At 45.6% G+C, this 71,830-nt stretch overlaps 1 protein-coding gene across 1 annotated transcript; it reads left to right on the forward strand.

The window, feature by feature from the left end:
* The first annotated feature begins 25,946 nt into the window (after nucleotides 1-25,946).
* Nucleotides 25,947-58,177, forward strand: USP18 (ubiquitin specific peptidase 18). The gene is made up of 11 exons (XM_052640666.1): nucleotides 25,947-26,018; nucleotides 38,834-38,944; nucleotides 40,001-40,097; nucleotides 41,131-41,276; nucleotides 48,239-48,318; nucleotides 48,576-48,722; nucleotides 49,053-49,148; nucleotides 49,572-49,739; nucleotides 55,108-55,239; nucleotides 55,710-55,759; nucleotides 57,323-58,177. Exons 2-11 carry the CDS (start codon nucleotides 38,941-38,943, stop codon nucleotides 57,366-57,368), a joined length of 966 nt encoding a protein of 321 aa, XP_052496626.1. The 5' UTR covers nucleotides 25,947-26,018; nucleotides 38,834-38,940; the 3' UTR covers nucleotides 57,369-58,177.
* Nucleotides 58,178-71,830: the final 13,653 nt, after the last annotated feature.

Raw genomic sequence — 71,830 nt, forward strand, 5'->3', positions numbered from 1 at the left:
TCTTGAAGGTGTGAAGTGACATCTTGGTACCATTTTTCTCTGGCTGGTCCCAAGCCCCACTGGGGGCCCTGCCTCATCCTTCCCGGCATGAAGGACTCAGGAGAAAACATGGTGTGTGCAAGATGAGGCTGATGGCATTACTGGCCCATCACCCCCACCCAGAGATAGGGGACTGAGACCTCCAGAGCCTGGTCCAGCCAGAGCTGAAGGCTTGTGGCCCCACTGGGGCAGGATAAGACCTAGCCTCTTCCTTCCCCACTCTTTCAGGCCCTTCCACCGGCAAAGCAGGGGAGGGTTTTGGAGATGGGGAGGAGAATGGGGCAGGGCATGCAGACAGGGCGGAGGGCTGGGTCCTGGAGTCAGGGAAGGTTCCTGTGGACACTGGACACTCAACCCCCACATTCCTGGCTATTCCGAAAAGACTCAGTCCTCCTTCCTTCTAGCCTTCTCCAGCAGTGGGTAGAGGGCTGTACCTGGGCCTGAGCTGCCTGCCTGCGGGCCCCTGCAGGGAGAGACTGAGGTCTAGACTACGGGGGGTGCCCAAGACACCTGTCCAAGGCACCTCCCTGGAGGGTCCTTCTGATTCTCATAAATAGGAAGTCCACCTGCCTGAAAGGTTGTTGCTGAACCATGAAAGACACCAGGATTCTTGGCCTCCAGAGGAGAAGAATTCCATCCAGGGCCAGAGAAGAGGCTTGATCATTCAGAGCTTTTGTGTAATAAAGTTTTATTAAAGTATAAAAGAGAGAAAGCTTCTGACATAGACATCAGAAGGGGGCAGAAAGAGTGCCCCCCTGCTAGTCTTTAGCGGGATGTTACATAGCTACTAGCAGTCTGCTAATTAGAGAAAGGAAATGTCTCAAGACTCAGAGAATGGCACTAGGCCCCTCACACACAACATGCATTGAGATAACATTGGCAGGAGGTGAGTCATCCTGGACCATAAAACGATTGACAGGAATCTTGAAGAAAGGCAGATTTCCAAACAAAGATATAGTTTCATTAACATAGATTAGGAGAACAATGTATGAGTATAACATACTGGTTTGTCAAGTCGGTTCTGAGCCTTTAGGAGAACTGACTTGAAGACAGAGTCTAGGGTAAAAACATAATACATTAACATAGCTTAAGACAAACATTTCCGTAAGAAAAATGTACTGGTTAGCTCAAGCTTTGAGAAAAGTTAAGTTCACATGGAACCAGGTGTTATTATGGCAACACAGAATTTTAAGATTTTTTCTTTTTAAATTTGTATAGAGAAGGGGAAAAAAATATGACACTAGTTTATTTCCTCCTGCCACTTAAGAAAGAGATAAAAAATGTGACACTTGCAGCCTGTTTCCTCCTTTTGGAGACCTCTGGTCTTCCTGCCTGTTACCCTCTCACCCCAACTCCCCTCCCTGAAAACAGGCCCCTGTGTATGCAAACACTAGACTCTGGAGGCCCAGAAGCCCTCGACCTCTCAGGCTGCTTCCTGTTAACGTGGCCAGAAGGGAGAGAGGCAGATGGAAATGGCTTGAGATGAGGGAGAGGCTTGGGAGAGTGTGAGCACAAGAGGAGAAAAGCCCAGAGAGGCTGAAAGGAAGACGGCCAGAACAGGCCTGAGACATAATAGGTGCTCAATAAATCTTCCGACTTGAGGTCAGAGATGGAAGAAAGGGCTGCTCTGGGGAGAGCGGCACAGCTGGGAGAAAGAAAGGCTGGAGGTTCCCAGCCCAGGGTCCCTGAGTCTTGGCACATAGTAGGTGCTGAATAAACATCTGAGATGATGTTTAGGATAGGCCAGGAGGGAGTGTCCTTGGGAGGGCAGCACTGTTGGGAGGCAGGGAATAGGGGGCTCTCCTGGCCTGGTTGTCCCCTGTGGGTGGACAGCCCCCAAGAATAGACATTCCAGTGTCCCTGGCTGGCCCCCACCCAGCCCTCTGGCCGGCTGGGCCAGGCCACTGTCTCAAGGCCTTTTATTTTTAAAATCCCTGTGGTGTTCTCACCCCAGACCAAAGGAGCAGTGCCAGCCACAGATCCGCCTGTGGCCTGGGCTCGACTCCTCAGCAATCACTGCGGGGAGTGGTAGCATCTGCTGGCTCACAGTTTTGGGAGCCCTCATTCACCTTTGGAGGCCAGAAATTGTTGTAGCCACGCATTCCAAGAAACAAACTCACTCAGAAGGACAGTGCAGATAGTGGAGTGCAGTTTATTACACCGGCGGGCCCAAGGCAGAGTCTCCTCTTAGCCAAGGACCCTGACCAGCATTTGTGAAAATCTTTTATACCCCATGTGTACGTGTCTGAACCCACCACTCCAAACTTCTTGAGACTTACATAAACCAAGGAAAATACAATCCCAATAATCCCATCATTCATGTGCTATGTACTCATGTGCTTAAACAGTCAAGCAATTAGCCAATAATCAATAAACCCGAGGTTACACTGCAATAGATACAGAAAAATTTATGGCCTGTCTGGAGGAAGGGGTGATTAGTGTATGTTTTCTGTTAGGCGATGAGTAACCTAGATACGATCTTCAAGGTTCCCCGGTCTGGAGGGGGTCTTATCCTGCTGTTGTTGTTTTCATAGGCACTAAACACAGAGTTCAGAGTCCATTGGAAAGGTGGCCGAGCATGATCAGCATGAACAGGCCTAAGATGGAGTCCAGGCCCTAGGAATTCCTTCTTCAAAATCCCTGATGACTGTGACATTTCTTGTTATTAATATGGAAGGAGATGTTTCCATTTCACAATTACCATGCACACAGTGTCCTCAAGAGCTAAAGGTGAGTCCTCACTTATCTACATTTTTTCGTGAATATGCAGAATGGAACTCCAGAATAGGTGACTGTCTAACTATTGTATTGGGGGCTTAGACACTCAAGTCTAAAAAAAGGTAAGGCTGTTTGTTTGGCTCAAGGTTACTGAGACAGGACATAGTCTCTCCAAGCAGCTTCCGTGATCTTACAATGGGGATAAAAGTGCATTATGTCAGTACAAAAATCAGGAGTAAAATATCAGCAAACGTAGTCCATACCACGTTAAAAAATATAGCACAACCAAGAGGGATTTAATAGGGGAATTCAACCGTGGTTCAATGTTAGAATTCTATCAGTCTAAAGGCCAGCATTTTAACAGGGAAACACTGAAGGCCTTCTACCAATATTAAGAAGAGGCACTGGAGAAGAATACCAAGTATCTCCACTATGATTTATGTATTTGTTTTTAAATTTAAAACAATTTTTCACTGCACTGGGTCTTCACTGAGCCATGAAGGCTCTTCGTTTTGGGGTGTGGGCTTTCTCTGGTTGTGGTACTCTGTCTTAGCTGCTCCTTGGAATGTGGGGTCTTGGTTCCCTGCCCAGGGGTTGAACCTGCATCCCCTGCATTGGAAGGTGGACTCTTAACCACTGGACTGCCAGGGAAGTCCCCCTCCATGATGATTTAAATGGTACTGAAGTGTTAGTTAAGGAAATTAGATCCGGGACAGTAATTAGAAGAAGAATTGGAAATGAAGAAGTAAAACTATCTCTATTTGTAGATAATTTGATGGTACATTTGGAAAATTCTATGCAAGAAGACTAGTTAGGATATCTGCAAGGGAGCTGGATATTAGGTTAACTTCCAAGAATTAACAGCCTTCATTTTACAAAAGCAACAACCAGGTAAGGATATAGCAGAAGAAAAAAATCTCCATTTAAAACAACAGCAGAAATAGAAATTCTTAGAAATAACAAGAACTATTTAGAAGTCTTTAAGAAAAAAAACTTAAAACTTAGAACCAAGACTGGACTTGAACAAATGCAAACTCATTCCTTACTACTTGATAGTATCTCAACAAAATGGACATATCACTTTCCCTAAGTTAATTGGTAAATTTAAGGCAACCCAATAAAAAGGCATAATCAATAAAGCAGAAGTAGATGCTTTTCTGGAATTCTTTTGCTTTTTCTATGATCCTGCGGTTGTTGGCAATTTGATCTCTGGTTCCTCTGCCTTTTCTAAAACCAGCTTGAACATCTGGAAGTTCACAATTCATGTACTGTTGAAGCCTGGCCTGGAGAATTTTGAGCATTACTTTGCTAACATATGAGATAAGTGCAATTGTGCTGTAGTTTGAACATTCCTTGGCATTGCCTTTCTTTGGGACTGGAATGAAAACTGACCTTTTCCAGTCCTGTGGCCACTGCTGAGTTTTCCAAATTTGCTGGCATATTGAGTGCAGCACTTTCACAGCATCATCTTTCAGGATTTGAAATAGCTCAACTGGAATTCTATCACCTCCATTAGCTTTGTTAGGAAGCGTTAGTGATGCTTCCTAAGGCTCACTTGACTTCAAATTCCAGGATGTCTGGCTGTAGGTGTGTGATCACACCATCGTGATTATCTGGGTCATGAAGATCTTTTTTGTATAGTCCTTCTGTGTATTCTTGCCACCTCTTCTTAATCTCTTCTGCTTCTGTTAGGTCCATACCATTTCTGTCCTTTATCGAGCCCATCTGCATGAAATGTTCCCTTGGTATCTCTAATTTTCTTGAAGAGGTCTCTAGTCTTTCCCATTCTGTTGTTTTCCTCTATTTCTTTGCATTGATCACGAGGAAGACTTTCTTATCTCTCTTTGCTATTCTTTGGAACTCTACATTCAGATGCTTGTATCTTTCCTTTTCTCCTTTGCCTTTTGCTTCTCACCTTTTCTCAGCTATTTGTAAGTCCTCTTCAGAAACCCTTTTGCTTTTTTTCATTTCTTTTTCGTGGGGATGGTTTTGATCACTACCTCCTGTACAATGTCATGGACAACCACCCATAGTTCTTCAGGCACTCTGTCTATCAGATCTAATCCCTTGAATCTATTTGTCACTTCCACTGTATAACCGTAACAAGGGTCTTTGACATTGACTGTGTAGATTACAACAAACTGGAAAATTCTTAAAGAGATGGGAATACCAGACCACCTGACCTGCCTGCTGAGAAATCTGTATGCAGGACAAGAAGCAACAGTTAGAACTGGATGTGGAACAACAGACTGGCTCCAAATTGGGAAAGGAGTACACCAAGGCTACATGTTGTCACCCTGCTTATTTAACTTATATGCAGAGTACATCATGTGAAATGCCGGGCTGGAGGAAGCAAAAGCTGAAATCAAGATTCCTGGGAGAAATATCAATAACCTCAGATACGCGGACGACACCACCTTTATGGCAGAAATCGAAGAGGTACTGAAGAGCCTCTCGATGAAAGTGAAAGAGGAGAGTGAAAAAGCTGACTTAAAAGTCAGCATTCAAAAACTAAGGTCATGGTATCTGGTCCCAACACTCCATGGCAAACAGATGGCGAAACAATGGAAACAGTGACAGACTTAATTTTCTTGGGCTGTAAAATCACTGCAGATGGTGACTGCAGCCGTGAAATTAAAAGACCTTTGCTCCTTGGAAGAAAAGCTATGACCAACCTAGACAGCATATTAAAAGCAGAGACATTACTTTGCCAACAAAGGTCTGTCTAGTTAAAGTGATGGTTTTTCCAGTAGCCATATATGGATGTGAGAATTGAACTATAAAGAAAGCTGAGTGCGGTAGAATTGATGCTTTTGAACTGCGGTGTTGGAGAAGACTCTTGAGACTCCCTTGGACTGCAAGGAGATCAAATCAGTCAATCCTAAAGGAAATCATTCCTGAATGTTCATTGAAAGGACTGATGCTGAAGTTGAAACTCCAATACTTTGGCCACCTGATGCGAAGAACTGAGTCATTTGAAAATACCCTGATGCTGGGAAAGGTTGAAGGCAGGAGGAGAAGGAGATGACAGAGGATGAGATAGTTGGATGGCATCACCAACTCGATGGACCTGAGTTTGAGCAAGCTCTGGGAGTTGGTGATGGACAGGGAAGCCTGACGTGTTTCAGTCCATGGGGTTGCAAAGAGTTGGACCCAGCTGAGTGACCGAGCTGAACTGAACGAATAAAAAGGCCCATGACTTAAAAGCAAACCAAATGCTTTATTGTGAAATAGTTGTAGATTTTGGGGAGTTGCAAAGTTAGTACAGAGAGGTTGTGAACATGGCTCAGTCGTGTCTGACTCTTTGAAACTCCATGGACCATACAGTCCAAGGAATTATCCAGACCAGAATACAGGAGTGGGTAGCCTTTCCCTTCTCTAGGGGATCTTCCCAACCCAGGGGTTGAACCCAGGTCTCCTGAATTGCAGGCAGATCCTTTACCAGCTGAGCCACCAGGCAAACCCACAGAGAGGTTCAGTGCACCCCTAACCCAGTTTCCTCTAATGACCACAGTTTACATAACATCACAACCAGGAAAGCAACTCTTGTACGATGAGTGTGAGTGTCTGTGCCATTGCATAATGTGTGGGTTTGTGTACCTATACACCACCAAGACCAAAAACTGTTCTATCGCCACCAGATCTATCTATCACCCCTCTCCTAAGCACCCTTTTAACTACTGCTGCTGCTAAGTCTCTTCAGTCGTGTCCGACTCTGTGTGACCCCATAGACAGCAGCCCACCAGGCTCCCCTGTCCCTGGGGATTCTCCAGGCAAGAACACTGGAGTGGGTTGCCATTTCCTTCTCCAATGCATGAAAGCGAAAAGTGAAAGTGAAGTCGCTCAGTCATGTCTGACTCTTCACGACCCCTTGGACTGCAGTCTACTAGGCTCTTCTGTCCATGGGATTTTCCAGGCAAGAGTACTGGAGTGGGGTGCCATTGCCTTCTCCAACTGGCAACCCCTAATCTGTTAATTTTGCATACATCTCTATAATTTTGTAACATTGAAAGTGTTATGTCAATGGCATCGTATAGCATGTAAGTTCTCTGTTCCTACTTTCTAAGAATATTAAATCATCAGTAGGGATTGAGTTTTGTTAAAAGCTTCTTCTGCATCAGTTGATATGATCATGTGATTTTTCTTCTTTCACCTGCTAATATGGTGGCTTAGCTTGATTTTTGAATATTAAACCAACTTTGCATCCTTGGAATAAAATCCTGTTTGGTCAAGTTGTAGAATTCTTATATATTGCTGAATTCTATTTGCTAATACTTTGTGACATATTTCCCCCTCTCTATTCATGAGGGATATTGGTCTGCAGTTTTCTCCTTTTTGTGCTGTTTTTTAAATTTTGGTATCAGAGTAATACTGATCTCATAAAATGAGTTGGGAAAAGTTTCCTCCTCTTCTATTTTTTTGGAAGTGTACAATTGATGTTGTTTTTTAAATTAATTTATTTATTTTAATTGGAGGCTAATTATTTTACAATATTGTAGTGGTTTTTGCCATACATTGACATGAATCAGCCACGGGTGTACATGTGTTCCCCATCCTGAACCTCCCTCCCACCTCCCTCCTCATCACATCCCTCAGGGTCATCCCAGTGCACCAGCCCTGAGCACCCTGTCTCATGCATCAAACCTGAACTGGCGATCCATTTCACGTATGATAATATACATGTTCAATTGATGTTAATTTTTAAAATATTTAGTGTAATTCTGTGAAACCAACTGAGCCTGGATATTTCTTTTTTAGAAGTTTTAAAAATTATAAGTTGAATTTCTTTATAAGTTATAGGATTATTCAAATTATCTCCTTCATATTGGTGAAATGTGGTAGTTTATGCAGTTCAAAGAATTGGTCCTGTTCAAAAAATTTTCAAATTTATGTACATTGAATTGTTCATATTTCTTATGCTTTTATATCTGCTGGACCTGTAGGTGTATCCCTTAATTTCTGATATTGGCAATTTGGTCTTTTTCTCTTCAGTCTTGCTTGAGGTTTGTCAATTTTATTGATCTTTTCAAAGAATAAACTTTCTGTTTCACTGATTTTTCCCCTCCATTGGTTATCTGTTTCTAATCTCATTAATCTATGCCCTTTATCATTTCCTTTTTTCTGCTTGCTTTGGTTTTTTAAATTATTTAATTAATGGCTGCACTGGGCCTTCTGTGATTATGGTTTCAGTGTCTCTGCCCTCTGATGTCCTCTTGCAACACCTACCGTCTTTGTTGGGTTTCTCTTACCTTGGACCAGGGGTATCTCCTCACCACTGCCCCTCCCGACCTTGAACGTGGAATAGCTCCCCTAGGCCCTCCCCCACGCAGCCACCGATCCTTGGACGGGGGGTTGCTCCTCCCAGCCGCTGCCCCTGGCCTTGGGCATGGGGTAGCTCTTCCCCACCCCTGCTCCTGACCTTGGACATGGGGTAGCTCCTCTCCACCGCGCTATGTGCACAGGTCCCAGCCGCCATGCTCTGTGCGCTGTCGCAGCCAGCCACGCTTTTTAACTCAGTGAACTGAAGCCATGCCCATGTGGCCACCCAAGAGGGATGGGTCATGGTGGAGAGGCCTGACAGAATGTGGTCCACTGGAGAAGGGAATGGCAAACCACTTCAGTAATCTTGCCTTGAGAACCCCATGAACAGTATGAAAAGGCAAAAGGATAGAATACTGAAAGAGGAACTCCCCACGTCGGTAGGTGCCCAATATATAACTCCAGAAAGAATGAAGGGATGTAGCCAAAGCAAAAACAATACCCAGCTGTGGATGTGACTGGTGATAGAAGCAAGGTCTGATGCTGTAAAGAGCAATATTGCGTAGGAACCTGGAATGTCAGGTCCATGAATCAAGGCAAACTGGAAGTGGTCTAACAGGAGACGGCAAGAGGGAACGTTGACATTCTAGGAATCAGTGAACTAAAATGGACTGGAATGGGTGAATTTAACTCAGATGACCATCATATCTACTACTGCAGGCAGGAATCTCTCAGAAGAAATGGAGTAGCCATCATGGTCAACAAGAGTCTGAAATGCAGTACTTGGATGCAATCTAAAAAACGATAGAATGATCTCTGTTCGTCTCCAAGGCAAACCATTCAATATCACGGTTATCCAAGTCTATGCCCCAACCAGTAATGCTGAAGAAGCTGAAGTTGAACGGTTTTATGAAGACCTACAAGACCTTTTAGAGCTAACACCCAAAAAAGATGTCCTTTTCATTATAGGGGACTGGAATGCAAAAGTAGGAAGTCAAGAAACACCTGGAGTAACAGGGCAAATTTGGCCTTGGAATGCGGAATGAAGCAGGGCAAAGACTAATAGCGTTTTGCCAAGAAAATGCACTGGTCATAGCAAACACCCTCTTCCAACAACACAAGAGAAGACTCTACACATGGACATCACCAGATGGTCAACACCAAAATCAGATTGATTATATTCTTTGCAGCTAAAGATGGAGAAGCTCTATACAGTCAACAAAAACAAGACCAGGAGCTGACTGTGGCTCAGATCATGAACTCCTTATTACCAAATTCAGACTGAAATTGAGGAAAGTAGGGAAAACCACTAGACCACTCAGGTATGACCTAAATCAAATCCCTTATGATTATATAGTGGACGTGAGAAATAGATTTAAGGGCCTAGATCTGATAGATAGAGTGCCTGATGAACTATGGAATGAGGTTTGTGACATTGTACAGGAGACAGCGATCAAGACCATCCCCATGGAAAAGAAATGCAGAAAAGCAAAATGGCTGTCTGGGGAGGCCTTACAAATAGCTGTGAAAAGGAGAGAGGTGAAAAGCAAAGGAGAAAAGGAAAGATATAAGCATCTGAATGCAGAGTTCGAAAGAATAGCAAGAAGAGATAAGAAAGCCTTCTTCAGCGATCAAGGCAAAGAAATAGAGGAAAAGAACAGAATGGGAAAGACTAGAGATCTCTTCAAGAAAATTAGAGATACCAAGGGTACATTTCATGCAAAGATAGGCTCCATAAAGGACAGAAATGGTCTGGACCTAACAGAAGCAGAAGATATTAAGAAGAGGTGGCAAGAATACACAGAAGAACTGTACAAAAAAGATCTTCACGACCCAGATAATCATGATGATGTGATCACTAATCTAGAGCCAGACATCCTGGAATTTGAAGTCAAGCGGGCCTTAGAAAGCATCACTACGAACAAAGCTAGTGGAGGTGATGGAATTCCAACTGAGCTATTTCAAATCCTGAAAGATGATTCTGTGAAAGTGCTGCCCTCAATATGCCAACAATTTTGGGAAACTCAGCAGTGGCCTCAGGACTGGAAAAGGTCAGTTTTATACACAGTAGTGTATATATGTGTCGACTCCAATCTCCCAATTCATCCCACCCCTGCCCTCACTTCCCGCCTTGGTAACAATAAATTTGTTTTCTACATCTGTGACTCTATTTCCACTTTCCAAATAAGTTCATCTCTACTATTTTTCTAGATTCCACATGTAAGCAGTATTATACACTATATCATTATATTTGAAGTCAGTTTCTTCTTTGTTTTTCTGGCCATGCTTGCAGCGTGCCCAGGGATGCATGGCCATGGGTTAGTTCCCTGACCAGGGATTGAACCTGGGGCCCTGAAGTGAAAGTGGTGATTCCTAACCACTGGACCACCATGGAATTTCCTAAAGCAAGTTTCTTAAATGCAGTATATTATTGGTTCATTTTTTTTTAACCCACTCAATCTGCTTTTAATTACCAAATACATAAATTAATTATGTATTTAGATCATAAACATTTAATATAATCATTAGTATGTTAGGGCTTATATCTACCATTTAATTTTTGTTATCCCCCCTTTTTAATGTTCTTTGTTTTCTGCTTTCTTTCTCTTGCCTTCCTATGGGTCATTTGTACCCTTTTTAGAATTCCATTTTGATTTATCTGTAATGATTTAGAGTGTATCTCCTTGTGTATATTCTGTAGCAGTTGCCCTAGATATTACACTAAACTGGTATCACAGTCTGCTGGTGTCGACACTTCACCAGTTTCAATGAAATGTAGAAAACTTTCTTTTAAGTCTTTTTTACTCTCCCTCATATATAATGTAATTATCTTTAATATTACTTGTAAAAATATTTATTTTCATCTATTATTTTGTTGGAGTGTTCTGGGCCTTAGTTGCAGCATTTGGAATCTTTCAGTTGCTGCATTTGAACTCTTAGTTTCCGCATGTGGGATCTAGGTCTCTAACAAGCGATGGAACCCGGACTCCCTGCATTGGGAACCTGGAGTCTTAGCCACTGGACCACCAAGGAAGTCCCTTAGATATGGTGTTATTTTTGTCTTGCTGCTTTCAAGAGTATTTTCTTCTTTTGTTTTTAGAAGTTTGATTACAATGTATATTGATGTAAATTTCTTTGGCCTTATCTTGGGAGTCCACTCAGTTACTTGAATCTGCAAGTTTATGTCTTTTGCCAAATTTGGGAAATTTTAAACTTGGCATATCTTTGAATAGTTTTCACTCTCACAGTTTCTTCTCTTTTTTGTAACTCAGTGACAGAAATGTTACATCTTTCATTATATTAATAGTACCATCTTTGCCATCAAAGGTCCCTAGAGGCAAACCTATGTTTTTCCCACTAGTCATGTACAGATTGTGAGAGTTGGACCCTAAGGAAGCCTAGGCAACAAGGAACTGTGGTGCTGAAGAGGACTCTTGAGAGTCCCTTGGACTGCAAGGAGATCAAACCAGTCAATCCTAAAGGAAATCAGTCCTGAATATTCATTAGAAGGACTGATGCTGAAGCTGAAGCTCCAATACTTTGGCCAACTGATTTGAAGAGCCAACTCATTGGAAAAGACCCTGATACTGGGAAAGATTGAGGGAAGGAAGAGAAGGGGATGGCAGAGGATGAGATGATTAGATATCACCAACTCAATAGTCATGAGTTTGAGCAAAGTCTGAAAGATAGTGAAGGACAGGGAAGCCTGGCATGCTGCAGTCCACGGGGTTGCAAAGAGCTGGACATGACTTAGTGACTGAACAACTACAAGCCACTGAGACTCTGTTAGTATTTTTCAGTCTATTTTGCCTCTGATGCTAATATTAGATAATTTATATTGCTCAGTCTTCAAATTCACCAATTCTTTCTTCTGTCATCTTCTGTTGAGCTCACACAGCGATTTTTTCTTTTCCTTTTGAAACTTTGACAAGACCAAACAATTTTTTCTTTTTTAATAAGCTTTTTTTGTGCATTGACTTTAAATACAGATTTTAATACACTGCATTTTACAAAACAGTGTTAATTGTCTGCAATGTTATTTCCTTTGCCTGTACACATATTCCCTAAGTAATAAGAAAGCCAGTAATTCAGTACAGCAACTCAGTCTTAATGACTGTCACTGAATTTGCTGTAAATGTGGCTCCTTAAATGTGTTCTTTTACTATGGAACAATGCTAACGTGTTTATGCTCAGGTTGGCCTCTCACCTTCAAAGGTGGGCCCAGTGGAGGCGCTCCGTCACCATGGAAGCCTCAGGCATCCTCCTGGCACGCCTCTTACACCTGGTACCACTTGATAATGATGAGGTGGCAGAGTTTCTCCGGTTCCTTCTGCTAGTGTTTAAATTCCTCCTTTACTGCAGCTGGATTCTCATTGAGCTAGTTGATGATTTCATTATACTTGTCCAAAATCTGCTATTTGTCCTCATCTTTGATCTTGCCTTCAAGTCTGTCATCTTCAGTCTTTGCTTTCACATAGAATGCTCAGAATTCAAGTGAATTTCTATAATACATCTTGTTTCCTCTTCTTCTCATATGCAGCTTTGTCCTTCTAAGCCCCTTGGACCATACGTTCAGCCTCTCCTTTGCTCAAAGAGCCCTTGTCATTTTTGATGGTTCAGTTCAGTTCAGTTGCTCAGTCATGTCCAAATCTTTGTGACCCCATGAACTGCAGCACACCAGGCTTCGCTGTCCATCACCAACTCCTGGAGTCCACCCAGACCCATGTCCTTTGAGTCGGTGATGCCATCCAACCATCTCATCTTCTGTCGTCCCCTTCTCCTTCTGCCTTCAATCTTTCCCAGTATCAGGGTCTTTTCAAATGACTCAGTTCTTTGCATCAGATGGCCAAAGTATTGGAGTTTCAGCTTCAGCATCAATCCTTCCAATGAACACCCAGGACTGATCTCCTTTAGGATGGACTGGTTGGATCTGCTTGCAGTCCAAGGGATTCTCAAGAGTCTTCTCCAATACCACACTTCAAAAGCATCAATTCTTCTGCACTCAGATTTCTTAGTCCAACTCTCACATCCATACATGACCACTGGAAAAACCATAGCCTTGACTAGATGGACCTTTGTTGACAAAGTAATGTCTCTGCTTTTTAATATGCTATCTAGGTTGGTCATAACTTTCCTTCCAAGGAGTAAGCGTCTTTTATTTCATGGTTGCAATCACCATCTGCAGTGATTTTGGAGCCCAGAAAAATAAAGTCAGCCACTGTTTCCAATCTTTCCCCATCCATTTTCCATGAAGTGATGAGACTGGATGCCATGATTTTAGTTTTCTGAATGTTGAGCTTTCAGCCAACTTTTTGGCTCTCCTCCTTCACTTTCATCAAGAGGCTCTTTAGTTCTTCTTCACTTTCTGCCATAAGGGTGGTGTCATCTGCATATCTGAGATTATTGATATTTCTCCCAGCAATCTTGATTCTAGCTTGTGCTTCTTCCAGCCCAGCGTTTCTCTTGATGTACTCTGCATATAAGTTAAATAAGCAGGGTGACAATACACAGCCTTGATGTACTCCTTTTCTTATTTGGAACCAGTCTGTTGTTCTATGTCTAGTTCTAGCTGTTGCTTCCTGACCTGCATATAGGTTTCTCAAGAGGCAGGTCAGGTGGTCTGGTATTCCCATCTCTTTCAGAATTTTCCACACTTTGTGGTGATCTACACAGTCAAAGGCTTTGGCATAGTCAATAAAGCAGAAAGAGATGTTTTTCTGGAACTGTCTTGCTTTTTCCATGATCCAGCGGATGTTGGCAATTTGATCTCTGGTTCCTCTGCTTTTCTAAAACCAGCTTGAACATCTGGAAGTTCATGGTTCAGGTATTGCTGAAGCCTGGCTTGGAGAATTTTAAGCATCACTTTACTAGTGTGTGAGATGAGTACAATTGTGCAGTAGTTTGAGCATTCTTTGGCATTGCCTTTCTTTGAGATTGGAATGAAAACTGACCTTTTCCAGTCCTGTGGCCACTGCTGAGTTTTCCAAATGTGCTGGCATATTGAGTGCAGCACTTTCACAGCATCATCTTTCAGGGTTTGAAACAGCTCATCTGGAATTCCATCACCTCCACTAGCTTTGTTTATAGTGATGCTTTCTAAGGCCCACTTGACTTCACATTCTCGGGTGTCTGGCTCTAGGTGAGTGATCACACCATTGTGATTATCTGGGTCGTGAAGATCTTTTTTATACAGTTCTTCTGTGTATTCTTGCCACCTCTTCATAATATCTTCTGCTTCTCTTAGGTCCCTACCATTTCTGTCCTTTATTGAGCCCATCTTTGCATGAAATGTTCCCTTGATGGTAATCTTCTATTTTCCTGTACTCTCATGCATAGCAGAGTCACCTGGATACCAATAGAATCCTGAAACGACTTCACTGGAAATAAATACATTAAACTGTGTATCAAATGAATACCACAACCACATAGAAGAAAAAAATATAATCCATGACACTGAACACAGTATTTTGCTTTATATATCTTCTGTGTAAAGATATAAAAAATAGAAAAAAAATACCTTGAACTTATTAAGTTTGTCATTGATAGACAGTGTAGCTATTCTGAAACTCCCACTTGGTGTTCTCAGATTAAGCAAATAAATAAATAGATTGACACTAGTGGGAACCAAAGTAATATGATCCACTGTTACAGAGTTGTTCTGTGCTCTATCCCATTTCATAATTGTGTATTCCATCTTCTACTGAGAACTTTCGTTCAATCTATTTATTTATTGACACTAGTGGGAACCAAAGTTCTCAGTAGAAGATGGAATACACAATTATGAAATGGGATAGAGCACAGAACAACTCTGTAACAGTGGATCATATTTCAACTTCGGAGTCTTCAATGTAAACTCATGTTTGCGCCTTTGGATTTTTTTTTCTTCTTGATAGGACCATTTTTAAAGTGCTTATTGAATTCGTTACAATATCTCTTCTATTTTTATGGTTTGTTTTTTTGTCCGAGAGGCATGTGGGATCTTAGCTCCCTAACCAGGGATCGAGCCTGTACCACCTGCCCTGGAAGGCAAAGGCTTAACCCCTGAACCACAGGGAAAGTCCTCGATTTTGTTTTCTTAGCTCTGCCATTGGAAGAACTTAGAACCAACAGCATACCATAGCACTGAGAACATCTAGTGCTTGTATCTTGGTTTCTATATACCATTCCCCTCTAAAATGCTGTATGCGAGACAGCAAAAGAGACACAGATGTATAGAACGGACTTTTGGACTCTGAGGGAGAGGGAGAGGGTGGGATGATTTGGGAGAATGGCACTGAAACATGTATACTATCATGTAAGAAACGAAGTGCCAGTCTATGTTCGATACAGGATACAGGATGCTTGGGGCTGGTGCATGGGGATGATCCAGAGAGATGATATGGGGTGGGAGGTGGGAGGGGGATTCAGGATTGGGAGCTTGTTTACACCCGTGGTGGATTCATGTCAATGTATGGCAAAACCAATACAATATTGTAAAGTAAAATAAAGTAAAAATAAAAAAATAAAAAATAAAAATAAATAAATAAATAAAAGGAATTATGTTCACTGGAGAACTGGCTGATTTCAGGGCTGAGTCAGAAAAGTATTACTACAAGATGATCCTGGAATATCTTGGGCCAGAAGGTAAAGAAGTGCTCAAAAAATGATGGGAAGCATGTCATAAAGACAGAGGAGTCAGTTTGACAGAGCTCCTACTGGCCAATTGAGTACCAAAATTAACAAAGAAATTCACATTGAATATAAACGAGTTTTTGCATCCGAAGAAACCGAAAAGCAAAGAGGAGTGGAAGGGAAAGCCCTCCCTCCATTTTTAGCAGAATGCCAACTAACAAACGTAGAAGAACCACAGCAGAATCATTAGGGATTCGAAGATAAAGGCAGCTATTAGTTTAAACAGTGAAAACGGATTTTATTTGGTAACCACTGACAGTAAGGGAAAGAGCTGAACTCCCTTCTGAATGGCACCGAGGGGACTGGGTGTTTCAAGGAGGGAATGGGGGTGGGGTGGGGAGGAGGCTCAAGTGAAAAGTCACAGGCAAGTGGTCTGTAAATGTAATCAGCTGCGTCTGCTGCTGGCAGGGCTCCCAGGGAGGGTTCTGTCCCACAGAGACTGGGGATAGATGTCCACGTCTCAGAGGTCCTGGAGACCTCTCATGTCCTTGAGAAAGACACTCCTGAGTTGAAGGAGGTATGGATACATCTCCAAGGGACAGAAAGGATTCTCAATTGTAAGCCTTTTTGAATAAATACTCTGAGAAATTGGGGCATACCAGCTGGTATCAGTTAGAACAAACAGTAAATTATTTTGACAGCCTTGAGGCTTTTTCAGGCAAGAACTCAAAAGAGAGCTGGGTGTCCCAAGGATGTGGCTTTGCTGCCAGAGGCTGTGTTAAGGTTTGATCTCTTCTCTCTGCTCTGCCTCCTACCCCCCACCCCAGCCCACACCCCTACCTCTACTCTTTTTTTTTCCTACTCTTTTTTTAAATCAAGCTTCTTTGTTCAAGGGTTTAGATGGAGTGTTTGTGCGCAGTTTTTATAATTCTCATGGGTTAAAGAGTATTTACATATTCTCAAGACTTCCCTGGTGGCTCAGATGGTAAAGCATCTGTCTACAATGCGGGAGACCCAGGTTCGAGGCGGAGGTTGGGAAGAGCCCCTGGAAAAGGAAATGGCAATCCACTCCAGTACTGTTGCCTGGAAAATCCCATGGACAGAGGAGCCTAGTAGGCTACATGTAGTCCATGGGGTCGCAAAGAGTTGGACACGACTGAGCGACTTCACTACCTTTACAGTGGAGAAATCTGGTGGGCATCCTCTTAACCTGGGATGGATATTATCATCACCAAGAGCAAGACCAATGGTCACTGAATGGCCTCTGACTAAAGGCACAGAGGATACATCATGTACACAGCATGGCTGTCAATCACGCGGAACCCAAATCCTATCAGTAGGAGCAAGCTGATAAACCCAAATTAAAGAACATTTTGGGAAACGAGAAGGATATACTTTTTTTAAAAAGGCTGATATAATATAGGACAATAAAAAGTCAACTCCAGAGGAAAGGAATCTAAAGAGACATTAAAAATAGATGAAAAACCAGTGACTGATATTACTATAAACCTATCAGAATGGCTGAAATGAAAAATAGTGATAACACTAAGTGTTGGCAGAGATGAATGAAAACTGGATCACTTACATACTGCTGGTGGGGATGTAAAATGGTATAGTCACTCTGGAAAAGATTTTGACAATTTCTTTAAAAATTAAGCATGTATCATTATACTAGAAATTGCTCTTCTGGACATAATGCCAGGAAAATTAAAACTTAGGTCCCCACAAAAAATTCCCATAAAGTTGTTAACTGTACCTTGATTTGAAATAGATAAAAACTGAAAATAACTAAGATATTCTACAATAGATGAATGGATAAACCAACTGTTCAGTTCAGTCGCTCAGTCGTGTCCGACTCTTTGCGACCCCATGAATCACAACACCCCAGGCCTCCCTGTCCATCACCATCTCCCGGAGTTCACTCAGACCAACGTCCATCGAGTCCGTGATGCCATCCAGCCAACTCATCCTCGGTCGTCCCCTTCTCCTCCTGTCCCCAATCCCTCCCAGCATCAGAGCCTTTTCCAATGAGTCAACTCTTCCCATGACGTGGCCAAAGTACTGGAGCTTCAGCTTTAGCATCATTCCTTCCAAAGAAATCCCAGGGTTGACCTCCTTCAGAATGGACTGGTTGGATCTCCTTGCAGTCCAAGGGACTCTCAAGAGTCTTCTCCAACACCACACTTCAAAAGCATCAATTCTTCGGTGCTCAGCCTTCTTCACAGTCCAACTCTCACAACCATACATGACCACTGGAAAAACCATAGCCTTGACTAGACAGACCTTAGTCGGCAAAGTAATGTCTCTCCTTTTGAATATACTATCTAGATTGGTCATAACTTTCCTTCCAAGGAGTAAGTGTCTTTGAATTTCATGGCTGCAGTCACCATCTGCAGTGATTTTGGAGCCCCCCAAAATAAAGTCTGACACTGTTTCCACTGTTTCCGCATCTATTTGCCATGAAGTGATGGGACTGGATGCCATGATCGTTTTCTGAATGTTGAGCTTTAAGCCAACTTTTTCACTCTCCTCTTTCACTTTCATCAAGAGGCTTTTTAGTTCCTCTTCACTTTCTGCCCTAAGGGTGGTGTCATCTGCATATCTGAGGTGATTGATATTTCTCCCAGCAATCTTAATTCCAGCTTTTGTTTCTTCCAGCCCAGCGTTTCTCATGATGTACTCTGCATATAAGTTAAATAAGCAGGGTGACAATATACAGCTTTGATGTACTCCTTTTCCCATTTGGAACCAGTCTGTTGTTCCATGTCCAGTTCTAACTGTTGCTTCCTGACCTGCATATAGGTTTCTCAAGAGGCAGGTCAGGTGGTTCTGTATTCCCATCTCTTTCAGAATTGTCCACAGTTTATTGTGATCCACACAGTCAAAGGCTTTGGCATAGTCAATCAAGCAGAAATAGATGTTTTTCTGGAACTCTCTTGCTTTTTCCATGATCCAGCGGATGTTGGCAATTTGATCTCTGGTTCCTCTGCTTTTCTAAAACCAGCTTGAACATCTGGAAGTTCATGGTTCAGGTATTGCTGAAGCCTGGCTTGGAGAATTTTGAGCATTACTTTACTAGCATGTGAGATGAGTGCAATTGTGCGGTAGTTTGAGCATTCTTTGGCATTGCCTTTCTTTGAGATTGGAATGAAAACTGACCTTTTCCAGTCCTGTGGCCACTGCTGAGTTTTCCAAATGTGCTGGCATATTGAGTGCAGCACTTTCACAGCATCATCTTTCAGGATTTGAAACAGCTCAGCTGGAATTCCATCACCTCCACTAGCTTTGTTCGTAGTGATGCTTTCTAAGGCCTACTTGACTTCACATTCCAAGATGTCTGGCTCTAGATTAGTGATCACATCATCATGATTATCTGGGTCGTGAAGATCTTTTTTGTACAGTTCTTCTGTGTATTCTTGCCACCTCTTCTTAATATCTTCTGCTTCTGTTAGGTCCAGACCATTTCTGTCCTTTATGGAGCCTATCTTTGCATGAAATGTTCCCTTGGTATCTCTAATTTTCTCGAAGAGATCTCTAGTCTTTCCCATTCTGTTCTTTCCCACTATTTCTTTGCATTGATCACTGAAGAAAGCTTTCTTATCTCTTCTTGCTATTCTTTCGAACTCTGCATTCAGATGCTTATATCTTTCCTTTTCACCTTTGCTTTTCACCTCTCTTCTTTTCACAGCTATTTGTAAGGCCTCCTCAGAAAGGCATTTTGCTTTTTTGCATTTCTTTTCCATGGGGATGGTCTTGAACCCTGTCTCCTGTACAATGTCATGAACCTCATTCCATAGTTCATCAGGCACTCTATCTATCAGATCTAGGCCCTTAAATCTATTTCTCATGTCCACTGTATAATCATAAGGGATTTGATTTAGGTCATACCTGAATGGTCTAGCGGTTTTCCCTACTCTCTTCAATTTCAGTCTGAATTTGGTAATAAGGAGTTCATGATCTGAGCCACTGTCAGCTCCTGGGCTTGTTTTTGTTCACTGTATACAGCTTCTCCATCTTTGGCTGCAAAGAATATAATCAATCTGATTTCGGTGTTGACCATCTAGTGATGTCCATGTGCAGAGTCCCGGCGGCGAGCCGGCGCACTAATCGTGGCGGAAACGAGGTACCCCACGTCTGAGGTCAGGGGCAGCGGCCTAGAGTGCCAGGCTGCGACGGCGCAGAAATGGTGGAGAGGAGCGACCCTGCGTCCAAGGTCAGTGGCGGCTGGGAGGAGCTACCCCGCGTCCGAGGCCAGTGGCGACCGGAGGAGACACCCTGCATCCCTCCGAGGTCAGGGGTGGTTGGGAGAAGCCACCTCGTGCCCGAGGCCAGGGGTGGTGACCCTGAGGAGCCACCCCGAGCCCATAGCTGGAAGGAGCTACCCACGCCCAAGGCCAGGGCCGGCAGCCCGGGAGGAGCAACCCGAGGAGCAGTGGCTGCAGGCACAGGAGGGCCTAGAGGAGCTATCCCACGTTGAAGGTCAGGAACAGCGGCGGTAAGGAGATATCCGTCATCCAAGGTAAGGAGCAGCGGCTGTGCTTTGCTGGAGCAGCTGTGAAGAGATACCCCATGCCCAAGGTAAGAGAAACCCAAGTAAGATGGTAGGTGTTGCAAGAGGGCATCTGAGGACTGACACACTGAAAGCATACTCACAGAAAACTAGTTAATCTAATCACACAGGGCCACAGCCTTGTCTAACTCAATGAAACCAAGCCATGCCTGCGGGGCAACCAAGACGGGCAGGTCATGGTGGAGAGGTCTGACAGAATATGGTCCACTGGAGAAGGGAATGGCAAGCCACTTCAGTATTCTTGCCTTGAGAACCCCATGAACAGTATGAAAAGGCAAAATGATAGGATACCAAAAGAGGAACTCCCCAGGTCAGTAGGTGCCCAATATGCTACTGGAGATCAGTGGAGAAATAACTCCAGAAAGAATGAAGGGATGGAGCCAAAGCAAAAACAATACACAGCTGTGGATGTGACTGGTGACAGAAGCAAGGTCCGATGCTATAAAGAGCAATATTGCATAGGAACCTGGAATGTCAGGTCCATGAATCAAGGCAAATTACAAGTGGTCAAACAAGAGATGGCAAGGGTGAACGTTGACATTCTAGGAATCAGCGAACTAAAATGGACTGGAATGGGTGAATTTAACTCAGATAACCATTATATCTACTACTGTGGGCAGGAATCCCTCAGAAGAAATGGAGTAGCCATCATGGTCAACAAGAGTTTGAAATTCAGCACTTGGATGCAATCTAAAAGACGACAGAATGATCTCTGTTCGTCTCCAAGGCAAACCATTCAATATCACAGTTATCCAAGTCTATGCCCCAACCAGTAATGCTGAAGAAACTGAAATTGAACGATTTTATGAAGACCTACAAGACCTTTTAGAGCTAACACCCAAAAATGGTGTCCTTTTCATTATAGGGGACTGGAATGCAAAAGTCGGAAGTCAGGAAACACCTGGAGTAACAGGCAAATTTGGCCTTGGAATGCGGAATGAAGCAGGGCAAAGACTAATAGAGTTTTGCCAAGAAAATGCATTGGTCATAGTAAACACCCTCTTCCAACAACACAAGAGAAGACTCTACACATGGACATCACCAGATGGTCAACACTGAAATCAGATTGATTATATTCTTTGCAGCCAAACCAACTGTCGTCCACTAAAATAAAAAGATGCAAAGTACTGATACTTTCAACAACCTGGATGATGTTCTAGAGTGTTAAGCTGAGTGAAAAGGGCAATCTCCAAAGATTACGTGCTGTATGATTTCATTTGGATAGCATTCTATCCAAATGAAATCCAAATGTGTTGTTTGGCCACACCCGAGGATCACAGGATCTCAGTTTTCACCCACCAGGGATTGAACCTGTGCCCCCTGCATTAGAAGCACAGAGTCCTAAGCCCTGGACTGGTAGCGAATTCCCCTACCTAAAGTTTCTGGAATGACTAAGTTATACAAATGACGAACACATTAGTGTTTGGCAAAGGTTGAGGTCGGGGGTGGGGGGTGGAAGTAGGTGTGTCTGTGAAGGGTGACCTATAAGATGCTTGAGTCCGTGGACATGTTCTGCGTGAACATTGGCTGCATCGGTGTCAATATCCTGATTGTGATATTGTTGCAGAAACCAGTACTTGAGAAATCAAGCACCACACTCGGAGAGTTGGAGAACTCAGGTTTATTATGCCAGCAGGCCCAGAGGAGTTAACACTACAAGCTCTGAGCCCTGAACAAAGGGATTAGAGAGTTTTTACAGACAGACTGTAGTGGGCAACACTAACTATTAATTGGCTTAAACTAGGAGGTTCACACGCAGGGGAACAGCAGTCAAGGGTGGGGAGGGGGATGCCTGGCCTGGACAGGCATGATTAAGCAGATTTGCAGGGGCTGGGCGATTGCAAAGAGCAGGACAAGGGTGAGTGAGGTAAACTCCAGTTCCTACTATTGCACGTCCCCACTTTCTGAGACTACATGACCTACGTGATCTAGCCTTTGCAAGGGGCAAACTGAGCTACAGAGGCAGAAGGAGAACGTTATATAAAATTTAAAATTTTCCTCTTCAGTATGTGCCACAGTGCTACTAGATGGGAAAACTCGAATTTCTCTGCATGATTTCTTACAATTATCTCAAAATAAAAAGTTTAATAATAAAAAACATAAATGAAGGAGATTATGGCTTAGATTCTGTACTGGGAAAGAGTTGATAGAAAGGACAATACTGGGATAACCAGTGAAGTTTGAACATTGACTATGTTGAAAATAACACACTGTTCATAGCAAACACCCTCTTCCAACAACATAAGAGAACACTCTACACATGGACATCACCAGATGGCCAACATCGAAATCAGACTGATTATATTGTTTGCAGCCGAAGATGGAGAAGCTCTATACAGTCAGTAAAAACAAGACCGGGAGCTGACTGTGGCTCAGATCATGAACTCCTTATTGCCAAATTCAGACTTAAATTGAAGATAGTAGGGAAAACCACTAGGCCATTCAGGTATGACATAAACCAAATCCCTTATGATTATACAGTAGAAGTGAGAAACAGATTTAAGGGACTAGATCCGATAGTGTGCTTGAGGAACTATGGATGGAGGTTCATGACATTGTACAAGAGATAAGGATCACGACCATCCCCAAGGAAAAGAAATGCATAAAAGCAAAATGGCTGTCTGAGGAGGCCTTACAAATAGCTGTGAAAAGAAGAGAAGCGAAAAGCAAAGGAGAAAAGAAAAGATATACCCATTTGAATGCAGAGTTCAAAGAATAGCAAGGAGAGATAAGAAAGCCTTCCTCTGTGATCAATGCAAAGAAATAGAGGAAAGCAATAGAATGGGAAAGACTAGAGATCTCTTCAAGAAAATTAGAGTTACCAAGGGAATATTTTATGCAAAGATGGGTTCAATAAAGGATAGAAATGGTATGGACCTAACAGAAGCAGAAGATATTAAGAAGAGGTGATAAGAATACACAGAATAACTGTACAAAAAAGATCTTCACAACCCAAATATCATGATGGTGTGATCACTCACCTAGAGCCAGACATCCTGGAATGTGAAGTCAAGTGGGCCTTAGGAAACATCACTATGGACAAAGTTAGTGGAGGTGATGGAACTCCAGTTGAGCTATTTTAAATCCTAAAAGCTGATGCTGTGAAAGTGCTGTACTCAATATGCCTGCAAATCTGGAAGACTCAGGAGTGGCCCCAGGACTGGAAAAGGTCAGTTTTCATTCCAATCCTAAAGAAAGGCAATGCCAAAGAATGCTCAAACGACTTAACAATTGCACTCATCTCACATGTTAGCAAAGTAATGCTCAAAATTCTCCAAGCCAGGCTTCAGCAATACGAGAACCGTGAACTTCCAGATGTTCAAGCTGGTTTTAGAGAAGGCAGAGGAACCAGAGATCAAATTGCCAACATCTGTTGGATCATCAAAAAAGCAAGAGTTCCAAGAAAACATCTAGTTCTGTTTTATTGACTATGCCAAAGCCTTGGACTGTGTGGATCACTACACACTGTGGAAAATTCTTTAACAGATAGGAATACCAGACCACCTGACATGCCTACTGAGAAATCTGTACGCCGGTCAAGAAGCAACAGTTAGAACTGGACGTGGAACAACAGACTGGTTCCAAATTGGGAAAGTAGTACAGCAGGGCTGTATGTCGTCACCCTGCTTATTTAACTTCTATGCAGAGTACATCATGAGAAACGCTGGACTGGAGGAAGCACAAGCTGGAATCAAGATTGCCAGGAGAAATATCAATAACCTCAGATATGCAGATGACACCACCCTTATGGCAGAAAGTAAAGAAGAACTGAAGAGCCTCTCGATGAAAGTGAAAGTGGAGAGTGAAAAAGTTGGCTTAAAGCTCAACATTCAGAAAACTAAGATCACGGCATCTGGTCCCATCACTTCATAGCAGATAGATGGGGAAAAAGTAGAAACAGTGACTGACTTTTTATTTCTTTGCGCTCCCAAATCACTGCAGAAGGTGACTGCAGCCATGAAATTAAAAGGCGCTTGCTCTTTGAAAGAAAAAAGTTATGACCAATCTAGACAGCTTATTAAAAAGCAGAGACATTACTTTGCCAACAAAGGTCCATCTAGTCAAGGCTATGGTTTTTCCAGTAGTCATGTATGGATGTGAGAGTTGGACTATAAAGATGAGTGCCGAAGAACTGATGCTTTTGAACTGTGGTGTTGGAGAAGACCCTGAGTCACTTGGACAGCAAGGAGATCCAACTAGTCCATCCTAAAGGAAATCAGTCCTGAATGTTCATTGGAAGTTATGATGCTGAAGCTGAAATTCCAATACTTTGGCCACCTGATGCAAAGAACTGACTCATGTGAAAAGATCCTGCTACTGGGAAAGATTGAAGGCGTGAAGAGAATGTGACAACAGAGGATGAGTTGGTTGGATGGCATCACTGAGTCAATGGACATGAGTTTTAGTAAACTCTGGGAGTTGGTGATGGACAGGAAGTCCATAGGTTGGCAAAGAGTCGGACACGACTGAGCAACTGAACTGAACTGAACTGCAAGTTATCCATTTGTCTTTGAACCTTAACTTCTCTGCATGCCCATCTGGTGAGCCACTAGTTTCAGTGACCTGGCATTTCATATCAAAGGGTGGCAGTGGGAATTAGGGTTAAGACCCTCTGGAATCCTGGCTTCATCCCTTGTAATCTTGTGACCTTAGTGAAGTCACTTAACCTCTTTTTTTTTTTTTGATGTGGGCCATTTTAAATGTGTTTTATCATTTCTGTTTTATGTTTTTGTGTTTTGGCCGTGAGGCATGTGGGATCTTAGCTCCCCAACTAGGGAGACCAGGGACCAAACCAGACTCCCTGCTTTGGAAGGGGAAATCTTAACCACTGGACCATCTGGGAAGTCCCACTTTGCCTCTCTGAAAATTAGTATTCGCGCCTATAAAACTGAAATAAAAATGGGGCCTCTATTAGGAACCTGTCATATAGACTGAATTAGGTTTAGAACTTAGCAGGGATGGCACCCCACTCCAGTACTCTTGCCTGGAAAATCCCATGGATGGAGGAGCCTGGTAGGCTATAATCCATGGGGTCGCTAAGAGTCAGACAGAACTGAGCGACTTCACTTTCACTTTTCACTTTCATGCATTGGAGAAGGAAATGGCAACCCACTCCAGTGTTCTTGCCTGGAGAATCCCAGGGACGCCGGAGCCTGGTGGGCTGCCGTCTATGGGGGTCGCACAGAGTCAGACACGACTGAAGCGACTTAGCAGCAGCAGCAGCAGCAGCAGCAGCAGGGAGCCTGGCATTTCTCAGGGACCCAGTGTACGTGAGGGTCTAAGGTGGAACAGTTCACTTTCTGTTCCCCACCAGCTCTGCGTCACAGCGGGTCCCCGCCCCCGCGCCACCCCAGGGGCACCAGAGGACAGCGGGCTTCGTCTTGCATCTATCTACCGTCTGTCATCGAATATACAAGCCAGACAATTTTAAGATACCCAATTTAAGAAATTAGATCATTGCTTCAAGAAAGAAAAAAAATGCTGCCACGTGTATTACGAAATGCCAAACGATTGTAAAACACCTCCGAATGACTACGGAGATCTTAAAATGTCCAAACAAGAGCTTATTCTAGGAACCAGTTTAGGCCGTGTTCTGCAGACAGCGCGCACGTTTAAACGCAAAACCAACTGCGGAGGCACGGCCTTCGCGCTCACTAGCGCTTCCTCCGCTGAGTTTCGCTTTCAGTTCGCAGGAAACGAAAGCCCAGCGCCAGGGCGGGGGCGGGGACGGGGCGGGGACGGGGGTGTGGGCGGGGACAGAGGTCCTGGTGCAAGGGCGCCCGTCCGCGGCGACCCAGAGGGCCAGAAGTAGGGAACCGAGGTGAGTAGGGAGGCGCGGGGACAGCCGGGGGGACCGAAGTGGACGGACCGGGCGTCGCCCGCTGCGCCAGCCCCGCAGCCTCCTGGAGGGCCCCACACTGTGGCTGTACTTCCCCCACATTCGACTTGGCAGCGCGGGTCTGACGCTTCGCGGCTCTTAAGGCAAGTTTGGTGGTGAAGATAAGGCGGGGCTCTGCTCATTGCCTCGTGGATACTGATGGGATTTATTTGGGCTCCGCGGATTATAATAATGGTCTGTATTCGTTAATAGGTGTATTGGATCGATGCAGTTTTCCAACGCTGATGTACTGATTTAGACTTTTTTTTTTAAATTTTACTTCACATTACTGTATTGGTTTTGCCATACATCAACATGAATCCGCCACGGGTGTACATAAGTTTCCAATCCTGAACCGCCCTCCCACCTCCCTCCCCATTCCATCTCCTTGCATGACTTTAATTAATGAAGAAATTGCAAAACTGTCGAAGTTTGTAAAAAAAATTCCAAAAAATGCAGAGAAACCTGAGATAGAAATAAGGTTTCTTTTAATCCTCAACTCGCTATCATTTTATTGGGTACCTTGCCAGAAATTTTTATATGTACAACTCCAAAATTGCTCTGTAAATTTGCTTTCCCCCCACCTAACAGTATATTATGGACATCTTTCCATGGCAAGAGATACAGTAGGTCCACCTCATTTTAAAAACTGGTGAAAAATATGAGAGAGGTACGTCTTTCTATTTAAACACTTCATGGACATTTAGGTTCTTTCCTGTTTTTAGCGGTATGGATGATACAACAGTATCATTTATAGTCACAGTTGTGTGAATATATAAGCATATTTGTGGAGAGTTCCTATAAGTAGAATTGCTGGGTCAGTGGGCATACAAACTGAAAAATTTGAAAGATTTTGTTAAATTGTGCAAATCAGAATATTTTAGTCTGAATGTAGACCTTTAAACCTAAAACTCTATGACCTCTGAAAATCTGGACCTAAACGTGTTTCGAAAATTAAAGTAGAGCCTTTACTTTCATGCTTTACAGCACTGAGGAAGCTATAATTTGAAATCATTGAAATAGGGGCACATATTTAAAATATTTCTTTTTGGTGGCTCAGACAGTGAAGAATCTTCCTGCCATGCGGGAGACCTGGGTTTGTTTGATCCCTGGGTTGGGAAGATCCCCTGGAGAAGGAAATGGCAACCCACTCCAGTATTCTCACCTGGAGAATTCCATGGACCTAGGAACCTGGTGGGCTGCGGTCCACAGTGTCACAAAAGAGTCAGGCATGACTGAGTGACTGATACATACTTTCCATTTGGTGTTACACTGTGAGGGTGAGGTGGGGGCTTCAGCCTGGACATTTAGGAGGTCTCCTGTGCTCATAGGAGCCAGACAGGCCATCAGCTAACAAGTACACAGCTTCATCCTGGTTTTTGGATCTCTATCAGGGAACTGGGGAAAAAAAGAAAACCTTTAATTTTTTTTAACCAATAAAAATTCGGTGCACAGTATGGATGCTTTTATATTAAATATAGTGATGAGCTTGCAAAGAGGTTTCATCTGGAGTGTTCCAGTCTGTGTGCCCAGCGCATTACCGTTACTGGAGCAGCACACACCAACATGAAATAGGAGATCTGGATCTGTTGCCATGATGGGTTGCATTTGGACTGTGAGGCTTGCATCACACACAGTCCAGGCATGTAGGTTTTGATCCTCTTTGGGCATTTAAGGACGGAGTTGGTTTTCCTTGCAGAGAGTCTATTAGTGAGTGAAGAGCCCAGTTAGTGCCCGGGGCCAGCCCAGGTTTCCTATGTTGAGTCTTAGGCTGTTTCTCTGAAGTCTCTGGTTGTTTCTGTGGCTGCAGTGGTGGCTCGTCTAAGCCAGCTGTTTCTGTCCTTCACATCTCCCATTTATAAGTGTAAAAATTTTAGAAAGAGTGGGTTAAGTTAGTTTGGTTCTTTGGAACCTAAGATTTTATTAAATAGGAGACTATTTTTCAGATCAATTTTAGGTTCACAGCAAAATTGAGTACACAGAGTTCCTATATACCTCCTGCCCCTCCAGCCTCCTCCACTGTAAACAGTTTGTTACAATTTATGAACGTAGGTCATTATCATGTAAAGTCTGTGCTTTAGGGTTCATTGTTTTGTGCATTCTATGAATTTTGACAAATGTATAATGGCATGTATCGACCATGTATCAGACAGAATAGGAATAGTCTCACTGCCCTAAGAATCCGGTGTTGGAGCCCATTTTTCAGTCAGGCATTGAGTTTGAAAATTCAGCATCCTTAAAATATTCCTCAAAGTATATCCATTCTCCTTTCCCCCGTCACCACTTGCTTAGCTCACTTTCCCCATCCTCCTCAGATCTTTAAGTTTCGCTTTCCTCTCTTTTTTGCCCCACCTACCTGTCTCCTCTATGACTACCTTTGAAGTTTCCTGCCTTTCTCTGTTGACTCTTTGGGATCTGGCCTCTCACCTCTCCAGATGATCCCTCTACTGGGTTTTACCGTCTTATTTTCAAGGTCTGGCAGACTGGAGAGTAGTATCTCTGGAAAACAGGCTGATCCCTTCCTACTGTTTCATCAGATTTCCTTTGATGTGGTCTCAAAGTCCTAGGTTTTGCTCATGGAATTGTCAACTGCCATCTTTTCTTTGTCAGTTTAACTTTTCTAGGTTGATCCTCATTAGAGGAATAACTGTTTATGACTATTGAAAATATTTGCTCAGAAAAGAGAGAGTGTTATCTGAGCCATTTAACATGAGCCTGTTAATTATGCCACTTATATTTAGCAGTTTCCGAGCTTCTTATGTTCTCCTCCCTTCACCTTTTATAAAAGGATTGAGAAAAAAATTGTAAAACTTCTCATTCCTAATTCACTAATTTTTTGGATCTTAGAGAAGAAACACTATTGCTAACAAAGACTCCCTTAAAAGATTTTAAATCTATGCCTTAAATGATTTATTGCTTATTTAAAATCATATTAATTATAAGAAATTAAGAGAAATAATCCAGGGAAAGACAAAAGTGATTTGTAACCAATTGGAATTACCCTTTAATGACATTTTTGATATATTTTGTCCCAGTCTTTTTTTCTCTGTGTGTGTAGTTATGTTTGATAAAATTGAGTGCATACTATGTAATTTGTAAAATACAGAAAGAAAATAGACTGTAAGAATTAATTTTGGTGAATGGTCTTCACATAGATCTTTGTATGTGTCTCTTTCTTGAAGCCATAGTCCCGGAGCAGAGTCATGTTAACCAGTAGTCTTTCAGCTAAAAGTGTCAGGAATGCATTTCAGGCTAATTTTAAAAACCGGAGAGGGGATTCTGAATGGAGACCTCTGGGGGCAGGCATCTGGGGCTGGGTTGGTCCAGGGCCTCAGCTGACTGTCTCGGGACTCTTGTTTCCTTCTCTTCTCTTGGTTCTGTTACCTGTCATTGGCTCTTCCTTGGCTGGGATTTTTTCTTCCTGTAGTGGGAAAGATGGTCTGATTTACAATCTCCTGGTCTAAAATCTCATCTAAGAAGTCTAAAGGCTGATTATTATCAGTCCTGATTGGGTCACGTTTCCATTGCTGAAACAGCCACCATGAGCCCTGCGAGGCCAGGCCTCTGAGCCAGGCAGTGGGTGTGGGCTCCACCCAGTCTTCGTAGTCCGAAAGTTGAGAGAGTTTTTGTAAAGAAAAAGTGAGTCTGCTACCAAAAGGTGGGGGTACTGGGCCACAGAAATGACAGCTGTCCACTGGAGTTACTTTTGAGGTTGTGGTGCGCTTTGCTGAGTGTGCGTCCAAGCTGACTGTGGCTGTCTACTCCCCGTGGCCATGTGTGGATGGGGAGCTGCTGCTCTGCACCTAGTCTCTGTCTACACAGGTGACACCATGAGATCTTCAGTGTGGTGCCTTAAATGGAAATAAAGCAGCCGGGAAATCATGCCCCTTTAGGGAGAGCAATACTGGAACTGAACTGAAAACAGTCTTCATGAAATGACTTGAAGGTAGCTGGTCTGCACGCACACCTCTGTGGCGGTGGTCAGCCCCCTGAAGCCCGAACTTGGTCAGTGCTTGTCCAGAATAGCCTCTCAGCCTTAATGCGCCCATAGGCGCATTCACCTGGGAATCTTGTCAAAATGCAGATTCCAGTCCTGCCTCTTTAACAGACTTCAGGTGGTGCTGATGCCACTGGTCCAGAGACCTGCCTTTCTAGTGACAAGATGTTAGACAAGTGGTTGCCAATATTTTAGCAAAACGAAAGAAAACCTCCCCTTCAGGTAAGAATTATACTCTCAATATCCATTAATTAAGAAAACACGTTGGAAATTACTACATGTTCAGAAAAGCTTTTACACCTTTTGGCAGAACACTAAAGGACTGAGTGTTAAACTCAATGTTTGGTTACAGGTGAGGCCATCTGCCTCTCGCCTGTGCTGAAATGCACTCCAATTTCAGCACATCGCTGGGGTTGAAGAACGGGAGGATCTTACAGCTGGTGTCCCCTGAGAAGCGTTTGGATTCTCAACAAGGCTTTTAGTGTGGTTACTTCTTCAGTAGTTTCCAGTGAACAAACTGCAGGTGCTAAGTTCTGCAAACTACAGCATTAGGGCGTGTTTGTGTGTGTGGGGGGCTGTTATTGTTTGAGGAGCCTTTTAATCACATAGTGTCTGCTATTCCATAGTGTTTGAACATCTTACAGTAAGTTTGTGACAAAACCATTCCAAAATCTCTGATGAAGGATGGTGAAACTCTTGCTGTCTTTCTCTGACCTTACATTCTTCTGTGCTACAGTTACCTCCTGGACACATACTGAAGGGTGTGAACAAAACACTGTATGCCAGACTTGCCATATAATTTGTGGGTCCTCTAGTAAAGTAAGAACATGGCTGTTAAGTCGCTTCAGTCATGTCCAACTCTGTGCGACCCCATAGACGGCAGCCCACCAGGCTCTGCCGTCCCTGGGATTCTCCAGGCAAGAACACTGGAGTGGGTTGCCATTTCCTTCAATGCATGAAAGTGAGAAGTGAAAGTGAAGTCGCTCAGTCATGTCCGACTCTTTGCCACCCCATGGACTGCAGCCTACCAGGCTCCTCCGTCCATGGGATTTTCCAGGCAAGAGTACTGGAGTGGGTTGCCATTACCTTCTCCGATTCATTAGCTCCGTTCAGTTCAGTTCAGTTACTCAGTCATATCTGACTCTTTGCAACTCCATGAATTGGCAGCATGCCAGGCCGCCTTGTCCATCACCAACTCCTGGAATTCACCTAAACTCCCGTCCATTGAGTCTGTGATGCCATCCAGCCATCTCATCCTCTGTCGTCCCTTTCTCCTTCTGCCCCTAATCCCTCCCAGTGTCAGAGTCTTTTCCAATGAGTCAACTCTTCCCATGAGATGGCCAAACTACTGTAGTTTCAGCTTTATCATCAGTCTTTCCAAAGAACACTCAGGACTGATCTCCTTTAGAATGGACTGGTTGGATCTCCTTGCAGTCCAAGGGACTCTCAGGAGTCTTCTCCAACACCACAGTTCAAAAGCATCAATTTTTCAGCGCTCAGCTTTCTTCACAGTCCAACTCTCACATCCATACATGACCACTGAAAAAACCATAGCCTCGACTAGACGGACCTTTGTTGGCAAAGTAATGTCTCTGCTTTTGAATATGCTGTCTAGGTTGGTCATAACTTCCCTTCCAAGGAGTAAGCATCTTTTAATTTCATGGCTGCAGTCACCATCTGCAGTGATTTTGGAGCCCCCCAAATAAAGTCAGACAGTTTCCACTGTTTCCCCATCTATTTCCCATGAAGTGATGGGACCAGATGCCGTGATCTTAGTTTTCTGAATGTTGAGCTTTAGGCTACCTTTTTCACTCTCCTCTTTCACTTTCATCAAGAGGCTCTTTAGTTCTTCTTCACTTTCTGCCATAAGGGTGGTGTCATCTGCATATCTGAGGTTATTGATATTTCTCCTGGCATTCTTGATTCCAGCTTGTGCTTCCTCCAGCCCAGCGTTTCTCATGATGTACTCTGCATAGAAGTTAAATAAGCAGGGTGACAATATACAGCCTTGATGTACTCTGTTTTCTATTTGGAACCAGTCTGTTGTTCCATGTTCAGTTCTAACTGTTGCTTCCTGACCTGCATATAGGTTTCTCAAGAGGCAGGTCAGGTGGTCTGGTATTCCCATCTCTTTCAGAATTTTCCACGGTTTCTTGTGATCCACACGGTCAAAGGCTTTGGCATAGTCAATAAAGCAGAAGTAGATGTTTTTCTGGAACTCTCTTGCTTTTTTCATGATCCAGCATGCCGGGGTCCAGCCCTGGTGGATCCAGGGAAATTCGAAGCGTGGACGGCGTAGGCGAGGAAAACTTATTTGTTTATTAATATAAGATTAGATTATGAAGAAATAGTGTAGTAGGAAAATTAAGTGGAGAAAGAAGGCTGAATAACTTGGCTTACGGGGAAGGCCAATAAAATTCCAGACAAGGAGCTTGCATCATCTACGTTGGGCCACCGGGGCCCACTTGAATATCGAAGGGTGCCCCACCTTAGGCTCCCTTTTGCGTGGGTCTTAAAAGCCAGAACAAGTAAGTAGACTTGGTGAGCTGCCCTGCTCCAGATGGGAATTCAGCCTGAAATTACAGTAAAGAGGAGACACGGGGGAAAGCAGTCCAGAGACTGGCCCTGGCCTCTATTGTCTAGAAAGGCCTTTTATATCTTTTTGATTGTACATAGAGATCAATGGGTAATACAAAATTATGCAGTGTTAGCAGCCCAGACTTATCAAAACCAGGCTTTTCTCTCTGCATACCTAGTTGTATACACAAGTCTTAGGTAATTTACATCATCTTCTGGCCAAAAGGGCCAATTAACATTTTACAGCCTATTTTCTGATAAGGGTTTGTCAACCAGAAGACTTATTTGTGTTGATCTTCTCAAAGTCTCTCAGAAAGCCACTAAATAAAGTTACATTCTTACATAGCAAAGATACAGCAACTTATAACAAGTAAAAGGAGTACAGTGATTTATAACAAAAGAAAAGTAATTAACTCAAAAGTCTAGTGTTGCTAACATCAAAACTACTATATATCTTTTTCCATATCCCGTTTACATTGATTAACATCCTCCCAGGTGCCTAAAAGATAAAGAATATGGAGGTCTGGCAGCAATCATTGAGTCAACAGTGAAATCCATCACCAATATGATTTTTAGCTCTTTAGAAAAGGCTCTGTATCTTTAAGATGCTTTTAAGCTTCATGCCTCTCGCGGCTGGGGGGCTGTAAGCAATTCACAAGCTGTAAAAGTGCCGGGGGAACCTGTTAGGCAAGCTAGAGAGTTATCAGAGGGGGTTTAACTGAAACATCCCTTTCAAATGCAGAAGACTAAAGCCCTGATTTGACTTTTTCCAGAGAATATCAGAAGAGCAGAGTACAAAAGCCGGCAGATTTTTGGTGTTTTGGGGTGCATGCTCAGGAAATTCCAGGGGGAAACCCTGAAGCCTGATCACATCCTTGCGTTTTGTCAGGCTTCCTTCCTCATGACCTTGTCACGGGCGGGATTCCTCACGCTGGCCCCCGGCACCCCCAGATGTTGGCAATTTGATCTCTGGTTCCTCTGCCTTTTCTAAAACCAGCTTGAACAGGAAGTTCACGTTTCACATATTGCTGAAGTCTGGCTTGGAGAATTTCGAGCATTACTTTACTAGTGTGTGAGATGAGTGCAGTTGTGTGGTAGTTTGAGCATTCTTTGGCATTGCCTTTCTTTGGGATTGGAATGAAAACTGACCTTTTCCAGTCCTGTGGCCACTGTTGAGTTTTCCAGATTTGCTGGGATTCATTAGCTAGTGAATAATAAATAAATGTTTATGAACCCCTTTCCCCTAGCTGGAACGTTACTGGCAAGTACATGCTTTCGGCTTGCCTCTTCCCTCTGCTTCCCTGTTGGAGCTAATGGCCTTTTTGATCATAGTTATCCATTTAAGAAGCTTTATCTCCCATGCCCACTGATGCCTGAACAATGTAATATCTCATTTTCCTTGAGTTTCAATTACAAAAGAAATATTATATATTATCTTCTAAGAATTGTCTTTTGACTCAGCACTGTTTCTAAGATTACCCTTTCGGGACATGTTCACTCAGGTGCAACTGAGGAGTATAATTTCACTGTGTACATTTATTACAGCCCACGTACTCATTCTTCTGCCTTTGGGCCAAGTGCTTGGATTGTTTCCACTTTTTTGTTGTACAAACAAGACTGATGTGAACTTTCTTGTATATGTCTCCAGGGACACATGTAAGAATTTCTCTTTAGAATTTTTATTTATCTACATTCTTTTCAACACTTGGTTCAATCAGAATTTTTTTTTTTTTGGCTGCACTGAGCCTTGTTATGTGAACTGTGAACTTCCAGATGTTCAAGCTGGTTTTAGAAAAGGCAGAGGAACCAGAGATCAAATTGCCAACATCCACTGGATCGTCAGAAAAGCAAGAGAGTTCCAGAAAAACATCTATTTCTGCTTTATTGACTATGCTTTATTGACTGTGTGGATCACAATAAACTGTGGAAAATTCTGAAAGAGATGGGAATACCAGACCACCTGACCTGCCTCTTGAGAAACCTATATGCAGGTCAGGAAGCAACAGTTAGAACTGGACATGGAACAACAGACTGGTTCCAAATAGGAAAAGGAGTACGTCAAGGCTGTATATTGTCACCCTGCTTATTTAACTTCTATGCAGAGTACATCATGAGAAATGCTGGGCTGGAGGAAGCACAAGCTGGAATCAAGATTGCCAGGAGAAATATCAATAACCTCAGATATGCAGATGACACCACCCTTATGGCAGAAAGTGAAGAAGAACTAAAGAGCCTCTTGATGAAAGTGAAAGAGGAAAGTGAAAAAGTTGGCTTAAAGCTCAACATTCAGAAAACTAAGATCATGGCATCTGGTCTCATCACTTCATGGCAAATAGATGGGGAAACAGTGGAAACAGTGGCTGACTTTATTTTTCTGGGCTCCAAAATCACTGCAGATGGTGACTGCAGCCATGAAATTAAAAGATGCTTGCTCCTTGGAAGGAAAGTTATGACCAACCTAGATAGCATATTCAAAAGCAGAGACATTACTTTGCCAACAAAGGTCCATCTAGTCAAGGCTATGGTTTTTTCAGTGGTCATGTATGGATGTGAGAGTTGGACTGTGAAGAAAGCTGAGTGCTGAAGAATTGATGCTTTTGAACTGTGGTGTTTGAGAAGACTCTTGAGAGTCCCTTGGACTGCAAGGAGATCCAACCAGTCCATCCTAAAGGAGATCAGTCCTGGGTGTTCATTGGAAGGACTGATGTTGAAGCTGAAACTCTGATACTTTGGCCACCTGATGCGACGAGCTGACTCATTGGAAAAGACCCTGGTGCTGAGATGGATTGGGGGCAGGAGGAGAAGGGGACGACAGGATGAGATGGTTGGATGGCGTCATCGACTCGATGGACGTGGGTTTGGGTGGACGTGTGCTGTAATTCATGGGGTCACAAAGCATCGGACACGACTGGGCGACTGAACTGAACTGAAGCGAGCCCGTGTTGTGGTGCACAGGCTTTCTCCAGCTGTGCAGTGCTGGCTCTAGAGCACGGGCTCAGTGGTTGTGTCATACGGGCTGAGTTGCCCTGTGGCGTGGGGGATCTTCCCTGACCAGAGATTGAACCTGTGTCCCCTGCATTGAAAGGTATATTCTTAACCACTAGACCACCAGGGGAGTCCTCAGAATTCTTAACCAATGCCGGTTGAACAGTGTAAAATGGTATCTCATTATGGTCAAGGTTTGCAGTTCTCTGACCACTAGTGACCACTTAACTTTTTATAAAACTTCAAATTCTGGAACTCTACATTTTTTCCAGTCCTGACTTGGATTCAGCTGTGCAGATTTGCTCAGAGTCCTTTGCACACTCCACCCACACGCTCCTCCCCTAACCATTGGGCTTCTTTGCACATCACCTGCCTTGCCCCAAAGTGTCCTTTATTTTACACCATACCCTTTCCTTCATAATAAACTCAGATCCAGACCCACTTTTCCCACAAAACTTGCCCTTGTGAACATCAGGGAATTTAGGTCACTTCATTTAAACACTGAGTCCTAATGGGCCTTTCAGCCAGTGGCTAAAGTGCAGATGGGTGCAAGGCGTTTAGCTACGTTTATTAATAACCTTAAGGGGGAGTTCCCTGGTGGTCCAGTGGTTAAGACTCTGTTCCCCATGAAGGGGCCTGGGTTCAATCCTGGTCAGGGAACTAGATCCTGTCCACTGCAACTAAGAGATCCCTCGTGCTACAGCTAAGATCCACTGCAGCCAAATAAATGTTTAAAACCAAACCCTTAACTTTGTGCACTGTGACCTTGTAATTATATTTCTAAGAATCTCTCCCAAATACTGATTTAGCAACTGGTTGTGTCTGATGGTCAGGTAAGTTAGAAAGCCACAGACTTATTTGCACCAGGATAGGGAAATGATCAGAGTTGGACACAACTGAAGCGACTTAGCAGCAGCAGCAGCAGCAGCAGCAGCAGCAGCAGCAGCAGGGAAATGATGGTCATGAGTTTGCACAAGCTCTGCAAGATAAAGAACAGGGAAGTCTGGTCTGCTGCAAGCAGTCCATAGTGTCACAAAGAGTTGGACATGACTGAGTGACTGAACAACAAGGGAACGATTGAGCAAACAGTATGGGTTGTGGCCTCAGCTTAGACTCTGGGCAGGCCTGAGCCCTGAGCTGCAGGCAAAGCTGAAGCCCTTTCAGCAGAACTCTGTGAGATGAAAAGGCAGGAGGCAGTGGGAGGCCTGGGCATGGATCCCACTTCCTTGTCAAGTCTGCTTGTAGACACGAGGGAGTCTTTGTGCATGGATCGCTGTGTTGGGCAGTGCCCTGCAGACACCCGTGTGCACTCTGGGCAGGTACGGACAGGGTATGGTGCTTGGGACCTGTTCTGAGACTCCTGAGATTCCAAGCATACCTGGAGAGGATGCACAGGTAGCTGAAGTCTGTGCTGTCTGGAGGAAGTGGGTTCTGGTTCACATGACCTCGTTTACAGCTGTGGTTTTGTTGCATCTGTGACCTTTGGTTTGACTGAGGAAAAATCAGATAGGTAGAGAAAGATTTTATACCTAAAGATATTCCCTGTATTTTTTTTTTAAGTAATGGTAAATAACTGAAAACAACCAGATTATTCCACAGTGTTTATTGATATATTAGGAATCATTTTGAAATGGTTGATGATGTACTACTTTTTCTATCTCATGTTACAACAATAATTTTCCAAAGTCATTTTAAGCGCTTTACAAATTTTCTTGTGTGCTGATATAGCAACAGAATTACAGGCCTCTGTCAGTGACCCGTGACCATGGAAGGGGAAAAGGAGAAAGCCCAGGGCAGAAAAGAATGTGTGATAAAGTTTATTATGTGACTGTGCATACATGGGCGTGGTGTTTGGGTTCCCAAGGACATTTGCCAGTCAGTGCTGGCTGAGTGACTGGCAAATGTCCTTGGGAACCCAAACACCACGCCCATGTGTGCACAGTCACATAATAAACTTTATCACACATTAATCCCAAGGGTGGAAGAGCCTGGTAGGCTGCAGTCCATGGGGTCGCTAGGAGTCAAGACACAACTGAGTGATTTCACTTTCCCTTTTCACTTTCATACATTGGAAAAGGAAATGGCAACCCACTCCAGTGTTCTTGCCTGGAGAATCCCAGGGACGGCGGAGCCTGGTGGGCTGCTGTCTTTGGGGTCGCGCAGAGTCAGGCATGACTGAAGCGACTTAGCAGCAGCAGCAGCTGGCTGAGTGTCGGCATGTCTTGGTGGAGCCTGTTGAGAAGAAGAGTATATACTCTGTGTGTGTGTGTGTGTGTGTGTGTGTGTGTGTGTGTGTTGTCTAAGAAAACTCAATAGACTGAGGACCTGCTATTGACTTGCTGCTCCGTTGATGATGTTATCCCAGCTGAGATGATCATAGGAGAGGTGTGCTGGGGAGCACCCCTGGGAAGACACCAGGGTGGGGGGCAGGGAGAAGTGAGCACAGCACGGTGGGCAAAGGGGGGACTTGAACTGCCAGACTCTGCAACAGAGGCCTCAGCTGATCCTGAGGGGAACTCAGGACTGGGTGACCCTTCAGAGCTATCACACACCTTCAGACAGGTGGTAAGGCCCTCATGCTCTTCATTGTTCAACCCCTGGAGAGGGACTGGGCCAGCTGTCTTCACTGGGGTGAATTCCTCAGGGGCCTCAGTGGGGGGCTGTCGACCACCACACCCTTCGGCCTGGGGAAGGGCTTCTGTCCTGCCAGAGTCTGGGTGTTGCCACCTCTCACCACAGGCAACATAGCTGTTCCCACATCAGGGTACAATGAGCCAGGTAGTGGGATGGTCCTTGCACTGCACCCATGGGGCATCAACAGCACCCTGGCTTCCCCACCGAGGAACCAGGACAGGCTTCCTCGGGTCCAGCGTGCAGACAGCCTTCGGGCAGTGGCACTGATGGCCTCCAGGGATGGTTTGGGCCTGGGGTTGAGCAGCAGGGAGACCCAGGTGTATGGCCTAGACCTTTGGTGAATGTGGAGCTGTTTGCCTGAATAGAGAGCCGGGAGGTAGGGGGAGAGGTTGTGGCCGTGGGTCCTGATGAGGAGACAGTGGGGACGAGGGACCACGGGGACAGTGCTCGCTGAGTTGTCGTTTCTCGCCCTAGAGCTTAGTGGCTGGTCTCCCCAGACACTGACCCTCTAAGACTGGCTGTTGGAAGTCAAAACTGGTTACACAGATGTTCTTCCTCTTCACAGAGGGCCTCCCAAGGCCAGCTCATGAGAGCTCTTCTGGGAAGTGAGGTCAAACTGTCCTGAAGACGCCTGCAGCAGCTGTTGGTCCAGGGACCTTGGAGCAACCACTGATGGGTACATGCCGGGACCCCCGCCTGTCCTGGCTATCTCCATGTTTCTTGGCAGAGCCCATTGAGGATGAGGCAGAGGAAGCCCAAGCCCACCAGCCAAGACCCCACTTCTTCTCTTTTGTCTGCATAGAAACGCTTTGCTTGTCCCCTGGACCTGAAGCCGTGGAGCGTGCAGTCCACGAGGCCTGCTCTCTTGTGCCTCCACTTCAGCAGCCGTGAAGTGGGGACTGTTGAGCTCCTGAGCACATGGGCTTGTTGGGAAAAATGGGGACTGCTTTTCCCCGCACCAGGGGCTTCTGCTGAGTGGGGAGCAGACATCTGTGGCCCTGCTGGCCCAGATTCCTGGTTCTTGTTGCCCTAGCATTTATACCAGAGCCCTTTCCCCAGGAACTCGGAGAAAGTGGACTCCCTTCCTCTTAAATGACACACCTTGTAGGGTCTCCTGAGCGCCGGGTGGGTGGGAGAGGAGAGGTTGGTGGTTAGTGGGTCAGAGAAATGCTCTCTTGGTTTTCCCACATCCACGGAGTTCCCTGTAGCTTGCAGCCTCTTGAGGTTGCATGAGTTTAGATGAGGTGGGTCCCCCGAGCTTTCTCTTGATTTCCTCCCACCGGTGGTAGGGCCTGGGTAGGGCGTTTGCACCAGGGTCTGGAATAGATTGTCTGGGAGGGTGCTCTCGGCCCTGACCCCGTGGATGCCCACTGTGACCCAGCGCTGTGCGGCAGCTGCCGGGCAGGGCTCCGGGCTCCCCCAGGCGCTGTCTGTAGTCTGCTCTTCCCCTGCTGTTACTGCTGCACTCTTACCAGTTTGACAGCGAGTGATGCCCCTTGTTGTGGTGTGTCCCTTTCCTGGACGGTGGAGACTTGGGCTGCTGTTTCACTTTTCAGAGGCTGGTGTTTCTCTCTCATTTCCAATTTGGTTGCAAGCTCCTTAGTGAATTCTTTGTGCCCCTGGGAGTCCTTTGTAGGATATCACGTCCTCATGAGGGCCGAGAAGAATGTTGGGTGTTTGCTGAGTTCCATGGAGGGCCTTTCTCTCAGTGTCTTCCCTCTGCTCCTTGCAGGCCCGGTCGGTTTACACAACATTGGACAGACGTGCTGTCTTAACTCCCTGATCCAGGTGCTTGTTAGAAATGTCGGATTCGCCAAGATACTGAAGAGGTAAGACCATTGTTAAGGCAGATAAATGTGTGTTGTTTTTTTGTTTTCGTTTATTCTGTTATTCACAGTTATTTGGACTTTGAGAAGTCTTTCAAAAGCTGCCAGAGAAGAGATCTTGTTTTGTACAATCTGGACTATACATTGTAATCATCTAGGAAGTTTAAAAAAATGTGAAATGCCTTTCCCATCCCAGATATTTGGTTTCACTTGGGGTCTGGATGGGTTTCTAGGGTGGGGCCCAAGCATGGGTACTTTCCAGAAAACTCCCCAGATGATTCTAAAATGCAGGCAGACTGAGAACCATTGATTTGGTTAAAAGGAAGTTGGGGTAGTATCAGTGGGCGGGTCCATTAGTCTGTTGATTTTTCTCAAACAGCACACACACATACACACACACACACACAGTATATACACACACAGTACACACACCGTGAAAACCCTTCTTCTCAGTGGGTTCTGCCAAGAAGTGTTGAGGCTCAGCCAGCAGTGACTGAGTAGAACAACCTGCCAGTGTGTGCATATTCACATAATACACGCCATCGCTCCTTCTTTTCTGCCTTGAGCTTTCTCCTTTTCCCGTTTCATGGACACGGGAGCTTGCCCATAATTAAACAAATCATTGCCAGAATACGCTGACGTTCTTCCCTGTGTCCTTCCCAGGACTAGACCTTACTTGCTGTTTCCCTTTGAAGGACTTCAGGCTGGGCATGTGCTGTGGACCCAGGACCTACTGCTCTTGCCCTTCACCTTGGTGTGATTCTCGTGCAGGGTGGGGAGAGGGTGCCCCGTCTCGAGAGGACGCTCGATAGCTGATTTGCTGACATGGCTGTCCTCAGCCTTGTCTGTACATTTTAGTCATCTGGGAAATAAAAATTTTGATAAATGGGCCCTGCCCCCAGAAATCCTGACGTGGTCCATCTGCAGAGTGGCCCGGACACGGAGATCTTTGAAAGTTCTCCCAGGTAACTCTAGTGTGGCCCTGGCGTTGAGAACAGTGGGGACAGGGAGGTTCGTGGCTCTTCTCACCTGGCAGGATAACGGTACCAGGCGGAGTTGAGGAGCAGAGGAAGAGTGTCCCCTTCCAGCTGCTCTTGCTGCTGGAGAAGATGCAGGACAGCCGGAAGAAGGCGGTGCAGCCCACGGAGCTGGCCTACTGTCTGCAGAAGTACAACATTCCGCGTAAGGTGGTCCTTCTGCTCTGGCTCCTGGCCTGGTGCTCTGAGGGGAAGGGGAGCTCTTGGAGGGGTGAGGGGGACGGAGCAGAAGAGAGGAGAGCGGAGGAAAGGAGGGGCCTGATGGCCCTTGAGTGCACAGGAAGGAGACCCTCCTTGTGTTGGATGCCCGTGTGTGGATCTGAAATACCTTAAACAACCCTCATCTTGCAGGGACAGCATTTGTTTCGTTATTCATGTGTTTCTTTCGTACTCACTCTTTTCCTGCCTCTCAGTGGAGTAAGTCAGCCTAGGAGTCTCCTCAAAGCTGGTTCAGCTGCAGGTAAAGCATCCTAAAGAAACAGGATAAAGGATTCGTGAGGAGAAACCATGTTCTACGGAAGGAAACTCTTAAATAGCTTAGTTTTTCTTTTTAAAAAAAACAGATTTGAATGGAATATACGTCACATACTATAAATTTAGTCATTTAAAAGTATACAATTCAGAGGTTTTTAGGATTTCACAGAGTTGTGGAATTATCATCACAGTCTAAATTTAGCAAATTTTTATCATCCCCCCAAAGAAGTCCTCTACCCATTAATAATTGCTCACCATTCTCCTTTGTCTTCTAGGTTTCATACGTCTGGCTCTTAGATCTAGACCTGTGTTTCATTTAGAGTTAAACTTTGTGAATGGGGTGAGGCAAGGGTCCGGCTTCCTTCTTTTGTGCGTGGCATCCAGTTGTTTCAGGGCCACTTGCTGCAGGTACTCCTCTCTTGCTCAGCTGGTCTAGCCTCTTTCCTTATTCCAGTGAGCATCCTCTCACTTCAGCCCAGCAAACTCCTCTCAGCCATCCTTGTGAGGCAGGCCTGGTGGTGATGATCTCTTAGCATTTCTCTGTCTGGGAAAGCCTATGTCTCTCCTTCATTTCTGAAGGACAGCGTTCCTGGATAAAGTTCTGTTTATCAGCAGTTTCTCCTTTCATCCCTCTGTATATACCTTCCTACTTTCTCGTGGTCTGTAAAGTTCGTGCTGAGAATGTACTGAGACCCTTACGAAGCGGGTTCCCTTGTGGATGACAGGCTTCTTTCCTCATATGGCTTTTAAGGTCTCTTTGATTAAAATAAAATTATTTTTGGTTGCCCTGGGTCTTTGTTGCTTTGCATGGGCCGTTTCTCTAGTTTGGGGGAGTGGGGGCTACTTTTCCTTGTGGCGTATGGGCTTCTCATTGTGGTGGCTTCCCTTGTTGCGGAGCACTGGCTTGAGGGCATGTGGGCTCAGCAGTTGCAGCTCCCGGGCTCTGTTGCACAGGCTCAGTGTTGTAGCCCATGGGCTTAGTTGCTGTGTGACTTGTGGGATCTTCCCAGACCAGCGCTTGAATCTGAGTCCTATCCACTGCACCACCAGGAATTCCTATCTTTGACTTTTGACAGTATTATGATGTGTCTTAGCGAACAGCCGCTGCTGCCGCTGCTGCTTCAGTCATGTCCGACTCTGTGCGACCCCATAGACGGCAGCCCACTAGGCTCCCCCGTCCCTGGGATTCTTCAGGCAAGAACACTGGAGTGGGTTGCCATTTCCTTCTCCAATGCATGAAAGTGAAAAGTGAAAGTGAAATCGCCCAGTCGTGCCCGACTCTTAGTGACCCCATGGACTGCAGCCTACCAGGCTCCTCTGTCCATGGGATTTTCCAGGCAAGAGTACTGGAGTGGGTTGCCGTTGCCTTCTCCAGAGAACAGCTAGTTGAGAGGAATATGTTTGGGAACCAACAAGCTTCATGAACTTCAATGTCTGAATGTCTCCCCGGATTTGGGACGTCCCAGCCACTGTTTCTTGAGATGTTTTCTACCCTTTCCCTTCTCGTCTTCTGGGACTCCATCAAAGTATAGGTTGTTTCCGTGCATTGTAAGTTAGGTTGTTGATTTGAGATCTTTCTTGTTTTTTAACATAAGCATTTGTAGTCTGAGTTTTTCCTCCAGCTTTGCTTTCACTGCATCCCATAAATTTTGGTATGTTGTGTTTTTATTTTCATTTGTCTCTCAATATTCTCATTTTTTCTGTTACACAACAAAGTGATTCAATATTTCTATACATTTCAAAATGAACACCATAGGTCTAATTACCATGGGTTACCATGCAAAGATATTACATAACTATTAACTCTGTTCCCCACACTGTACGTTTAATACCTGTGCTTCACTTATTTTGCAGCTGGAAGTTCGTGCCTCTTAATCTCCCTCACATATGTCTCTCCTCTCTCCACGTCACACTGGAGACTGCTCAGTTTCCTTTTGCGGTGTTAATTCAGTCGCTCAGTCATATCTGATTCTTTTGAGACCCCCATGGAGTGTAGCATACCAGGCTTCCCTGTCCTTTAGTATCTCCCAGGGTTTGCTCAACTCATGTCCATTGAGTTGATGATGCTATCCAACCATCTCATCCTCTGTGGCCCCTTTCTCCTCCTGCTCTCAGTCTTTCCCAGCATCAGGGTCTTTTCCAGTGAGTCAGCTCTTTGCATCAGGTGGCCAAATTACTGGAGCCTCAGCTTCAGCATCAGCCCTTCCAGTTAGGTTGTTTGTTTTCTTAGTGTTGAGTTTGAAGAGTTTTTTGTATATTTTGTGTCTTTTTAAAGTATCTCTTTTGTAAATATTTTCTGTCAATCTGTAGTTTGCTTTCTCATGCTCCTGACAGAGCAGAAATTGTTAATTTTAATGAAGTCCAGCTTATCAGTTCTTTCTTTTATTGATTATACCTTGCTGTCATATCTAAAAAATAATCACCAAACCCAAGGTCATGTCGATTTAGTCTTATATTATCTTTAGGAATTTTATTTACAGTTTTGCATTTTACATTTAGGTCTGTTATCTATCTTATTCATTTTTTTCTTTTTTAGGTTATAAAGTTTGTGTCCAGATTGGTTTTTTTCATGTGAATGTTCAGGTATTTTAGCAACATTTGGTGAAAACGCTGGTTTCTATTGTGAAGGAGCAATTGACCATTGTTTCAGTCAGTTCAGTGGTTCAGTCGCATCTGACTCTTTGTGACCCCATGGACTGCAGCATGCCAGGCTTCCCTGTCCATCACCAACCCTCAGAACTTACTTAATCTCATGTCCATTGAGTCGGTGACGCCATCCAACCGTCTCATCCTCTGTCTTCACCTTTTCCTCCTGTCTTCAGTCTTTCCCAAGATCTTTCAATCTTTTGACATTGTTTATTTTGATGTATTTTTGGGCTCTCTATTCTGTCCCATTGGTCTAGTTTTCTATTCTTTTGTAATACCACTTTGTCTTGATAACTGAGGCTCTGTAGTTTGACATTATCTGATTTTATTTGATTTTTTCCTTCAGTACTATGTTGGCTATTCTGAGTCTTCTGCCTCTCCAGGTAAAGTTTGGAATAAGTTTATCAATATTCATGAAATAACTTTTGGCATCTTGATGGGAGTTGCATTGAGTCTAGAGATCAGGTGAGGAGGAAGAACTGGCATGTTGACAATTTTTAGTCTTTGTATCCATGGACATGGAATATCTCTCCATTAGGTAGGTCTTTTGATTTTATTCATCAGTCTTTATAGCTTTTCTTATATCGATCTTATACATATTTGGTGAGATTTATATCTAAGTATTTCATTTCATGTGCTCTAATATAAATTATATTGTGTTTAAAATTTAAAATCTCACTTGTTCATTGCTGATATATAAGAAAGTGATTGACTTCGGTATATTTGCCTTGTAGCCTGGAATCTAACCATAATCACTTATTAGTTCCAGGAGTTTTTGGTTATTTTGCATTTTCTATATGAATGATCATGTCATCTGCAAAGAAGGACATTCTTAAATCTTCCTTTCCAGTCAGTATACCCAATAAAGGGTATACTTTTCTTATCTAATTGGCTAGGGCTTCCAATACAATGTTGAAAAGGAGTGGTGAGAGGGAACTTGTTTATTTTCCTGATCTTGGAAGAAACACTGCTAGTTTCTCACGATTAAATGTGATGTTAGCTGTAGGGTTTTTGAAGATGTTCCTTATCAATCTTAGGAAGGTTCTGTCAGTTCTTAGTTGGCTGAGAGTTTTTATCATGAATGGGTTTTGGATTTTGGCAGATGATTTACTGTATCTATTAATGTACTCATGTGAATATTCTTTAGAGCCTGTTGATGTCATAGGTTTATGAATTGATTTCCAGTTGAACTAGTCTTGCATGCCTGGGATAAGTCTTGGTTGTGGTGTATAATTCTTTTTACATTTTGTGGATTCTATTTGCTAATATTATCTTATGGATTTTGAATCTGTGTTCATGTGAGATATTGATCTGTAGTTTTCTTTTATTGGAATGTTTTTGTCTGGCTTGGTATTAGGATGAAGGTGATCTTATAGAATGAGTTGGGAAGTATTCTCTCTGCTTCTATCTTAGGAGATTTTGGGGAATTGGAAGAATTCCTCTCATAAGTGTTCAGTTGAATTCATCAGTGAACCCAGTGGATCCTCTGTTCATTTTTCCTCATTCATTTTCCTTTCATTCCTCAGACTTTATAGCCTCCGTTGACCTATTTGCAGGTTTGATGACTCCTTTGCCAACTCTGGTATGCTCTTTACTTCTGGTGAGCACTTCTGTCCTTGCACTCTTCCAGTCAGGAATTGCGATTTGGTCTTTCACATATTTTTTTTTTCTCTATTGATACTTTTTATTTGGTGAGACATTGTTTTCATTCTTTAGTTATTTTGGGTTTTTGGATGCTTTAGTTCTTTGAACATATTGTAATAACTAATCTGAAGTCTTTGTCTAGTACGATGACATCTGGGGCATTTCAGTGAGTTTCTAGTGATTGCTTTTTTCCTGTGTGTGCACCGTATTTTTCTGTTTCCTTGTGTGTCTTGTAATTTTTTGTTAGAAACTTGACACTTTAGATAATGTGACAGCACTGAACATCAGAAACCCCCACAGTGGGGTCTGTTCTTGCTGTTGTTTTTACTGTGGCTGTTCGTTTAGTCTTTCCAAAACTGATTCTGTAATGTTTATATTCCTGGTAGTATGTGCATTGGAGTATATGGTTAGCTAAGTGTCAGGTAGTGATAGGCTAGAAATTTCTTTAAATGCTTTGCACTAACAAGTCTTCTAGTCTTTGCCAAGGGGCCCTGTGTGTTGATTGGGTGCATCTTCAAAGCCCAGGCAGTTTATGACGCTTTGAGCCTTCATTTCATACTTGCACAGAACCTTAAAATCAGATGGAAAAGACTGGGGTCCTTTCGGGTCCTGGGTGTGAAATTGACCTTCTAGATCACCAGGAATATGTCAGAGCCTTTGAAAGTGTGAGGGCTTCCCTGGTGGCTCAGACCGTAAAGCGTCTGTCTGCAATGCAGGAGACGTGGGTTCGATCCCTGGGTTGGAAAGATCCCCTGGAGAAGGAAACAGCAGTCCACTCCAATACCCTTGCCTGGAAAATCCCATGGACGGAGGAGCCTGGTAGGCTACATGGGGTTGCAGAGTTGGACACCATGACCATGGGGTTGCAGAGTCGGACACGACTGAGTGACTTCACTTTCACTTTGAAAGTGTGCAGTGAACATCTTATTCCCTTTAAGATCTTTCCTTTGGGTTTCTGGCCAGGCTTTTCTTTCCTCAGCTGGCATGGTTGCCTTGCTGCTGCTGCTGCTGCCAAGTCACTTCAGTCGTGTCCGACTCTGTGTTACCCCATAGATGGCAGCCCACTAGGCTCCTCTGTCCCTGGGATACTCCAGGCAAGAGTGCTGGAGTGGGTTGCCATTTCCTTCTCCAATGCATGAAAGTGAAAAGTAAAAGGGAAGTCGCTCAGTCATGTCCAACTGCACTGTTTATTGTCGCTAAGTATTTTCCACAGACGCCCTGGGAATACTACAGGCTTTCAGCTCTGAGTCAGGTTAAATAACAGTAACCTCCTTTAAATGGGCTTTTCCTGGAGCTGCTGCAAACAGGTCAGATCTTGGGAATGCTCCTGGCCAGGGCTTTCCTAGGTGCCCAGTCTGGCCCCAGCCTGTCACCTCTGGCAACTGCAAGGCTTCTCATTTTCAAGGCTTCTGCAGAGCATTGAAGTGGGTGTGGGAACCAGCCAAGCTGAGGAAGCTGCAGTTCCTGCTCTACAGTTTTTCTTGAATTCCTAAGATTTTTGTAAATTCTTGGTTTTGTTGCTTTTGTGGAGGAGTGAGTTTAGAGAGACCCTCTCTCTGCTGCCCCAGGTATAACTCATGTTTCTCTAGTTTTCCTAACAGTTTGTACGCCTGGGGAAGTCTTCTCTAAATTGTGAGTCCATAGATGTGAGTATGCGGATACTCCCCTTCTGCTAAAATGTAGGTTTCCTGGGGACAGGAACTTTCTCTGGCTTGTGTAGTAACTGCATGTAGCAGAAGTGAAGGAAATTATAGGTTGGGCAGGGCCCCGGTATTTCTCAGATGAATTGGGACTCCTGGTTCTGGAATGAGACGAGGCAGGATGTTTCTGCCTGTCAAAGTGACTTGACCCTCTTCATGTCCTGTGTTGACTCTGGGGAAGGCAGCCTGCTGAAAGTAATTCTCTGGAGACAGCATCAGTTCAACCTGCTACTAGCCTGTTAACCCTTGTTTTGGGATTATTAGCTTGGAATTTGGATTGATTAACGATTCAGCTGGGCTTTCCGGGTGACTCAGATGGTAAAGAATCTGCCTGCAAAGCAGGAGAACCCCGGTTCGATCCCTAGGTGGATGATCTAACAAGTAATGCTCACCGATTATGTGCCGGTTATTGACTTGGCAAGGGAATTAGACTGACAGAGTCTTTGCCTCCATGGAGCTGACAGTTGAGAGGAGAGACAAGCCAAAACAAAATAAAACCCCCAAACATTGTGTACAGATTGTGATAACTATCACAAAGGAAATGGTGTTAACAGGTATGAATACTTAGTCTAGCAGCTGGGGCAGGAGGGCATGACTGGCATCCTGGGCCCTTACCCTGGGAGTTGCTTTTCTCTTTGGCCAGTGTTTGTCCAGCACGACGCTGCCCAGCTCTACCTCACAGTCTGGAACCTGATCAAGGACCAGATCACAGATGTGGACTTGGTAAGTCCTAGAACTGAGAGCTCAGAAAGGGAGGGTGCTGTCCTTGTGCACATGGAAACCAAGAGGAAACGTGTAGAACCGCAGTTGTGCAGGGTGGCCACTGTGACTTCTCTGCACCTTAGTGAGCAGGGGCGGGGGCAGCCGCTGTTTCTGGAGCTCTGTGTGGCACCTCCAGCTCTGGACATGGCTGACCTGCTCACTCGGGCTCTCTCTGCCCCTCTTCCTCCTGCCCCCCACCCCCCCGCCCTACCTCGCAGGTGGCAAGGCTGCAAGCCCTCTACACCATCCGCTTGAAGGAGTCCTTGGCCTGTCTTGAATGTACCTCGGAGATGGGCAGAAACAGCAGCATGCTGGCCCTCCCCCTGTCTGTCTTTGATATGCACTGGAAGCCCCTGAAAACGCTGGTGAGATTCCTCCTGGGGAGTTTGCTATTCCCGGCAGCCCAATGTTGCCAGCGCTCCCTTGCTTCTTTAATGCACCCTTGGCTTTTAAAAACTAATTTCCATTTCCTAACCATGGATCTGGCTAAGTTCGCCTTTGATTTGCAGGAAAAATAAGTCTCTCCTCTTGCTCCCCTTGTCCTTCCTGCTCCTCAACAAGTAGATCCTCTCTGAGATCCTGGCATGTGGCACCATGTGGGCTGATGATAGGGGGACTTGGGGAGAACCCTCATCTGTGGGGAGAGGGGTGACCCCAGGTGGAGTAACCCTGGCTTTCCCTGCTCTCTGGGGCAGGAGGACGCCCTCCACTGTTTCTTCCAGCCCCAGGAGCTGTCCAGCACAGACAAGTGCTTCTGTGGGAGCTGTGGCAGGAAGACTCGCTGGAAGCAGGTACTCGCTGCTGATCAGAGGCTTCCCTGGACTGTGGGGTGGGGGTGGGGGCCCTTGGGGAGGGGCCACGCTGAGGGAGGAAATCCGCCTGGCTGGGTCCAGGATCCTGGGGCTTCTAATGCCCAGAGCTGTGAATGCGCTCCTGGGGCCCCATCACTGTGGGGGTGGGGAGGGCACAAGAGCCACACTCAGGCCCACCCTCGCCTGGGCTCAGGGAGCAGACTCTGCAGTCCCCTACAGACCCCTGTGGAGCCCTGGGCTGCTCAAGTCTTCTGTGGGAGACCCAGCAGATTCCGAGGATGGGTGCCGTTCCACTCCCTTCTTTTTTGGGAGGAAGAACATCCCGTTAGCCCTGGTGCTTCTTGGAATTGATCTGTTTCAAGTGCCTGGGACTCATCTCCATGGTGACTGTGTTTTTTCCAGGTCTTGACACTGACCCACTTGCCCCAAACACTGACCATCCACCTCATGAGATTCTCCATCAGAAACCTGCGGGCAGAAAAAGTCTGCCACTCCTTGTATTTCCCCCAGAGTCTGGATCTAACCAAGCTCCTTGAGACAGAGGGAGAGCCCTGCAGTGCTGAGGAGCAGGTGAGGGCCCTCGTGCTCCTTACACACACACGCACCCACAAACCCCCCACCCTACCCCCCTGCCACACACACACCCTGGCCTCATCAGAGCTCTGTCTCCCTCCCCCTGCCCATCAGACACCACATCCTTTGTCTGCCTTCTTCCCCTGAGCTGCCCAGCATCACACACACCAGAGATGCGTTTTGGGTTTGGGGCATTATCCTTTCCTCTGTGGCTGAGCTCAGGACGCACAGGGAGGAACACTCACGCACGCTCAGTGTGATTTGTGGAAACATACTCACACATTCAAGAAACACTGATCTTTCAAATAAGGAGTTTGGAGTCTTCTTGAATAACAGCCATGGGGCTGTTAGCTTCACATTCCCACCAGCGTTGCTGTTGGCAGCTGCATTTCTGTTAAGACTCAGAAGACTTTATGTCTAATGGCTGGATTTGTGCTCAGCTATCTCCCAGCACTGACGGAAGGAACCATACTTCAGCACCTTCCTTTTACATAGGGTGTGCCACAGGTGACCCGCGTCCTGGGTGCTAAGCAGCACCAGCCTTGCTTCCTTCTCCCGACAGATTACACTCACCTTGGGGATAAGAAAGCAGCCAGCACTTGGGGCCAAATTGACTTAGAGTCAAGTTGGATCCAGTTGTCTTGAGTTAGTAAGTTGTCGGGAGATTCTGAGAAAAAGTGACATAAATGTCTTTTCTCCATAGGCTTAAAATCCTACATTTATTGCCATATATACATGGGTCAATTTTTGGACTGTCTGTTTTGTTCCACTGGGCTGCTTACTATCCATGCTCTAGAACTATGGGTTTGTGTTTTTTTTTGAAAATTGAGGTCTGACCGTGGTGACTGTGTTTGAGTGGCTCCTATTATAACAGTGTTTCCTTCCCAGTTTGGGGCATAGGATTCTGTTCTTTCCTTCTAGTTTCCTTATTTCCACTTGCACAGCCTACCTAATGAAGTATCTTAAAATTCTTTTACCTTGAAAAGACGTGTGAGGAATTATATAATGTCTCCCTATCTACCAACAGCCTAAACAGTTGTGCAGACTCACAACCAGTCTTTCTTTACTTGCACCCCATCCTCTTCCTTCTCCAAACCTCTACTGGGTTATTCTGAAGCAAATCTCAGATGCCATGTGTGTCCTTTGCAAGTATTTCATTATGTCTGTCTAGGGCTTCCTCGGTGGCTCAGATGGTAAAGAGTCCACCTTCAATGCTGGAGACCTGGGTTCAAGCCCTGGGTCAGGAAGATCCCCTGGAGGAGGGCATGGCCGCCCACTGCAGTATTCTTGCCTAGAGAATCCCCGTGGACCGAGGAGCCTGGCGGGCTACGGGCCACGAGGTCTCTAAGAGTTGGACATGACGAGCGCCTGAGCACACAGCGCGTGTCTCTCTAAAGAAGCAGCGCGCTGTTTCCAAACATGACCAGTTCCGTCTCATGCTTATGTAATATCCTCTAATATCCAATCAGTATGTGGATCTCCTTGACTGTCCTGTAAGATGTTGGCTGCGTTTGAATCTAGGTCCACATAAGGCCTACACTTGCATTTGCCTCGGTTTGCTCCCTCCCTCCCTTGGCCTTTCTTTTTTCCGTAGGTTCTGTTTCTTTGTTGTTCTCTCTCCTTTTCTTTTCCTTGAGATGCATTTGTTTGAAGGGTTTTGTGTACACCCAGAATTGGCTGGTGGTCTTGTTCGGTGCTTTCCTCTCTTCTTGTATTTCCTGTAAACTGATAGTTCCATCCAGAGTTTGCCCCAGCGTAATGTTAAAAACCCAGCGTAATGTCCTCACGGGAAAACAGAGAATGATTTGAGCCCTCCCTTTTAGGGACCAAGCTTCATTTTGTCGACTGAAAAATATAGTTACAACCTGAAAGAAGAGAGTTGTTTTATTTGGTAGGAATGTTTAGGACTCAGAGTCCCACAGACAGTATCTCAGTAGCTCTGAGAAAACTGCTCCAAGGAGGCAAGAGGGCAGTGAACCAGTGAGGTTGCTCAGTCGTGTCCGACTCTTTGCAACCCCATGGACTGTAGCTTACCAGGCTCCTCCACCCCTGGAATTTTCCAGGCAGGAGTACTGGAGTGGGTTGCCATTTCCTTCTCCAGGGGATCTTTGTAACCCAGGGATCGGCAGGCAGATGCTTTACCATCTGAGACACCAGGGAGGCAGGCTATATACAAGTTTGCAGTGGAGGGAGCAGGCAGTCTGAACATCAAAGGTCAGGTATGAAGCTAAGGAGTTGGGCACTCTATGTATGGGTGCAAGCCTCTGGGCTTGAATTCACTCCTTTCGTGTGCAGCTCAGCTACCTGAGCACCTCAGCCAGTCCTGTTTCTTTGTTTGCCTGGCTTCTGGCACCCCCCACCCCCAACAGCAGTCACTGTGGGGTGGCAGCATCTGCTGGACCTCAGTTTTGGGGAGCCCTCATTCACATTTGGAGGTCATAGATCGCTGGTGGCTGTGACATTTCTTGTTTATTAATAGGCAGGAGATATTTTCATTTCACAGTTTGTACCACCTTCATCCTGTCTCCTTCATAATCCCACTTCAGAGTCTCAGGTAAGGGACATTATTTGACTGTATTGAGAAGAAAAGCACAATTTTCCTGACTCTTGTGGAGATCTTGTTCAAAATGAAAACTCTCACCACTGTTCCCTTTTCACAGAGAATTGTCTCCTACCTAGCCTTTCTGAGACCAAAGGGAGCACGGTTAATTACCCCAAACCTGGTGGCTATGCTGGTCTTTCCCTTACCGTGATGCTGTCTTACTGATTCTGCTCTGCTTCACATCTGTCTCCTCCAGACCTCTCTCCTGGGGCTTCTTTCTCTGCTTCTGGATCCTTTCCTGCCCATTTTTATTGGTATTTAGTTTTCATCGCATTCCTTTTTCTTCCCATTGTTCAAATGTCTTCTCATTAGTTCTTATGGTTTTGATCATCTGAAACTGAGGACTTCCGAGTCCCTGTCCCCTACCCAGGTCTCACTCTTGATCCCCAAACCAGGGTGTCCACCTCCGGCTGAGTCCTGAGAAACTCGCTGTCTTCATCCCCAGACGCCTCTGTTCCATGTGTAACTTTGTAGCACCAACGTCTTCCTAATTTCCAAGCCAAGAATCTGGGGTTCATCCTTGCAGTGCCCTCTACTTACTCTTTCCCACCGTATCCATCAGTTGCAGAGTGACTTACTGTTTTTCCTTGACTTTGCACAAATCTGTCCCCCACTTCCTCAGTACTGGAGTCAAAAGCTGGCACTTCAGAGCCAGGCAGGCTTGGGTGGAGGTCCCGCCTCTTGATGAGCTCTAAATCTGACGTGAGTTACTCTACTCCCTGAGCTCAGATTCCACGTCTGCAAAATGAGATTAATGCCGACACCCCGTGTACAGGTTCGCTGTGGATATTAAATGAAGCAGTGCGTATGAATCACATTTATCTCTAAACATAGAATCCTACTTAGTCATTAGCTCTCATCAGATGCAAAATCCATTTCAGAATGCATCATGTTAGATGAAGGCATACCATATTGTTTTATGAGCCTTGAATGTCTTGTTCTGAAGATGTATTATTATTTTAAACAGTGGACCTCCAGGGAAGTCCCCATAGCATCTTTTTTAAAAATTTTATTTATTTTGACTGTACTGGGTTTTTGTTGCTTTGTACTGGCTTTCTCTAGTTGTGGAGATCAGGGGCTGCTGTTTATCGTGGTGAGGGGGCTGCTCATTGTGGTGGCTTCTCTTGTGGCGGCGCGCAGGCTCTAGATGCGTGGGCTTCAGTAATCACAGCACCCGGGCTCAGCGGTTGTGGCTTGTGGGTTAGATCTGCACCATGTGGAATCTTCCCAGACCAGGGATCGAACCTGTGTCCCTTGCATCGGCAGTTGGATTCTTATCCACTGTGCCACCAGGGAAGTCCCTGAAGATGTATTATTAAGTGAAGTGCAAAGTATTTCCTGCTTCTGATTCTTACGCTTCTCATGAAAGGTGTGAAGGCAGTTTTCTCTCAGTGGCTAGACATATTTAGGCATATTTTTTATATACAGCGTGGATGTGTGAATATGTCTGCAGTTAGTAAAATTGTCATCACGAGACTGCTAAAGGCACTGTAAAATCATAAAGAGCTGTAACTTTTAGCAAAGCAATAAATAATACAAATCTAACAAAGAACCAGAATAATAACGCTTAAGCTTGTTTTGAAGTAGTTCACCTGAGCAAGTATGTCATAAAATATTTGCGTGTGTTGCTAATGGAAATATTCACTTTTCAAATTTTATATTAGATATACATTTGTCTGTCACCTATCATATAACAGTTCCAGTATGCTATTAATATTATAGCACATAAATTATATATTTATGCTCATAATTTTCTTACAGCATATGAACCTTAGGTTTCTAAAGAAAAAAATTATAGACTCAGCATCTAGATATGACTCTTTAATTGGTCAGGAGGAGTAAGAAACATTTAATTCACAACACAAAGTAATTTTTTTCTTTGAGGGTGCTTTATGATGTAATATGTAGAAGAATATTGTATTTGAAAATGAAAGTCACTCGGTTGTGTCTGATTCTTTGTGACCCTGGCAAGAATACTGGAGTGGGTAGCTGTTCCCTTCTGCAGGAGATCTTCCTGACCCAGAAATTGGGGTCTCCTGCATTGCAGGTAGATTCTTTACCAGCTGAGCTCCCAGGAAATATTGTATTTAAATCACGGAAAAATCAAATATTAGTTCACTTTTGGGATTATAAAAAAGTAATGTATGTGAAGACTTAGCCAAATGCTGGAAGTTAGCTGGTAATTATGTTTATAATGCTTGTTGTCATTTCGTGGTGCTTCTTGCGGGTGGTCAGTCTCTCACCATTTCTTCTCTCAGCTGTGACTCTGCCTCACTTGGACTCTCAAGCCATTTTCATATCCCTTCACTCTGGTGTTCTCAAACGCAAATCTGATGCTGCTGCTCCTCTGCGCAGAGCCTTCCAAGGCTGCCACTGCTGGGATGTTTTGACTCCTGACTCAGCCTCAGTGGCTCCCTGCACCCCTGCCCCATCCCTCGACCCCTTCCCCCACCACTGTCCCCCGGGGCGTGCTGCCAGACCTCCACAGATCCTTCAGGGTCAGTTTAAGCACATTGTCTCTGGGGAGCTTTCCTCAACTGCTCATTCCTTCTTATTTTGGGGTAGAGACTGGTTCCCAGATTTATCTGTAAACCTGGTGTGAAACTTCGCTTCACAGCTGTGCTGTAATCAGGTGTGAGCATCTTGTGGTCAGAGATGGTCTTCTGGGGCCGTGGGTGCACCAGTGCCTGGCAGAGAGGCACTGAGAAGCAGAGGGTCGGAAGAGGAGGTGTGATGGGGGTCCCTTATCCTTGTGTCCTTCAGCGTGGAGGGCACTATGAGCTCTTTGCTGTGATCGCCCACGTGGGGAATGCTGACTACGGTCACTACTGTGCCTACATCCGGAGTTCTGAAGATGGAGAATGGTTCTGCTTCAATGACTCCAATGTTTGTTGGGTGAGACATGTCCTCCCAAACTGCCTCTTGCCCTGGGTTCTCCATCTCTAATGGGTTCTGAGCCAGGACTGGAAGGCCACTGGGACCCAGACACACTGAGGTCCTGTTTTCTGTGGCAGAGGAACCTTTGTGAAATTTGAAGCCCTTTACTGCATGGAGCCCAGTCTGGTTCACAGCTCTGCTACAGTCTACTTAGCCTAGCATCCTGGTTTCTGGAATTCTCGGCTCAGGGCCCTGCAAGCTTGTGCTCTGGGCTAACCTATGAAGGCAAGAAGCTCTAGAAAGAGTTACAAAATCTGGGCCCGGCATAACCAAGTGTAGACAATGCACTCGGGACTCGGTGTGCCGAGAGCCTATCACTGGGTGGTCGGGCCTGGGAATAGTCAGACTGGTCTTTCTAGGGGAGCGAGGGCAGCTGGCAGCACCATCACTCTCTGGCCACTTAACCTGGTTTGTCTTTGTCCTTGCAGGTGTCCTGGAAAGACGTCCAGTGTACCTATGGAAATCACAACTACCGCTGGTGAGGAGGGCTGGGTGGTGAGATGCCTCACTCAGGGCATCTGTTGCTGTAGGAGAGGGCTGCCACTCCCCTTTGGAGGCCCAGAGAATATGCTCAGCCTAGTTTTTCAGCCCCATCCACTGCGCTGCTCCTCTCCTAGTTTATTTTTAAAATTTTTTTCATAGATAAAGGTTTGAAATTACATATGTATTTTTAAATTAATTAAAAAATGTCTGTGAGTGCTGTGTCTTCGTTGCTTTCTCTGGCTGTGGCGGGCGGGGGCCCTTTGTTGCAGGTGTGCAAGCTTCTGACTGGGGGGGCTGCTTTCGCTGCGGAGGACAGGCCTCAGAGCTTGCAGGCTCAGCAGTTGTAGTGCGCAGGCTTAGCTGCTCCGCGGCGTGCGGAGCCTTCCCAGACCAGAGATGGAACCGTGTCCCCTGCACTGGCAGGTGGAGTCTTAAGTACTGCTCTGCCAGGGAGGTCCTCCTCTTGCAGTTTAGACCCAGCAGTGCTAAAGTGTCTGAGGCTCCCAAACATCACACCATCCCTGGCTTTGCACGTGCTGCCCCTTCCCCTAGTTTGTCCCTGAGGCAAACCACCTTCATGCTTCCGTGCTTCTGCTCATGCCCACCTGCCCTGTAATGCCTTCCCAGCACCATCCAGGCAGGTTTGCAGGAGCCTCTCAGGTGCTTTGCGTCATGTGCTCACCTCCTCACAGCCAGGACCACGCTGCTCGGTCATTGTTCACCTGCATAACATTCTTTCACGTTAACCATGAACTCTTCGGAGGCAAGGATCACTCTTGTCCTTCTCCGTTGTCTGGTACGGAGGCTTGAATTTAGTCAATAACAGTAAATATATTGTTGAAAATCAGTAACTACACAGAGGGGAGGCTGGAGAGGAAAAAGCTTGGCAGAGACTTCGCAAGTTTTTTCTGCAGAGCTTCTGGGTTAGAGGTGACAGTGCACACTAAGCGTGGTGCGGGACGTGGCCCCAGCCACATGAGTAGGTCTTCACTTGGAAACTGATAAATTGGGTGAAATTTGTGCTTGAAATCCTGCTCCCCCCACCCCTGCAACCTGCTACTTTTCCTCTTCTCCTTTTCTTCTAAGCATCTCCCTTAGATACACTCTTAGATACACACTTGGTCACCTTTTGGTTGTCAGTGATCCCCCGTTATTTAGATCAATAAATAACGAGGGTTTGGCAGACTTTTTCTGTCAAAGGCCAGAGAGCAAATGTTTCAGTTTCTGGGATACACAACCTGTGTCTCTGCTCCTTGGCTCTGCTTCTGCAACACAAAAGCAGCCACCGGTGGTACATGAGTGAGCATATGTAGCTTTGTTCCTGTTACATTTACTTAAGTTCATGGGCTCATAGTTTGTCAACCCCTGCTTGAGATGTTAGCTAATAGTTATTTACCCAGGTCCCCAGTTTTGTCTGCTCTGAGCTGATAGATAGACGAAGACCTGATCCAGTAACCTGGGAAGTTTTCTGATGGGTGTTCTAGCGTGAAGTAATAATGTAGTAATGAACTCGGAATGTTTCGTCTCAGTGATGCCCTTGCACTTTTTTCCTTTCTAGGCGGGAGACTGCCTATCTCCTGTTCTACGTGAAGACCGAGTCCTAATGGATGTTCCCTAAACCGTCAGAGGCCTGCAGAGTATCATCTTCCTTTTCTGTTCCTGTCTCTGCAGAGTCTTGTAAGAAGCTCTGCAGTGAGGAGAGGCACCATTTTCAAACTGTTTACATTTTATTTATAATCAGTGGTAATTTTTGAAATATTTAGCAGTGACACTACACAGGTCTGGATCAGTCAGAATGGGTTCCACTGGAGATCTCAAGGCTGGATCAGATCAGGTGTGGATTGTTCCTGCTGTACAAGGCATAGATCCTTTAGCTGGGAGCTGCAGAGTCCACGTGCTCCCAGGGGAGGAGAGACCAGGCCAGTGCTGGTAGCAGGAGGCAGTTGGGCAACAAAGGGCTGTGGTCAGGAATTATTTCAATATTCTATAGCTAATGTGACTATACTGGTAGGTACTGATTGTATATCATTTCTATTTATAATTTTAAAAACTTTGAGGGCTTCTCTAGTGGCTCAGTGGTAAAGAATCCACCTGCCAATGCAGGAGACATGGGTTTGATCCCTGATCTGGGAAGAGCCCACATGCTGTGGAGCAACTAAGCCTGTGCAGCACAACTACTGAGCCTGTGCTTGGAGCCCGGGAGCCACAAGGATGGAGCTCACGTGCCCTAGAGCCTGTGCTCCGAAACGGGAGAAGCCGCTGCAGTGAGAAGCCTGTGTGCCACAACTGGATAGCAACCCCCGCTCAACACAGCCAGAAAAAAGCTCTCACAGCAACAAAGACCCAGCACAGCCAAAAATGAAAAAGAAAAAAATTTTAATGTGTATCAATTACATGAAACTCAAGTGCTTTGTAATTGTTATTCATTTATTTGATGAATATGTATTGATCACCTACTCTGTGAAATGGTATGCCAGACACAGTAATGAATACAATTCTTTCTCTCAAAAAGAACTTTTTAATTTAATGGGAGTTGATTAAAATACACGATACTGAGGGTTTATGCTACAGGAATTCAAAGGAAAGTAAATGAAAATGCTTCTGCTGTGCGCCCACAGGAGAAGCCTGAAGGCCGGAAGGGGGCTGAGAGTGAGAACAGTTTGTAACCCAGTGGCATGGCTCAGGGTTCAGGGACCCTCCACACACCCGCATGGAAGGGAGGTGGGGCTCAGCACGTTGATCTTGATCCAGGCTCAGAAGTTTGGGTCTAACTTAATACGTAATGAGGATTTCTTTTTTTTTTTTTGGAAAGTGTTCAAAAAGGAAAGGAACACTTAGTGCTGTTTGAGTAAAATGGATTTGCTGGTGACGTGGGTTAGAGACAGGTTGGCAGCATGGGTGGACAGGTGTGCACGGTCCCTGGAGCCATGTCAGAGGAAGAACGTGAATCGTGGGGTGTCCAGGGAAGGGAAACTCTGCACCAACCTGGGAAGAAGTGTGTGGACACCCCTCACCCACAAAGGAAGTGGCTCAAACATTCGTGTGTTTAACAACTTGTTTGAGATTTCATATTTTGTAAGTGGCAGACCTGAAACGTCCAACGTGAAATGAGGGTGATTTATTCTTCATTGGCAAGAATTTAGCCACACGAGAGTAAATTCTCACCGTATAATAGCCACACAGTGTAGTCATGGACAGATCCTCTTTCTCAGTGCTAACCGTCGCTAAACAGGTGTGTGTATATTCTTATCTCTACCATCACAGACTATCAGGCACGTGGCTGAAAGCCACAGAAGCTGTGTTTTTTCCTTGCAGTCTGCAGGCTGGAGTCTGAAATCAAGGTGTCACAGGGTTGGTTTCTCCAGGAGGCTGTGAAGGAGAGTCTGTCCTGCCTTTCTTCTGGCACCTGGTCGTGCCAGCCCTGCTTTCGTCCCCTGCGTGGACCTGAGTCCCTTTGGCCTCCACCTCCATCTTCACGTGCTGTTTTCCCTACATGTGTTAGTCAAGGACACCAGCCAGGGGTTAGGAGCCATCCCAGTGTAGCATGACCTCGCCTTCACTTGGCTAATTTCATCATTCTGAGGTTCCAGGTGGGTGGGAATTTTAAGAGGACCCTATTCAGAGTAGTAAAATGTATTGATCCCTCTAGGCCTTATTCTAGGTGTTGGCATGCATATTCACAGATATGAATAATTTTTACATCATGAATTCTACTGGACACATTATTCTGGTCATTGTTTTTTCTCATAATAGTGTCTTAGGAAAGTTTCCAAGTCTGTATGTAGATGGAAAACATTCTTTTGGATTGTTACATTTACTCCATAAATAGATATACTATATTTTTTCCATTCCCATATTGGTAAATATTTAGGGCATTCCATTTTTTCACTATTTAAAGTGCAGAGTGAATGAGTACCTTTAGATGTGTTTTTGTACATGAGTAAATATTTCTGTAGGTACTGAGGAGTGAAATTATGAATCAAAGAGACTGAAGGCAGAAGCTACATGTAGGCTCCAAGTTAAAGAGAAAGGGTACTAATAGATCATTTTTAATGTCCTGGATTGAAGGAGAAGAAAAAGGAATCAATTGACTTGAGTCTCTGGAAGTAGCTGATTTCTATGCTATTTTGTTTCTTCTCCAAAGTGCTCCCTTACTCATCCATATGTCCATTTGTCCAAAAATCAAGGATCACAGTGATGCCTGGTGCCTGACCTTGTGTGAACTTTCCTGTGATCTTGTTGTGAGGGTTTGAGGTCTGTTGTTATTTCATCCCTATGTACCCCTGCTGGCTGCCGCCCCAGACTTCTTCAGCACGTACACCCAATATCTTTGTCCCCTCGTTTTTTCCTTAAAAGTAGTACTTTAAGGAATTCCCTGGTGATCCAGTGGTTGGAACTCCACAGGGTGAAGGGCATGGGTTCAATCTCCAGTAGCCACCCAGGCCAAGGCCAAGTCCTGCCTACTGGGGTGCCCACAATAGTCTGCCCACATAGAGTTCCCATAGACCATAAAGCTCCATTACTGGTGACCAGATGGGAGTGTGTTGTTGGGCCCCACAGAGTGTCTCCTGTATGAGGCCACTTCTCCATAATGGAAGCATGAGCAACCTGCGTAACATACAAATAAGCACAGAGATTTAGGCAAGATGAGGCAGCAAAGGAATGTCTTCCAAACAGTGGAACAAGATAAAATAAGATCTAAGTGACTGGAGATGACAGTCCACCCAGTGGATCTCACATAAAGATGCTCAGTGATCTTTGGAGAAGCCTGGGTGAACACAGAAGTTTAACAGAGACGATATTAAGAAGAAGCCAATGGAGCTGAAGAATGAAATCACCAGTGCACTCAAAGCAAACAGTGGCAGATTAGATGACACAACAGAATGGACGGTGAACTGGAAGACCACAGTGGGAGTCACTCAAGCTGAACAGAAATAAAATTTTTAAATGGCAGTTTAGGGACTTTCCTGGTAGCCCAATGGTTGAGAATCTGCCTTCCAAGGCTGGGGATGAGGTTTCTCACCTTGGTCAGGGAACTAGGGTCCCACATGCCTCGGGGCAACTGAGCGCATGTCCCACAGCTAGAGAAGCCCGTGTTCCAGAGCCCACGAGCCACAACTGCTGAGCCCGTGCTCACCTCTGGCTTCACTGAGTTTAATCTTCACCCTTCACCGTAACTCACCTTGAGTGTAACAGCTTCAGGGACTTCTGGGAGCCTCCACATAAAAAAGAAGCCGAGGAGGGGGTCTCTGGATCCCTGACTCTGTAGCTGGGGTCAGAAGCAGGTGGGGGGAGTGCGTCATGAGGCCCTCTACCAGGGCGGGGGCAGGAGATCCCAGGTGGTAGTTAGCTGAGTCCAAGGCCCTCCTGGGTAGGAGGCATCCTAGCCACCTTGGTGAATCACAAAGAGACCAGCTCCCTCCTCCCCTCAGTCCCCGGGCCTGGTCCCTGCTTCTGAGAAATTTCCTAGGGTGGGTCCTGGTGCTGGAGGTACCCCATGATGTGGGCTCCTGAGTCTCTAAGGACGATAGAGGAGTGAGGGGAGACTTGTCCTCAGAAAGAGAGATCTGTCAGAACAGATCCGGGCTGCTGCACCCCAACCTCCACCACCATCCCCAGGTCACTGAGGCAGGACCATGAGAGCAAGGCTCCTTCCCTCCACAAGACAGAGACACAGAGGAGACACCAGGTGAAGGCAAAGATGGGAGGGAGGGGCCTGCAAGCCCAGGGGTGCCTGGAGACCCCAGAAGCTGGAAGAGGCAGGAGGGACTCTCCACTGGAGCCTCTGGAGAGAGCACTGCACTGGGACACATTGATCTCAGACGCCTGGTGTCCGAGACTGAGAGAGGACAGGCTTCTGTTCCGACCATCTGCCCCAGGAAGTTCATGCAGCTGGTGGGAAGCTCCTGCTCTGATCTAAAGCCTCCCTCCCATTAGGTGAGGTGGCCCTACAGATTCCACCTCTTCCACGTCTAGTAGGTGGGAGACCTGCTTCTCCTTGCTACTCCAGGAGCGGCTCTGGAGCTGATGGGAGTGGTTCTGGGGTTTTGCAGGCTAAGCCCCTGTTGCTGTGCCCCTGTTTTCCCATACGAGCATCCAGAGCTCTGGATGTCTGCCTTACTGCCTGAATCCCTCCTCCTCCAACCCAGTGTCCGCAGGAAGTCAGGGATTCTGTAGCAGGGTGTGCAGGCAGTCTGCGTCTGGACCCATGTGGGAACTTCTTGTTTTACTGTTTTCTCAGAAATGTCTCCTGGAATTTAATCTTATTCCCTCCTCCTGATCTCTCTCCCGTACCGTTAAGTTAGAGGTTCTGGCTGACCTGTCAGCACTAGTTAGATGCCGTTCTGCATGCGGAAAAAGCCCCTTTATCTTCAAAGACCTTTTTTGATGACTCTTGTGTGATTACCTCTGGAACTCCAGGAGGAAGCCTCCTTAATCCCTGCATTCTGGTATCTGTCTTGCTTTACTGCTTTTAGTTAAAGATTACAAGATAAGTTACCAATAAATATGTGCTCAGCATTTTCTCGGGAAGTTGCTTCTCTGAGAGCTTTCCCTGTACTCTTACAATGCTGTGTGTTTGTGAGAATTGTTCATTGCACCTCTTCCCTGTAAACACAGTGAGAACCTCCCCTGACCTCACGCCCCATGCTGACCGCCTCCGCATCTGGCCACAGGCCCAGTGCAGGTGTAAGACTGATTGCCTTCTCAGCCTCCTCCTGGTACTGCCAGAGCTGCTGCAGCCCTTGGTCAAAACCCGTGAACCCACTTTAATAGGGGTGTCCTTGCTCACAACCCTCCAAGCACCTCTTTTAGCAAGAGTTAACAGAAGTCTTTAAGTCAAAGGGTCCAGAGAAAAGAAAGGAAGCTACAAAGAAAGAAAACCAGATGGAGCCAGCTGGGACCAAGATGGCAACCGATTCTGACCTCCAGCAGACCCTGAATTTCATTGTATGTTGATTTTACAGTATTATCTATTGTATATTAAAAAGCAGAAACATTACTTTGCCAACAAAGGTCCGTCTAGTCAAGGCTATGGTTTTTCCAGTGGTCATGTACAGATTGTGAGCGTTGGACTTTAAAGAAAGCTGAGCACTGAAGAACTGATGCTTTTGAACTGTGGTGTTGGAGAAGACTCTTGAAAGTCCCTTGGACTGCAAGGAGATCCAACCAGTCCATCCTAAAGGAAATCAGTCCTGAATATTCATTGGAAGGACTGATGGTGAAGCTGAAATTCCAATAGTTCGGCCACCTGATGTGAAGAGCTGACTCATTTGAAAGGACCCTGATTCTGGGAAAGATTGAAGGTGGGAGGAGAAGGGGATGACCGAGGATGAGATGATTGGATGGCATCACCAACTCAATGGACATAAGTTTGAGTAAATTCTGGGAGCTGGTGATGGACAGGGAGGCCTGGCGTGCTGCAGTCCACAGGGTCGCAAAGAGTCAGACACAGCTGAGCGACTGAACTGACCTGAACGGATCTATCGTATTCAGTGATACATCTACCAGAGACCGTGACCCGACAGGGAACCTAAGCGGTAAAAGGAGGTGGCCTTCCTCTCCCCTTCCCAATGCACGTGCCTCCCCAGCGCTAGCCTCACTCCTCCTCCTTTTCTTTACTCTGGAGAGTTAAATCCCTCTCTGCAGAGGGCGAGAAGCTGAGCTGTGAACTCGCTTTCTTCTCTGTTCCTTGACCTCTGAGTAAAGCCTGTGCTGTGTTGATCTTGGCTTTGGTTTCATAATCGCCTACTTGAACCTGCTTGGAAAAAGGAAACCTTCCTTGTTGAGGCAGAGAGCTTCGGCCAGACTAGGGCCCGAGCAGGGTCCATAGGACTTAATGGTAACAATCTGTAAGGGACGGTGGTCTGTGCCCCGTGGAGTAGGTGGAGGGCACACCTTCAACCACAGCACCTGGTCTGTGGACAGCATGGCCCCTCGTGGGCCTGGACTGTGTGCTCCTGTCCCCCTACCCCTGACACCACCTGACAGTCTGACTTGCTGACACTGACTGCTGGGCCTCCAGTCAGGAGGGATCCAGAAGCAGCACTTGGAGTCAGATCAGGCATGTCTTTTCACGGGCAGTGGCAATACTGGATATTAGGACATTGTTTCTAGAAAACAAACAGCTGCTAGAAGCTGATGTATGCTCTGGATTTTAAACCCATGTGCAAGACAAGAGTTCCCACCAGTCCCTGGCTTGGAAGCTTCTGTACAGGTGATGACCACACCAGTGCTTCCTTGCCAAGTCCTCTAGACTTGGTGGGCACAGCTGGACTCACACTCCACAGGCTCCCCAACCCAAAGCCTGAAGGGCCAATGCTGGCAGGGCCTGGGGATGAGAGCATCAGTCCACCAACCACCAAAACCAAGCCCATCCCAGGCTCTGCTACAAGTCTGCTTGCATTTGCTCTCTGGATTCTGAAGACAGACCTGCAGGAAACGGGCTGTGAGTCCCATATTGATGGTGTGCTGTGGAATTTCCATGAGACCCTTTTCTGCCCTGTCCTGAGCACATGACTAGTCAGTCCATGCTACCGTCATTCCACAAGCAGGCTGAGGCTCTGAGAACCCACCCAGAAGGACAGACGTGCGGCCACAGAGTGGGGTCTGTGCCCGCTGCTCGCACAGGGTGACTGCCCATTCACAGCGGGTTCACGCCTGTCCCCTTCACCCATCCGGGGCAGCTCACAGAGCCTCCTCTTAGGGGGTTGACTCGCCTTATTTTTCAGGACTCTTGTCTCACTTCCTGTCTCTGGGATCATCCAGAAGGCTTGTCACTCTGAAGCAGGGTCAGTCTTATGTCACGAGGGCTGCTTTCTTGGCCCACACTCACCACCTGCTCGTCCACTCCCAGCTCAAACCAGAAAGGCCCCCTCGGGTCCCGAGCCCCGTGGCTCTGCCTGGGCACCGACTCCCCTCTTGCCTGGTCCTTCTCTCTCACATCCCCTTCAGGGTCACCAGGAGCCCCCACCACCCAGGGAAGGCTGTCTGCTGTGTCCTGGGGAGGCCTCTGTGGTGTCAGGTGGAAGAAAAAAGAGGTACCTGTGCGGCCTCCCACACACAGCACAGTGGCCAGCAGCCGCCTCCTGACTGCTTCACTCTGGATGGCCCCACTGCGTGTCCTGGTTCTCATCTCATTCCAGCGCTGCCTACAGGGAAGTCAGTCACTAAGCTACTCTGTGCTGGCTTCACAGACAGGATGCTCATTCATACGCCCCTTCCAGGAGCACGGGGTTCTGGTGGGAAGGCTCCTCGCAGGATATGGGGCTCACCTGAGCAAGTACCTGCAGGGCTCAGGACCCAGGAACCGAGCACAGAGCCCTCTTTACAGAGCACGTCCAGCCCACCTGTTGGTCAGGCCTGACCCTGAGCCCCTCAGAGCAGGACCTGAACTAACAAACAGCTGCTCATGGACAGGTCAGTAACCCTGGGCTTCACTATGCAGCCTCCCTCCAGTGGGTCTTCCAGAGGCTTCCACTGCACCTGGGCACTGGGCCCCTGGCTTCACCACTACCCCTCCTCTTCCTGACTCCTGGGTTCCCCTCTTTAGGAGAGGGTCTTCTTGAAATCACCTCCCAGTTGTGGGCCAGATAAAATGACTAGAAAACGAGCCAGAGCTGCAGCCCTGTGTCTATCCTGACCCTCAGGACCCACAACTGTGCACCTGGCAGACACAACGTGGCCCATTTTCTGCAACTGTGAGCCCCCAGTGGGTGAGGATTTGGCTAATCTGACCTGGCTGGCCAGCCCTTCCCAGATGTGCCTGGGTTGAGGTCTATGTAAGCGGGTGTAAGAGTGCCTGCAGCTTATACTCTGTGCCATAGTCTGTTGAATGTGTGGAGCTGGGCGGGCAAGAGGGCCTTGTGGATGGCTGTTTGTGATCAGGTCTTTTGTAGACCAGCTAAGAAAGGGATGTGTCACCTGTACCTGCTGTTGGACCTCCCCAGGCGGGGGTGAGGAAGCAAGAGAAAAGGCAGTGGGAGCCAGGAAGGGAAGGATAACTCAGGCAGGGAGACGGAAAGCTTCCAGAAGAGCCCCTGGGGCCGGGACCATCCTGCCTGGCCTGCCCGGGCCCACTCAGCAAGCATGCTGTCGCTGGGGTGGCTCCTGCCTGTGAGGTCTTTACTCGTATTTGGGTGTTTTACCTGGGAAGGGTGGATGAGGCTCAGGAACAGCTAGCCTGGGGGCCAGCCAAGGTTTTCTTAGTGATCCCTCTGCTTGTTATCCCAGCTTCCCACTGGGGACTCTTCTTAGGGGAGTAGGGGTGGGGGTGAAGGGGATACAGGGGTGGAGGAGGGGGTGGGGAGGGAGGAAGCACTTCTGGCTGCACCTAAGTCCCCACCCCTGACCATCTTCAGAGTTGCTCCTTGGTGTAGCAAGCATCCTAATTGGGTTTTTACATGTGTAACTCGTGACTTCTTAATGAGCAACGTGAACAGTGACATTGAATGTCCTCAGTCAGTACTAAATACTTACTACACCACGTGTACAGTGTAAGAACCTGGGGAAGCGTATGCAGCTGGTACCCCCAGGGACAGGCTTCAGACTTGACCCCTCAACACTCTGGTGTCCAGCCACTGCTTTAGGGTTTTGGAGGGGGGGGACCAATGCTGACTCTAAGGGTTCTGTAATCCAGCCTCCATCTGCCTTTGGTGAGACCCACACTTCCAGGATCCTACAGAGCAGGGTCTGCGTGGCTGCTCTGTGGCTTCTCTAACAAATGACCACAAGCTGGGTGATTTAAAACAATAGGCGTTCATCCTCCCCCAGTCATGGAGACCAGACACCTGAGATCAAGGTGGTGCAGGGCTGAGGTCCCTCCAGAAGCTCCAGGATAGGGCTCTTCCTGCCTTACCCAGCTGTGGGGGCTCCAGGGGTCCCTGGGCTTGTGGCCTCCTCCCTCCCGTCTCTGCCTCTGTCTTCGTGCAGCTCGTCCGCGGTGTCTGTATCTCCCTTCTTTTGTCTCTTACAAGGAACTTGCCAATTGGATTGAGGGCCACCCACACCCAAGATGACCTCACCTTGACATCTTTAAATGCATCTACAAAAGCCCTTTTCCCAGATGTGGTCTTCTACATCTTTTGATGCCACCGTTCAACCCATTAGCTGTGTACATACACCTTCATTTTAGGAGATGACCAAGGTCCCATATAGACTGGCACAGACAGCAGCCATGTGGGTGGGGGTCTGGGGAGAATGAGGACCATGGCATTTCCCTGGACAGGATCAAGTCCTGGATTCATCAGAAGGTGAGCTCTTCCTCCGTAGGGCCTGTGAGAGCAGTCATTCCATCCTACCCATGGAAAGGGGCCCAGTGTCAAGCCCAGAAGTGTCTGCCTTGCAAAGCTGGCTTTTCTGAATGTCATCACCAATACCATCCTACAACCAGTAACTGCGGGCTTCAAGGTAGAGCGGAATTAGTGTGGGGACTGGCCATGGGCTCTGGAGGAGATGCTAACAGTCACTGGGGCACAAGGAATTGGGAGCCTGGGGGGCCCCAGTGTTACGGACCAAACCGGTCCACACTCCTGAGTGCAATAAAGCCAGTCTACTGATGCCAGGTTGTGGTGAAGGAAAGTGAAAGTCACTCAGTCATGTCTGACTCTTTGTGACCCCATGACTATACAATCCATGGAATTCTCCAGGCTGGAGTACTAGAGTCGGTAGCCTTTCCCTTCTCCAGGGGATCTTCCCAGCCCAGGGATTGAACTCAGGTCTCCCCTACTTCACTTAGAATGATCACCTCTATTTTCCTCCCTGTGGCTGGAAGTGTGATTATTTCATCCTTTTTAATGGCTGAATAGACCATTCAGGTATGACTTAAATCAAATACCTTGTGATTGATTATACAGTGGAAGTGAGAAATAGATTTAAGGGACTAGATCTAATAGACAGAGTACCTGATGAACTATGGACGGAGGTTCCTGACATTGTACAGGAGACAGGGATCAAGACCATCCCCATGGAACAGAGACACACAAAAGCAAAACGGCTGTCTGGGGAGGTGTTACGAATAGCTGTGAAAAAAGAGAAGCAAAGTGCAAAGGAGAAAAGGAAAGATATAAGCATGTGAATGCAAAGTTTCAAAGAATAGCAAGGAGAGATAAGAAAGCCTTCCTCCGTGATCAATGAAAAAAAAAAAAGAGGAAAACAACAGAATGGGAAAGACTAGAGATCTCTTCAAGAAAATTAGAGATACCAAGGGAACATTTCATGCAAAGATGGGCTCAATAAAGAACAGAAATTGTATGGACCTAACAGAAGCAGTAGAGATTAAGAAGAGGGGGCAAGAATACACAGAAGAACTGTACAAAAAAGATCTTCATGACCCAGATAATCGCTTGGTGTGATCACTGATCTAGAGCCAGACATCCTGGAATGTGAAGTCAAGTGGGCCTTAGAAAGCAGCATTATGAACAAAGCTAGTGGAGGTGATGGAATTCCAGTTGAGCTATTTCAAATCCTGAAAGATGATGCTGTGAATGTGCCGCACTGAATATGCCAGCAAATTTGGAAAACTCAGCAGTGGCCATAGGACTGGAAAAGGTCAGTTTTCATTCCAACCCCAAAGAAAGGCAATACCAAAGAATACTCAAACTACCGCACAATTGCACTCATCTCACATGCTAGTAAAGTAATGCTCAAAATTCTCCAAGCCAGGCTTCAGCAATACGAGAACCGTGAACTTCCTGATGTCCAAGCTGGTTTTAGAAAAGGCAGAGGAACCAGAGATCAAATTGCCAACATCTGCTGGATCATGGAAAAAGCAAGAAAGTTCCAGAAAAACATCTATTTCTGCTTGGTTGACTATGCCAAACTTTTTACTGTGTGGATCACAATAAAATGTGGAGAATTCTGAAAGAAATGGGAATACCAGACCACCTGACCTGCCTCTTGAGAAACCTATATGCAGGTCAGGCAGCAACAGTGAGAACTGGACATGGAACAACAGACTGGTTCCAAATAGGAAAAGGAGTACATCAAGGCTGTATATTGTCACTCTGCTTATTTAACTTCTATGCAGAGTACATCATGAGAAACGCTGGGCTGGAGGAAGCACAAGCTGGAATCAAGATTGCTGGGAGAAATATCAATAATCTCAGATAGCAGATGACACCACCCTTATGGCAGAAAGTGAAGAGGAACTGAAAAGCCTCTTGATGAAAGTGAAAGTGGAGAGTGAAAAAGTTGGCTGAAAGCTCAACATTCAGAAAACGAAGATCATGGCATCTGGTCCCATCACTTCATGGCAAATGGATGGGGAAACAGTGGAAAGAGTGTCAGACTTCAATTTTTGGGGGTTCCAAAATCACTGCAGATGGTTACTGCAGCCATGAAATTAAAAGACGCTTACTCCTTGGAAGGAAAGTTATGACCAACCTAGACAGCATATTCAAAAGCAGAGACATTACTTTGCCAACAAAGGTCCATCTAGTCAAGGCTATGGTTTTTCCAGTAGTCATGTATGGATGTGAGGGTTGGACTGTGAAGAAGGCTGAGCGTCGAAGAATTGATGCTTTTGAACTGTGGTGTTGGAGAAGACTCTTGAGAGTCCCTTGGACTGCAAGGAGATCCAACCAGTCCATTCTGAAGGAGATCAATCCTGAGATTTCTTTGGAAGGAATGATGCTAAAGCTGAAACTCCAGTACTTTGGCCACCTCATGCAATGAGTTGACTCATTGGAAAGGACTCTGATGCTGGGAAGGATTGGGGGCAGGAGGAGAAGGGGACGACCGAGGATGAGATGGCTGGATGGCATCACTGACTCAATGGACGTGACTCTGAGTGAACTCCGGCAGTTGGTGATGGATAGGGAGGCCTGGCGTGCTGCGATTCATGGGGTCGCAGAGAGTTGGACACGACTAAGCGACTGAACTGAACTGAACTGAACCATTAGTGATCAGTTCAGTTCAGTTCAGTCTCTCAGTTGTGTCCAACTCTTTGCAATCCCATGGAATGTAGCACACCAGGCCTCCCTGTCCATCAACAACTTCTGGACCTTACTCAAGCTCATGTCCATTGAGTCAGTGATGCCATCCAACCATCTCATCCTCTGTCATCCCTTTCTCCTTGCACCTTCAATCTTTCCCAGCATCAGGGTCTTTTCAAATAAGTCAGTTCTTCACATCGGGTGGCCTTAGTATTGGAGTTTCAGGTTCAACCTCAGTCCTTCCAATGAACACTCAAGACTGATCTCCTTTAGGATGGACTGGTTGGATCTCCTTGCAGTCCAAGGGACTCTCAAGAGTCTTCTCCAATTCCACAGTTTAAAAGCATCAATTGTTTTGCATTCAGCTTTCTTTATAGTCCAACTCTCACATCCATACATGACTACTGGAAAAACCGTAGCTTTGATTAGACAGACCTTTGTTAACAAAGTAATGTCTCTGCTTTTTAATATGTTATCTAGGTTGGTCATAACTTTCCTTCCAAGGAGCAAGCATCTTTTAATTTAATGGCTGCAGTCACCTTCTTCAGTGATTTTGGAGCTCAAAGAAATAAAGTCTGTCACTGTTTTCCCATCTGTTTGCCATGAAGTGATGGGACCAGATGCCATGATCTTCGTTTTCTGAATGTTGAGCATGAAGCCAACTTTTTCACTCTCCTCTTTCACTTTCATCAAGAGGCTCTTTATTTCTTCTTTGCTTTCTGCCATAAAGGTGGTGCCATCTGCATATCTGAGGTTATTGGTATTTCTTTCAGCAATCTTGATTCAGCTTGTGTTTCATCCAGCCCGGCATTTCTCATGATCTACTCTGCGTATAAGTTAAATAAGCAGGGTGACAATATACAGCCTTGATGTACTCCTTTCCTAATTTGGAACCAGTCTGTTTTTCTATTGTAGCCACGCATTACGGGAAACAAACTCACTCAGAAGGACAGTGCAGAGACTGGAGTGTAGTTTATTATACTGACGGGCCCAAGGCAGAGTCTCCTCTTAGCTAAGGACCCTGACCAGTTTTTGTGAAAACCGTATATACCCTAAGCGTATGTGCTCAAACCCGCCTCTCCAGATTCTCTGAAACTAGTCTGAACAAAGGACAGGAAGGATACAATCAAAGTTAACCCGTGATTCATATGCCTTAAACCTGTGATTCGTATGCCTTAAGCCTAGATAATTAACAGTGGACAATTATCAGTAGGCATATGGTCACACCCCAATAAGCATAATAGAATTTATGATTCTATTTGGTTACACAGATAATTAGGGTATTCTTTTAGGCAACAGAGAGTCTAGGTACAAGCCCTGGGGCTCTTCCATCCAGGGGCTCTGGTTTTCCAGTTGGTATGTCATTTCCATAGATACTGGACATATAGCTCAAAGTCCACAGTCCGGCCCACGATGGAGTCCTGCTTTCAAGATGGAGCCTGTTCTGTCTGTTTCCTCCTTCAGTTCCATGTCCAGTTCTAACTGTTGCTTCTTGACCTGCGTACAGATTTCTCAGGAGGCGGGTCAGCTGGTCTGGTATTTCCATCTCTTGAAGAATTTTCCTCAGTTTGTTGTGATCCACACAGTCAAAGGCTTTGGTATAGTCAGTAAAGCAGAAGTAGATGTTTTTCTGGAACTCTCTTGCTTTTTCGATGACCCAACAGTTGTTGGCAATTTGATCTCTGGTTCCTCTGCCTTTTCTAACATCTGGAAGTTTATGGTTCATGTACTGTTCAAGCTTGGCTTGGAGAATTTTGAGCATTACTTGCTAGCATGTGAGATGAGTGCAATTGTGCAGTAGTTTAAGCATTCTTTGGCATTGCCTTTCTTTGGGATTGGAATGAAAGCTGACCTTTTCCAGTTTGGGGATTGGAATGAAAACTGACCATTAGTGATCGATGGAGGAGGGTTCTCATTTCTCCACACCCTCTCCAGTCTTGGTTCTTTGTAGAGTATTTGACAATGGCTATTCTGACTGGTGTGGGGTGATAACTCATTGTAGGTTTGATTTGGATTTCTCTAATATTTAGCAAGGTTGACATCATTTCCTGTGATTTTTTTTAAAGGATATGAGTGAAACATCTTGCAGTTGAGTCTTGAACATCTGCCGGGTGTTTTGATGAACAGTCCGAGAA

Source organism: Budorcas taxicolor, chromosome 5, assembly GCF_023091745.1.
Source record: "Budorcas taxicolor isolate Tak-1 chromosome 5, Takin1.1, whole genome shotgun sequence".
Classification (NCBI taxonomy): Eukaryota; Metazoa; Chordata; class Mammalia; order Artiodactyla; family Bovidae; genus Budorcas; species Budorcas taxicolor.

Bases quoted from the DNA above. Each gene is read 5' to 3' on its own strand.
- USP18 (XM_052640666.1), top strand. The intron at 48,319-48,575 runs GTAAGTCCTAGA...CCTACCTCGCAG, and splicing joins AGATCACAGATGTGGACTTG to GTGGCAAGGCTGCAAGCCCT. The intron at 55,240-55,709 runs GTGAGACATGTC...TTGTCCTTGCAG, and splicing joins ATGACTCCAATGTTTGTTGG to GTGTCCTGGAAAGACGTCCA.